Source organism: Oxyura jamaicensis, chromosome 4, assembly GCF_011077185.1.
Source record: "Oxyura jamaicensis isolate SHBP4307 breed ruddy duck chromosome 4, BPBGC_Ojam_1.0, whole genome shotgun sequence".
Lineage (NCBI taxonomy): Eukaryota > Metazoa > Chordata > Aves > Anseriformes > Anatidae > Oxyura > Oxyura jamaicensis.
In genome coordinates, this window is record NC_048896.1 from 14,972,453 (window position 1) to 15,041,334 (window position 68,882).

The following is a 68,882-nucleotide window of genomic DNA, read 5'->3' on the forward strand; positions in this document are numbered from 1 at the left end:
CAGCAGGAGACCCGACCGGCATGGGCAGCATTATCCTGCAGCTGCGTCGTCCACTCGTGACAGCATCCTGAGCCACCCAGACCCAGCATCACCCCAGGCCTGGTAGGAACAGCTCCCTCAAAGTGTTTTCCACACCAGAAAGCTCAGAAGTCAGGCTGTCAATAACTACAAGGAAAAAACACCGAGTCTTCTTCAGGAGGGTCGGTCTGAGATGCAAGTCCTGAAGTACCAGCTCTGTTTCTGTATGTACGTGAAAAAGAGAGATCTTGGCTTGGAGTCCTGGCTTCCTTGGTCAGGACCACGGGATTTGGGCCACCATCCTTATCCATTTGTTGTGCCCCACGGATTTCTTCCACAACTCAGCCAGCACAACAGATGAGAGAGATGCACGGATATCCCAGCAGAGGGGAACATCCACATAATGCAATGGGATTGCCTTGGCTGCTGTCTCCCAGGCAGGAGAAATCAGAGCGGTCTCCTTGTGGCTTCCCAGAGCTTGGCCTTCTTTCTCCATGGAGAACCAGCACGGTGGGAAGGGCTTGTCCCAGGGAGAGCCCTGAGGACAGGTGACATGTCCTGGGGGAAGCTGGAGGGATGCACATGTCTCCATGTGGTTCAAGAGCTCCTTGACCTCCTGGCTGGGAGGCCTGGCCGAACCCCTACGGTGATCCCACCTCCAGCACACGGCACCCACTGCACATCTCCCATTCCCAGTGCTCAACATTGGATTTTGGTTTTCACTTGGTCAGACCGCTTACCTGCGAGGGAAGAGTGGCTGACTGCTGTGGGGGGACTTCAAAGCCGCAGCACCCACAGCTCGAACAACAAAGCTTCACCAACAACCAGAAAATTCACACCTTTCCATACTTGGCTGTAACTCAGCCCTTTGCTCGCAGACGTTCGAGGTTCGAGGTGGTTTTCAGACCTTCCTCCTGCAGTTCAGCCCGCAGGTGTGACGTGTGATCTCCATGGCTTTGGGTTGTAGGCTCGGGGTGATGGGTCCAGCCTTGCCACCTTTGCCCAGCTCCGTCACCACCCTCGCAGTGCTTGGGTCGGGTGTTTCCAACCGCAGCTTTTGCACGACTAAAATCACATCGTAGGTCCGGGCTGCAGCATGACCCTCGCTATAAGACCTGGTAAGTTCAATGATGAGAGGCTTGGCATCATTCTTTGTGCAGAATTACCCCTGCTTTCCCAAATCACTCCACTGAGCTTTTTTGTTGTAAGCAATTACACCGCTCTGTGCCGTGTAATAAACCCGTGCTGCTAAAGGAGTGCTGCTGTGCTCTTCAGGTCAAAATGAGCTTCTTTTGGTTAACAGACACATGGTTAGAGCTAGGCTTTCAATAATGAACTGGAAACAGGTGTTTCCCATTAGCAGAGCATCCAAAAACGATAAGCAATTTCTCTGGCTCCTGAGGTCTTTGAGGTTCTAACAGAAAAAGGTGAAAAGAGACAGCGGGCAAAATTAACAGATGCAAAGGGCCCATTGGAGAGAGATTGCTCACACTGCTGCTGTGAAGTACCAACTCAGACATCTGCATTACTGTGGATCATTTAAGAATCTGCAGAGCATCTGTAAAACGTGAGGTGAAAGGAAGAGTTTCAGGGCCAGCTGGTTTCTGCACATCACTCGAAGCATTTCCCATACTATAAGCAGCAGTCCACCCTCCGTGAGCGTCTGAGTTTCATCACAAGGAATTGCTCCCGACCCATCCGGCTTTTCTCAAAATTGTGATGCCTTCCAAATATTCCAGACTTCCACCTCATCTCTTCTGTAGCTTTGTACTGCCCCACGAAGCAATACGAAAGCCCCATGAAATCCCTCCATGTCTGCACGATCCCGACAGTTCTGGTCTGAACTAAAGTGTTTAATTACGTTAATCATTAACTCCAGGTAATATTTTTTTTTCCAGTTTGCTTAGCTAAAGGAGCCTGTTAAAATAGCTTCTATGTTTTCAAGTAGCTGAAAAGGAAAGAAATGAGGAGCCTCTTAGTGAAGAAGAATTTCAGGATGGCAAGCACAGAACTAAAAGATGTTTTTTTTTTTTTTTTTTTAGGGGGAGGCTTTGCTTTCACTGAAAGACTGCTCTATGGAGCACCAAAAGCTGAACGATTCCAAGGGGACAAGACACCAAAGAAAGATGTGGGCGCCACTGCAGGGCAAAAGGAGGTGTCCAGAAGGGACCAGAGGGCAAGCAGAGGCAATGGAAGGCGTGCATGCAGTGAGGGAATGAGTTCAGGTGCACAAGTTTAGGGAGAGAGGGACCCTGTGGCAAACCGTAGGTCCTCAGACACGCATGGGTGGGAAATTTACCTCCAAAAACCCTCAGGTAACTTCTTCCCTTCCTGTGTACCATCAGGCCAACTCTATTTCCCCCCACACGGTGAGTAGGTCAGCTTCCTCTCTCCCCCCGCTGCCTTCAAATCAGCTCAGTTTTTCTCCATGTACCCTCTGTTCCCCTCTCCACCCCCTGAATATGATATGAATATAGCCCCCATGTAATATGAATATAGCCCCCTAATATTCACCCCCTGAATATAAATGAATATAGCACAGCAGAAGAACCACAGAACTGTAGGGGTTGGGAGGGACCTCCAGAGATCATCGGGTCCAACCCCCCTGCCAAAGCAGGTTCCTCAGAGCAGGCTGCCCAGGTAGGCATCCAGACGGGCCTTGAATATCTCCAGAGGAGACTCCACAACCTCCCTGGGCAGCCTGTCCCAGTGCTCTGTCACCCTCACTGTGAAGAAGTTCTTTCACATGTCGGTGCAGAACTTCCTGTGACCCATCTTGTGGCCATTACCCCTTGTCCTGTCCCCACAAACCACTGAGAAGAGGTTGGCTACATCCTTCTGTCTCCCACACCTCAGGTATTTATAGACATTGATGAGATCCCCTCTCAGTCTTCTCTTCTCCAGGCAGAACAGACCCAGGTCTCGCAGCCTTTCTTCATAGGGAAGATGCTCCAGGCCCCGTATCATCTTTGTGACCCTCCGCTGGACTCTTTCCAGGAGATCTCTGTCTTTTTTGTAGCGGGGAGCCCAGAACTGGACACAGTACTGCAGGTGAGGCCTGACCAGGGCAGAGTAGAGGGGGAGGATCACCTCCCTTGACCTGCTGGCCACTCTCCTCTTAATGCACACCAGGATCCCCTTGGCCCTCTTGGCCACCAGGGCACACTGCTGGCTCATGGTCAACCTGTCATCCACCAGGACCCCCAGGTCCTTCTCCTCAGAGCTCCTCTCCAGCAGGTCGTCCCCCAGCCTGTACTGATAGGTCCGGTTGTTCCTTCCCAGGTGCAGGACTCTACACTTGTTCTTATTAAACCACATCTGGTTTCTTCCTGCCCATCTCTCCAGCCGGTCCAGGTCTCGCTGAATGGCAGCACAGCCTTCTGGCGTGTCAGCCGCTCCTCCCAGCTTTGTGTCATCGGCGTACTTGCAGACACTATTCCCTCATCAAGGTCGTTGATGGAGATGTTGAACAAGACTGGACCCAGCACCGACCCCTGGGGAACACTGCTAGTCACAGGCCTCCAGCCAGACTCTGCTCCGCCGATCACCACCCCCTGAGCTCGGCCAGTCAGCCAGTTCTCAACCCACCTTACTCTCCACTCCTCTATCCCATTCTTTTGCAGCTTTGCTAGCAGGATGTCACAGGAGACAGTATCAAAAACCCTGCTAAAATCAAGGTAGATGACATCCACTGCTCTCCCCCCATCTACCCTGCTGGTGGTGCCATCATAGAAGGCAATGAGGTTGGTCGAGCACGACTTCCCCTTGGTGAATCCACCCCTCATCAAACAGGGGGGAGCCCTCCATTTCCCAGACCCTTTCTCCTCCCTCCAGGGTCCAGAAGTCCTTGGGGGGAATCCTTGAAGCAAAGACAGCATTCAGTATCTCTGCCTTCTCAGCACCTCCCATTACCAGGACACCCTCCTTGCTCAGCAAGGGACCCACATTATCCCTACTCTTCCTTTTACTGTTTACATACTTAAAAAAAAACGTATTATCCTTTGTCTCTTTTGCAAGAAATAGAACCTGCTTCAGGCCTAGAGTCACAGGTGGATGTGATGTGTCACCGAGTTTTTTTTTTTTTACTGTTCCTTGCCTCTTCTGCCATCATGTGGCCAGCAAAAAGAATGAACACAAAGAAGCCACTGGAGACGCATTGATTTACCCCTCTCAGATTTATTCCACCTTTGATGGGTAATACAGACTTAGCACGATTGCTTGAAATATAGGTCTGGTTAACCTGACCACTTTATAACTCATTTAGTAAAATACATCACCACTTACTCCATTTCTTACCTTTTAAAAATGTCTTAAAAACACATACAGTGGTACCCTAGTGCACGGGGGAGAAGGAAGCAGTTCATTTATTGGCTGAAAGGACTGAAAGAGCTGGATTATAAAAAACTGATCCGGTATCATTACAGCAAACAACCTGTTCTGCAACGCAGCACAAATATCCACATCAGACTGCAATTGCCAAGAAGTCCTGTTGCTTCAAATAAAGCTTTGCCGCTCACAAAATGCTTAGGAAGAACCTCGTCCACTTGGGAAGCAGGGAAAAGGGAGAACATAACACTAAAGAAAGCTCTCTTCCCTCCCCATTTTACTATTGAAGTGGCTAAATTAAGTTGAATGCCTATGAGAAAATGTGTGTCTGCTACATTCACGGTGGATAATTTTCCCCCAAACACATGACACAATCGCCTTGAGGACTGCGCTGGCTTGGAGGTGGCTCAGAAGAGGAGTTTGGTTGCTGAAGACCACAGCTCTTGGCAGCCCCACACCGCTCAGCGGGAGGCAAAGATACCGTAACCACGTTCCTCACCAGAAAGGCACAGGTATCACTACAATTGTCGATACAGTTTGGTCAGTTCTCCCTTGTGCTAGCCATAGTCCTGCATGCTCCAGCTCGGCAGCAGCGGATTTTTGGCTTTCAGCTGATAAAAACAGAGATCCCCTGCACAGAGGAAGGTAAAGCTGATCTCGGTGACTAAGGGATGGGTTCCACATGAACCCAAAAGGTTTTCCCTCTTATTCTCAGGGAGCACAGGGAAACAAAAGCAGCTCAGGAACCCTCAACATGTTTTGAAATACTGATCAGGCTCTTCCATCCCCTCCTGTGCCAATTAACAGAGGCTGATTTTGTCACAACCTCTCCCCAAATGCTCCAGGCCACGTCTTCACCCAGAAGTACAAGGTGGGACAACCCTGGAGCATCTGAGATGGGTTGTGCGAGAAGCGTACGTAACCGCAGGGGGCTGCTACTTCAACAAGGTCAATGAAGACTTTCAGAACTTCATACTCAAGTTACGCTGGCATAACTGGCATCTAAGGAGAAGCTATAACCTAAGTGTTTGGTAAAGAAAGTAACAGAAATAACGTATACTGAAGGCTGCTTGAGGAACCCACTGGCTCAGCCTGGAGGAAAACCCAAGCTCCTGCCCATGCCTGAGGCTGCCATCCACAAGCCTTGCGAGAACAGGACCTGCCAGAAGCCAGCTCCCTCCAAGCCTGCTGCCACATGGCTCAGGTTTCACTTCCTTACGTGTCCTCTGATCAACAGCTTCCTGAGCCTTGGCTCTGAAACCCCTTTCAGCTCCTGATGGCTGCCTGCAGCAATGGCTCGCTGCAGACAGGGCATGCTGCAGTGGACAGCGTAAGGTAGCTCAGTCCCTAAGAACAGAAGCTTTTAAGAGTGCCTCCTAGCACTAGGATCTATACATTCAGTATTTGGATTAAATGAGGGCAGCAGGTTTAGCACATGTGCATCTGCACTGCACTTGTACCTTAGGCATAACAACATTTTGCTTGCCCAGGAAAGCCAGGAGTGAACAGGACCAGCCCTGTTTTAAGGTCCAGTCAGAGCAGAGTGGATATCCCCACAGATAAGAACAGAAAAATAAAACCTAAAGTCCCCTCTTGGTTTTACAATTTCAGTTTTTCTAGTAATTTGGGATTGATTTTTGTTCCTTACACTACGGTTGTTCAGTGTGCCAAGCTCTCCAATTTGTCCTCCCTACCACCACGAGTTGAAAGGCACCTCTGTGTTTATTACCTTCATACGTAGAAAAATCTGGTGAAAAAGAGTCAGCCTCATCCAGCAGCCGGTGTAAAGATGCCCTAAGACAAATTGCTCCTTCAGAAGAGGTGAAAGAATAGGCACAGTGGGAAATGTGTCAGTAAACACTGCAGCTGTTGAGCCTTGACTCTCAATATAGGCATGGTGCAACAGGCAGAACACCAGACATCACATTACTGAGGTCAAGAAAACATGAGAAATCCACCCCTCATCCGACACAGCCATCTCTCCTCAACATGCACATTTCACTACTTCCCCCGTCCTTCTACCCTAAGCCTTTTCAGAAATACCCTAACTACGTGAGCTTCTCTTTCCAGGCCACCCCTCAAGCAGCACGGATTGTTTCAGTGCCCGTGATAAGGGTATGTACTATGCCTAAGAGGAAAGAATTCGCTGATACATGCCAACAGCCCTCAGTTTGAGTAGTGGCACTTCCATCAAAAAAAAGACTATTTTTTTTTCCCCTAGAGAAAAAAAAAATCTCTAGAAGGTGTAAGGTCTGGCCTGGGGTGAGACGAGACCCCAGGTATATCCATTCTGCTCTGCTACACCAAAAAAACAGAAGTGGCAGCTGACAGAAAAGGCTGAACAACAGAAAGAAACAGATTTCAGACCCTGAAGGCACTTGATTAGAGGAGCACTTCACATCAATAGGTGCTGGGAGCACTTCTCACAGCGTGACTAACCCCGATTCACTGCAGCTGAGACAAACTGGCTGGCTGGAAAGACCAGGCTGGGTCCCCAGACAGCACGAGCTGACCCTGCTCGGATAAAGGCAGAACGCGGTCCCATAAAGCTCCCATAACCTTTGGCTTCCACCTGCTCCCTCTCCCAGGCAGGCAGAGAGAACTGCTGTGAGAAGGCGGAGGTGTCTGAGGTACGTGCAATGTCTTCATCGTGGTGACACGGCAGCGCGGAGCTCTGCCTCCCCGCGGCGGGTGGCCAGCGCTAGGCTTGCAGTCCCAGTAAGCGCGCGGTGTTCAGCACGTCGTCTCTCGTCAGGTAGCAGCCGCAGAGCTGGCGGTACCCTGTGAACGCTTCCCGCCCGTGCAGGACGCGCCAGTTGTCTATGAAGAGTGCCTGCAAGGGAAGAGGAGAGGTCGTCAGGACCAGGGGGACCACCGCAGCCGAGCTGGGACCCGCTGACACGACAGGTCCTGGAGCTGGAGACCCCCGGAGCCTGGAAGAGCGGGCAGGGACACGCCACCGACTGCACAGCCTTCCCAGTCAGCGCTGCAACCTTCCCATTCAACATGCAACCGTATGCAGATGTCTGATATGATCTAGCACAGCTGTAGTACCTGAAGCCAGCAGCTCAGCTCTGCTGCTAACCACAGGTTAAAATAGGTCAGCCAGCAAAGTATTTCTGGGTCATTTCTTTGCTTTTGTGCTGCAGAGGTTGGGCAATAGCGCACCAGCCACAGAAACTGGCCACCTTCAGCCTCCAACATGTCACTTATCCCCAGGCATCCTTGAGAACAGAGAGCTGTAGGGGCTCTTTGATGTGAATGTCTTCGCTCTTTCATGTCTGGGGCCCTAGGTTCAGACTGAATCTAGACCTTGTAGGAATAAAAACCCTTTCAAGCAGGCACAGCTGGTGGAAGAAGCCTCTCAGTCTGTGATAGAAGCTCTAGCTCTTCAAGCTCTTCCAAAACTGCACCCAGCACTGGCCTTTCAAACCCAGGGCAGAGCTTTTCCCTTTTAGTCCCAAGATGTGCTAAGGCATTTCTGGGACAGTGAGGAGAGCTCAGGTCTCCTGTGATCTGCTGGCATTGTAAGAAATCAGATAAAACCTCAGAACTGAAGTAAATTCAGCTTTCCATGTGCCCTTTCCTTTTCCTTTAAAAGAAGATTTTCTGCTTCTGGAACAAGTCAGAGGCCAAACAGTAAGGGCTCCCAGCCCCCTTCCTTCAAGGGTCCTCATTCAGTGACTGACAGCATCTTCCTCCTCTCCCCTGGTCCTCTGAGGCAGAGTTTGAATCAATTACTTCTGCCTTGCCTGGAAGCTAATATTCTTTCACAAGAATATGCAACACGCAACAGATGCCGTTACTGGAATACAAGGCACCTTAAAACAGCTCTAAAGAGGAAAACTTCAGCACAGGGTTTGCCCGAAGCATCTGCCCTTTGCGGCAACATCCAGAAAAGCACCCTGCCTCCTTGCCCGCACCAAACACGTGCGAGCCTCCGAGTCCTACCTTGCCTGGCTTCAGTTTGACCCACAGCTCGTTTTCTGGTCTCCTGAGCTCGGCGGTGAGCGTGCGGTGAGCGGTGTACCAGCGATGTACCACGTCGTAAGGCACAGTGTTGATGACCGCACGATCGTAGTTATTGTATCTGGAGGCAGAGAAGACAGAAAAAGGACTGCTTATGTGGCCCCCAGAGCGAAGTGCAGCCAGGCGTTCCCAGAGGGAACTGATCTAAGGCACAGATCAGCCAGCATTTAAGGGAGGCTACGGGATGAGCTGGCAGGTTGTGCTGCAAGTGCAGGACTTCTGGGAGATTACACGACATTTGGATCAGTTTGCTGCCAACACAGTTTTTGCTGTTTTTTTTCCACGGAAAGCTGCCACACGCTATCTCAGCGGTGGGGAAGGAAAAGTGGGAACGAAAGAGAAGCCCATCAGCAGCGAGGCACACTGAAAACTTCTTTCCTCACAAGAAATGAGGCCCACACACGTCTGGTCAGCCAGAAGCTCCACGCTACGAAGGAAAGGCCAGGCTCTCAGAGGCAGGCTGCTCACGTGGTGAGGGGGCACCAGTGCCAGCAACTCGCAGTAGCCGGTGCCACAGACACAGCAAAGGATGAGACTTTTTCTTTTTTAGCACAAAAATGCAGAATAGTGCAGGATGACCTCCTGTGCTAAGCCAAGGCGGAATTTCAAAGAGCAGCCCGAGCTACCTTTTACAAGGGGACCACCCTGTGTTCTCCTCGTCCCTTGCGAGCCAAGCTAGCTTTTAGAGGCTTTTAGAGGAGAGCTGAATCCCACTGCCTCCCAGCTGAAGTAACGTGAGCTTGGACACTTCACGCGGGGCAGGATCAGGGTCACTCCAGGGAGGCTCTAACAACTGGCAGTAGGATGGGCGTTTGCTCATACCCAGATCTAACGGTGCTGCTCCTACGTAACACAGGGGCAAAAATGTCTGAAGCCAAGCCCTTGAACTAGCCCTCAGTGGGGCAGAGGGTATGGAGCTAAAGGCACCAGGAGCTAAAAACAAAGCTCAGCAGTGATGCCCATCTTTGTATCAGTGGTTCTGATGCTTCCTCGAAGGCAGCATTACAAAACCCAGGAGGAAACTCACCGTGTTTTTGTGGTTTCACCCCCTTCATCAAACACACGTGGGTTTTCTGCCTAAATTTTCTTCTGAAAACCACTAAATTTTGACAGAACCCTATCCCTGTATGCACAAGGCCTCCCTCGCACTGACGTTACCTGATCAGATAAAGTTCGTTGTTCCAGGGATAGACGTTGAGGACTGGCCCAACTCCGATCATGTGGTTGTGACAGTCTCCCACGTTCTCGACGTACTCGTGCTTCAGCGGCACCTTGCTTAGCAGCTCGAACTGATCGGGGGCTTGCCGGAGAACCTGCTCCGCTGCATAGAAGCCGTCCACCAGCAGTGTGCGCCCGCCCGTCCCCTCGTGCTTGAGGCAGTGAAACACTTGGATGCTGCACGGGTGAGAGAATCCAGAGCACAAAAGACCTCAGGTGCCTGTCCTGTGGAGAGAACATGCTTCCCCAGACCCAGACTGATGTAGACCGATGAATCTGCCAGTTACGACAGGCAGGTCCTGCATTTCACTAAGACCTGCTAAGGAATGGAGACTGCCCAGCAAGCAGCAGCTCTGCCTGATGTTTTTTCAGCTCTCATACATCCTGAGAAGTCAAAATGTACGTTCTACTGCCTACAGCATCTCCCAGATCAAACTAGGCGAGCTGGGAGACTTCAGGTGGTGCAGGCACGTGTCTGCCGAGGCCCATCTGGGCAGCAGGAGGGAGAGGTTCAAAAGCACAAAACTAACTTCCCGAGAACAGCTCCGAACAAGAGTGCAGCTGAAGACATGCTGGTGGTACTGCTGAGGTCTCCAGCAACTACAAGGGGAGCTCAGGGTGACTCTCACACGAAGGCACATAGATCAGGGTCTCTCACAGGTAATCAGAAGCCCCCTGAGTCAACATGTTAAAGACCCCTTGGGAAGCCTGGAGCAGGGGAGTCCCAAACAAGAAGCCTACCCAGAGGGGCACTGCCTCCCTAGCAGGAAGCTGTCCAACTCAGCTAAACAGCTTTTGCTCTTTTACTTTTCTGAAGATTCTTTCTTTCTTTCCCTTCATCCAAGCCTGTTAGACCTTGCATTCTCAGAAACAAATGCCCAGGAGCTGCCTTGAGCCACGCACTGCCAGTTTTCATGGTGTACCAAGTTCACCTGTCAGAAGACAAACGCAACCTTTGGGGCAGCCTTCATCCCCTGATCTCCTTTGAGGCCTCTCAACCCAGTCCCACAGCAAGTGATGTGGCACAAGCTCCCCGTTCCAGCCTCGCTGGCACCTTTTCACCTCGGCTCAATGAACCAAAGCACCTCCTTTCCTCTAGAAGCAGGTCAAAGGCAGTTTAAAGCATTTCAGAATAAGTCTGAAGCAGTCTGAGCAGAAGGGATTTCTGGCAGAGATGGGGGCTCGGGAAAGCAAGAAATTCGTGTTCTTCCTGCACAGCTGAGGTTTTGCAGGATTGCAGGCATTAACGGTTAGCCCTACTAGCCTGGTCCACACTGCCATCGTTCACTGCAGCTGAGAATACACCTACCTGAAAGAAAGGGAACCTTTCTAAGTAGAAAATAAAGGTATGGAAATAGCTAACGAGCTCTATAGTTCTCACACTGAGCAGCTTAGTCAAAGTGTATCTGTAGGCTGAAGCTCTGATTACTGGTTACTTCAGCGTTTGACTTTGGGGGAAGATTTGGTGAGCTCCTAAAACAAGTCAGGCAAGCAGGTAACTGCACAGGCCACGAAAGCACGTGGGTTCTGCAAACGGTCAGCTGTTCTCTGAAAACACAGAAGCCAACTAGATCAGTCTTGAAAGACGTGGCAGGATTTAAGTTTTACGTGTCTACTTCTGGCACGCTAAAAACTGCTTACCTGGCACCTCACTGCTTCAGAACAAAAGCTACCAGCCAAAAGCTCTGTGCTAGGTTGGGCATGGGCAACCAGGGTGCCTCCTTGGGTAGCACGACCCTTCCTGGTCCGAAGGGCTGCTCTGAAATCCATGTGCAGGCAGTGGATCCCACCCCTTGGCCCTCTGCTTTTCCAGCTCTGCCTCACAGACCCTTCCCATTAAGATGCTTAGCAACTTAAAAGCCTCACTGGGGAAGAACTAATCCTGCCCTAGGGCAGGAGGTGTAGCCGAGGTGGCTTCTCCTAGCCTTTGTAGCGCTACTTCCATATGAAGTCACAGTACTTCCATCAGCTCTCCCCCAGGGCCACTTCATTGATTCTTTTCTTCATTGAGATGAAAGCAGACACACAAAAAAATGAAGGTAGGAATTAAGCCTCCTGCACTTTAGTGGGAATCACGATCAGGGCTGCTGCCTTTCTTTCTCCAACCAGGTAGAAAACTTGCAGCCCAGAGGCTATATTGGAAAAGCAGTTTGCAAACTAGCATTTGGGAAACAACTGTAGCTACAAACTGGAGAAGCCTGGTTTCTGACTACCTACAGGGCTGCACTATTGCCAAGATGCAAATCCCAACCAGTTTGAAGCAGAGCGACTGCACAGGGCATCCGTGCTGTCCTCACAGATGTCTGATACCAGTCACACAGCTTGGGAGGGCAGAGACAGTTGCTGCAGGCTGTGCAGAGGCGAGCTGCTCCCTCCTTCCCCAGAGGCTACCACTAAAGTTCTGCCAGTAAAACAGACAGTGCTGATGTGGGTGAGGAGGGCTTGCCCCAGGTCAGCAGGGTTAAGGCAAAGTAAAATTCTGAAGCAGCTTGGTGCAACAGGGTACAAAGACTACTTAAACCACAGCAAGTTCCAAGGAGCAGCCTGCCAGGTAACAGCCAACTCCTTCACTGACTGCATTCTAGACGACTTTGGAGTTCCAAGCACAGGAAAGACTACAGACTACCCCACTCCAGAGGAATCAGGCAGGATCCAGAATTACTGTGCGACCAGTACCACCAAATCCCATCAGCAGAGCTGGAAACATTGAAGTCTGAACTGCATCACCGTGACTCGCGCCTGCCTTCTGCGCTGTGTGTGTGGAGCAGCAGCAGCAGCACGTACCCGCAGGGCTCCTGGAAGTAGGTTGTGTCGGTGTGCCGATCCAGAGCCAGCTTGGTGTAGGCGGTGTCTCCCCGGGAGAAGTCGGAGGTGAAGTACCACATTCTGCCATAAATGGTCTCCCTGCAAGAGAGGTGGGCAGTTATCAGAGTGCTGCAGGGATCAGCGTCGAGGTGAAACAGATCCTCTCTGTCGCGCCTGAGGTTACTGCCCTTTATCTTAGACATAGCATGCACACAGTGAATTCAAACAGCACAGCATGCCAAGTGAACAGGATTCACACTGTCAAAGAGATGGTGCTTCTAATGCCTCCTTCTAGTATTCCATTTCTTTCCTCCTTGAGAAGACTGACGGCAAGAAGTCTCCTTCTCCTCCACAAATACACAACTTCACTCTGAAGATCAGCGCATCCAATCAAGGAAACACTGAGCAACGTTAGGAGTTACCAGAACACAGGTTTGTACTTTGTTGTACGGGTCCGTACCTTTGCTTGTACCCAACTTGAGTACAATCCCCTCCTCTGGTTCTTAAGATATTCAGTTTTCACCCACCTCCCCCTACAACGTACATGGCAGGAAGCAGGGAGAAGGCAAGGACCTGGCAGCAACAAACAGTACTTGGGGACTACAGCAGGAGGGTAGGAATTTGGAGAAAAATGTTGGCTGGCTATTCCTCGAGACCTTTATTTCTATTTGGAGTGGCTATTCATCAATAGAAATCCCTCCTCTTCTAATGGACCATGGCAAGGGTAGCTGTTTGTGCAGCCTGGATAAAGCTCAAAGCTCAAACCCAGGCTTGCCATGCTGTTGTTGTGTTTTAAACACAGAAAAAATGTTTCCCAGTATTTTTCTTTAGTGAGAGCTACAAATTGTTTTTGATCTCCCTGGCTCCCAGGGCCAGGGCTGACCTCCTAACCTTTCAAGTCATAACAGGAAATGTCTCTCCTTGCAAAGCTCAACTCTTCCCAGACAGGCTACTTCCCTCAGTCGCTCCTCTCCGTGCACAGTCCCACTATCACAAAAGTCATGGTATGCTCCTGAGGCAGCTCTGCAACCCAGTGCCTCCAGGCCTCCCCACAAAAAGAGGCCAGATCCCACAGTGCCATCCTGCATCCACCTCCGTCCACGTGGACTGGGCAGGGAGTGCAGATGACCCAGACCCTTCATCTGCAAACCAGGCCATACCGCACAATACGTAGGATACGAGGGCAGCACCTTTCCAAAGAAAAAGGAAGCCACAGCCTCTCATTCTTGGCTCGTCTACAAAGCCGTCTGTGGCCTTCCTGGGGCAGCCCCCATTACCTGATTAAGCTGATCCTTTCTGCTAAGATCTGCGTGTCCTCTTTGGTGGGAGCGACGTTCTCAACAAAAGCAATCCCATACAACAGGAAGTTCTGCAGGAACTCCTTCAGCCCCTCGTCTGTCTCCAGGAAGCTCCGGCAGTCGACGGATGGGACCTGGGCTTGGTGGTAGATTTCTGCGTTCCAGAGGATCCGCGGGTGCATGACCCGCTGCTTCTGCCCCTCGTAGCTGTTCTTCACCAGCCACTCCAGCCCGTACCGCGTAACGTGCCCGTCGGGCCCTGCGACAAACGAGAAGGGTGCAGAGAACAGGGAGATCACAGCCACCGCGGCCATCAATCGAGGACAATCCCCTTCTAATTTTGCCTGATGACAGCCTCTCTCGAACCTTGATGAAAGCTTAAATGTCTCCTGGTTTAGGCCACAAGTCCTACAGGTATTGTCAACAACTCCAAGCTCAGGCCTAAGCGTTTCTGCTTCAGTAGTTTTGTTTTCTAGTGACAGGACGCTGAAGAAGCAGTGATGACAATCCCATAAACAAGGGTACCATAAACGTAAGTAAATTGCAGCAGAACAAAGAAAGCAGAGGAGAAAGGACACAAGATGTGAATTCTAATCAGCTCAAATAGGACAGAGTAAGGAAGTCAACCATTTCTTGACTGATCTCTTCACTATCTGCACAGCTCCCACGTTCAAACTGCCCAGACACTGGAGATGCACTCAAGAGGGGAGGGAGGAGGTAAGGGGGAGAAAAAAAACAGACATAAATAAGGCTGAGTTGTGTTTACACCAACAGTCCTGCTCAGAGGAGCCGTGTTTACGATCTGCTTAGAGCTACATCTCCTCCCAAAACAGCTCCTGATTTAGAGATAAGGTTTTCTAGGAGAGGGCAGCCTTAAGAGCAGGATCTGTCAACCAGCCTCCTTCCAAACAGGGCCGGTGGTCCGTGAAAGACGCGCGTTTGGATACTCACACGTGAGGAAGAGCGTGGTCTCATCCACACGGACAGCCTTGGGCTTGATTCCCAGGTCCACGCTAGCTGTGTCCAAGCTGCGCTGGTTCGTCTTGGCGTTGTAGCAGGAAGCCGAGCGGCAGTGGTCCCGCAGCCAGACGAAATCGAAGCGCATCAGCGTGTTTGCATACCTGAGCTCTGCAGAGAGACGGGCACAGAAGGCGCACCGGTGTGAACAACGGGAAAGAAAACACAACAGGAGAACCCACAAGCTACGATCCCGCTTCTGGGGGATGCGGAGGCTGTTAGACTTAGCAGCTCCTGGGGTAAGTGAAGCTAGCTTTTCACTTGAAGACCATGCAAAATAAGGAAAAAGTGAAGAATATCACTGTCGGTGATCTTGCCATGGTCTCTCCTCTTACCAAGTCCACAGGCAGCCTCATCCTGCAACAGGAAGGAGGAGTGTGGCTAACAAACACACTGCTCATTTATTTATGTCTATCTTCTCTCTTCAGTAAATAAATTTGGAGCTGCCCAGCAGCTGCTGCACACAACAAGGTTCCTTCCCTCTCTCCCTCCCACGTAGGTGCAGACCCCATCACACCAATACCGGTAAGAATCAACCAACTAATCACATCGACATGCAAACGAAACACACGTTAGAAAACACCAGGATGTCAGCGCAGAGCTTTGACACCCATTTATCATTACTACAAAGCCTCACCTCCTTGTTCCCTCCTGGGACAGCCCGAAGGCCTTCAGAGGGAGGCCAGACCAGCCTCAGCAGACACCTCCAGGCTGATGCTGGCGATCTGCAGGCACCAAACCAAGCAGACCATGGAGAAATATGCCTCAGTTGCTAAGCTGTCTCCAAAAACCAGAGGACAAAGCAGCATTAGACTGCATTTACAACTGGCTTGCTTTCATTAAGGCACACCTTCCTTGCCTCTTCCTTAAGGGGTCTCACAGCGAGGGTGACTGGCATCAAGAAGCCTCTCGTGCCATCCAGCCACACAAACAGGCTGCTTACGAAACTGCTCTGACCTACTGCGTTTCACACACCGCCGTTTTAAGGAAAACTTGCAAGTGGGGGCAAGGCAGAGAGCCAGGGACACACTGGACCAGCCACCCCACCTGCAAGTCACAGCCCCAAACATTACGCAGCGAACAACTGATGGACGGGGCAAGGTTCAGATGCAGCCGGAGTTCAGCAATCGCCTGATTTCTCAGTTATCACTGCTTCGTTCCTCATAAAAGACTTAACGCCAGCAGACAAACCTGCTCCACCCTGCCTTCGGGAATTCCCAAAGGGAACGTAAAACGAAGACCATGCACCCCTCTAAAAAAAGCACGAAGAGAATCCCTACCGGGAAACAAGGTCAGGAAAACCTCTCCCCTCTCCCCAGGAAGCTCAGAAGCAGGCTCAAAACCACACACCTACCCAGGTGATCGCCGTGCAGCTGCCAGGCACAGCTCAGGGACTCCGGGGCCGTGTGATGGCAGCGAGCCGCAGCAGCGGGGACGGTCCTTGTGCCGCGGGGCAGCCCCAGCGAGCGACGCCCGGCGCCTCGGCTCCGCCAGCACGGCAGGCCCAACAGGCACGCCAGCCTCCGGCACCACATCCTGAGGACGAGAAGAAGGAGAAGAAGGTGAGCCAGCCTTGTTCCTGGCGGCACCGCGCGGCGATCTCTGCAGAATCTCGGTCAGCCGCAGCGGGTGCTTGTGTAGGCATCACCAACACCCAGCAGGGCCGCGAAGCCGGCAAGTGAAAACTGGCTGCCCTTGAAAACTGGGTGTGATGGAAGCAGCAAGGAATTAACCGTTAGGGGAGCGACGACTTCTTTTAAAATAAGCTGATCCAATCCAAGCACACCAGCTGGAAACGAAGAGAGAGGGGCATCTGGCTTATTTTGTGACTACCACAATCTCCAGCAGAAAAGTAGCCCTAAGAAGCAAGTGAGATTTCAGAATTTCTCCCTTCCAGAAGAGCTGTGTGTTCAATGCTCCTTACAAAACACTGGCAAAACCTCATCTGCTGCAGGCCTTGTCCCCTCTTTGGCCTTCCCAATATGAATTTCTCCTTCCTGGACAGAGCTGACCAGGGAAGCAGAGAAAAGCGACCTTGGTTACAGAAGCAAGAACTAGAGGAATCCAGTAATTAGGTCAGGTCTAGAAAAAGCATGCAAAACAACGAGGAGGGGGAAGAGGAGAAAGATCTCTCTTTCTGCCAAAGGGCACAGCCAGTTAACTTTTGAGCAGAGATGAGAAGGTGACCTCCCACAGGCTGGTTTGTAACACTTCAATGCCATCAAAGGCAAAAACCCAGCAAGTTTTAAGATACGAAGCCACGCTAAATGCTCTGTCACGTGTTCATTAAGTTCCAGAGGACAGGTCTAAACCCAGCAGGATTTCAGCAACGCTTTGATCTGAAGCACGTAGAAATGCTGTACTGCTGGACAAGACGCAGGCACAGGAAGAATTTCTCATCCCAGTTTTCTGACTGCCCTTCCTTTGCTATCTGAAGAGCACGGACTGGTGCCTCAGCCGTCCGACCCGCTTCTCCCCTTCACGGGGGACTTACTGCAGAGATCTCAGAAGTTGGTTAAGAACGGCAAAATCGGCACAGAAGCGGCATACTCACGGAAAACAGTCTGCTGAGCAGGGAAGAAACAGACTGAGAACTCTAGGAAAAATAAAGTGGGAATGTTTTTGTCAAGATAATGCAGTTTGAGGGTAACGTGCACACCGCTGAGTTCTGCAAGGTGCTCGACCACCAGCTTCAGAGCTGCAGAAAGAAGGTTCTGATTTCTGTGGCTGCTGAAGTGCAATATTCCCACCTAAGCGGACTGCTGGGAACTTGGCCGCGCTGCAAGTCAGCTGGATTTGGGCCGGGTTTGATACACAACCCTAATAACTAAGTGCAGGAAATCTGCAAGGGGAGCTACAGAGAACCAGGAGTTATCTGGTGGTTGCTGGGTTTACAAAGATCAAAGAAACGATTTAACTCACCAAGCCACGCGTTACCACTCACAAAGCTCAAGACCATGCTTTGTGAAAGAAAAACACGAGGGAAGACTCGCTCCTTTTCGGCTTTTGGATCTCAGGAATATCCACTAACTCAGAGGGGATAAAAAGAAGCAGGCGTGTGCAAATAAGCTTCCTATCTCCTCACACAGGGCCGCGCAGGACACAAAGCTGATAGGAAAAGCTCATCTGTAAATCCATTTAGAAAGTGGCCTCTGCCTGGGGCAGCTCCAGCCGTAGTTATCTTTCTGCACATGTTCTTTTTATCTCTGTCTTCTTCCAGTATCAAAACTTACCAGAGGATAAACACAGGTAATGGTAAGTGACCCAGATAGCTAATCTAATCAATGAGACCTCTTGCTTCTCCGCCGTTCTTGCTGGAAGCAGACACCACAAACAGCTCAGAGAAGCCATAAATTAAATCTTTCCAAAAGACACTAAAACCAAGAGGAGCTGAGCACACACACACACCGACAAATATTGGTAATTAGAGAGAATTTACGTTTTGTCTTTGAGCTTGTTTAACCAAAGCTAACAGCTCTCCCCTGGCTGACATCAGTTATGAGAACAGCTAACTCTTTCTCCCACTCCTCCTGTCCACCTCGTGTCTACACTTCTGATCTTTATGTTGTCCACAACTCACCCGGACACCAGCAAAATGCCCCAGCTGCAAGGTTTCAAGACCAAATTTCCCTTTAAATCCCTAAAGGACAACCAGGAGGAAGAAGACAGCACGCCACCCTTCACGTGAAGGCAAACTGACTTTCAAAAGGGTGAGATCTTCAATTTCCAACTCTGCCCCTCTGTCAAAGCAAGACAAGGTCCTGTGCAGACCCTGTACGGAGCATCTGGCTTGCCTCATCTTATCCGAGAGCCCTGGTGGATGAGCAGAGGTGACAGGCTGAGCAGGAGGCACAGAGCTGCAGGAAAGGCAGAGAACTTAAATATCTTGTGATCTGAAGAACGCTGTAAGGCTCCTGAGAGGGTAAAAGCAAGAGACATGCTGTGAGAGGAGGAGGAAGGAAGAGCCTCACGAGGGGCTCGTTTGTCCAGGAGACCTTCCTCCCAGTCCCTCAGTAGTCTGCCAGTGCAAGAAGCACTCGGAGTAACCAATCGTGCTGCTTAAAGCTCTTGGGAAAAAAAGCCACAATTCCCATTTTGAGAAATATAAACATAGCAAGTTGAACAAAATTAGTAACCAAGTATTTTCCATCTATCTCTATATATATGGAAGGAGGAACAACTCTAATCTGTGGACTTCATCCAGCCTTTAGCAAAAACCTTCCCAGAGCATCGTGAGAGCGGCCTGCTGGTGTTCAGGAGGCTGCTCTGCTGCTGTAAGTGCTGGAGCTGTGAACAGACCTGTTTCATCACTCTGTGACAGCATGCCCAGCCTGTTTTTCAAGCTTATTTGGCATCTGAAAAAAAAATAAAAATAAATAAATCTGTTTTCCATTAAGAGGAGGCACCCAAGCACCACGCGGTGCCCATGCAGGAGCGATGGCAGCCTTCAAAAAGGGGACGCCGGCAAAGAGGGGGGGCTGCTGCCCCAGAACCAGCTGAGGGACACGAACTAACCCCAGTGATGAACCTCTGCAGCGGGTCAAGTCCCCTGGAACGGGAGTCTCACACACACAGACGCTTCTTTGTCAGCAGAGCTTAAGGTTTAACAGCCCAAACTGGCCTAGCTTACCTATTAATGACAAAAGGAACAAAAGGCAGATCGGCTGTCCCCTGCTGAGAAAGGCTCCTGCCTCCCCCGGCAGGCCTGCGCTGCTGTGGCAGACAGCTATATTAGATCTCAGCTGTCAGGTATCCGATTCCCCTCCCAGCCCTTCCCAGCAACAGAAGATTTTCGATTCAATTAAGCAGCCTAACGAAGACATCACAGCCGCTGCCAGCTTCGCAGCCACTTCGTTTTCCTCGAAGTACAAATCAATTCCCCGCTCCCCCCCCCCCCAGGTTCAGCACCAACCTCCGGACCCCAGACCCCTTCCTTACGGCACCTTCCTTCACCCACCTCGGAGGCAAAGCCTACCGCAGGGCTCTAAAGCTCTTCTGCAGCACGGGAGCCGGCCCCAGTGGTGTGACCCCAGTAGGGACGGGCGCTTACTGGGGTGAACCGCTATTAAATCGTCCCCTTCGACTTCTCTGGGAGCTGAGAGGGGCCGGGCAGCGCTCCCAGGCAGGGAGGGGATGCCATTGGGAAGGGAACTGGAGAAGCCTTCGTTACCTGCCAGCCTTCGTTACCTGGGGGAGCTACAGGGGGGCGCAGAGCCGGGGCCCGGTGTCCGAGGGGCCGTGGGGGCCGTGCCGGGGGGTGCCCCCGCTCCTGCCCGGGCTGCCCCCCGTGGGCATCGCTCCTCCGCGGCGGGGCTCGGTGGCTGCTGGGGCTGGGCCCGCTGCTTTGCTGGAAAAAAAAAAACAGAGAAAGGATGAAATGAAACCAAAGCACCCTGCCGGAATTACACCCCCCAAAATAACAGGAATATTGAATTGAGACCAAAGCACCGTGCTGAAATTGCACCCCCCCAAAAAAAAACCAATCCTATTGAAATTAAACCAGAACACCCTGCCGAAATTACACCGAAACCCTGCTGGAATTAAACGCAGAAGCCCTACGGGAATTAAACAAACAAACAAACAAAAAACCATACTGAAATTAAACCTAAACCCGGCTAAAATTAAACCAAAACACGCTGCTGAAATTAAACCTTAACCCTGCTAAAGTTACACCAAAAAAACTACTGAAATTGAGCCAAAACTGACTGCAGGCATTAGATCAAAAAAAAAAAAACACCTGCCGAAATCAAAGCCCAAAGCCTGCTGGAATTAAACCAGAAAAATAAAATCCTACTGAAATTAAACCCAAAAAGTCCCTACTGAAACCCTGAACCCTGCCGAAACCACACCAAAACACCCTGCTGAAGTCAAACCTAAAACCCTCCTGAAGCGAGGCAACTTGCCGAAATCAGATCACAACACCGCGCTGAAACCAAACCCAAACCCTGCCGAAACCAAACCCAAAACCTGCCGAAATCAACCCAAAACCACCCTGCCGAAATCAACCCCGAACCGTGCGGAATTAAACCCGAACCTCGCCGGAATCACATCAAAACACCCCGCCGGAATCAGCCCCCAAGCCTGCCGGAATCACACCGAAGCACGGTGCCGGAACGAACCCCAAATCCCGCAGAAATTCCCCCAAAACGCCCCCGCCCCCCCCCGGCCCGCACCCGCCGCCAGGAGCCGCCGCAGCCCCGGCCCCGCCCCCCCCCTCCCGGGGCGGAGCCAGACCACCGAGAGAGGGGAGGCCGCGGCTAGAGCGTCGCCAGCCATAGAGACCTGGGAGGTCTGAGAGCGCCGTCATAGAGACGGGCGGGAGGCTATAGAGAGGCCATAGAGCTGGCGGAAGAAGGGCAGAGCGGCGCCGGCCGCGGAGGGGGGAGGAGCTTCGCTTGGCTCAGCCTAGAGCGCCCATAGAGACCATAGAGAGGCGCGCTGCCGCATAGAAAGTCGCTGCGAGGGGGGGCGTGGCGCATGCGCACAGGGGCGGCTCACGGCCGCCATCTTGTGGGGGGACGGGGGCAGTAGAGCGGGCCCGGGCCCGGTGTTTTGGGGCGAAACCTCGAGGTTTTGGGCAAAGGAGCCCGGGGCCGCGCGTGGGGCCGCCGCGGGTCGTGGGGTGCGGGCTCCGGGAGCTGTGTCTGGAGGGGGGAGCTGGGGGGCGGCGCTGGGGGAGCCATCGTAGACATAAGGGGTGTGGGGGGGGCTGGGACCCCTCAGGGACCCCTCAGGGACCCCTCAGGGACGTACGGGTGAAGCCGGGGCTGGGAGAATGGGGGCTCGCTGAGTCGCATTAAAAATAGGTGGTGCCGAGTGTCTGTGCAAACTAACCGAAATGAGTCTCGGGGCCCCTCACCGAGGATGCCCCCTGACAAAAATGGGGGAAAAAATGGGGAACGTGTCTCAAAAAGCAGCTGAGGGTACAAAGGCAGGGGGTCAGCTGGTGGCGATGAAGAGGAGGTACCAGCCTTCATCCCCACGACCCCCGAGGACCACCAGCAGGGGACCCTGCACAAGCTGGGAGGAGCTTATGGAAATAACTCCTTGGAACTAATTTTAACGCAAAGCGGGGACAGGTTGTGCGTATGTATGGGCGTACCGGGGAACTTCGCGGCCACGTCACTCGTTGCTGCACAGAAGCAAGGCAAGTTGCCGCGTTGGGGTGCGCACGCCTTTGGAAATAAACCACATACCCACTTTATAACTCGTGTGCTTTGAGTTGTAGGGTTCTTCCACGAGTCACAGATGCGGGTATGGTGGTTCTGCAACCCGTCGTAGACACAGAGATATTGTGGTGCTGTAACCCATCGCAGCCATACAGATATTACGGACGTGGTGGTCCTCCCCCTGCTCGTCCCGTCAGCATTTATCCCCCAGATCCTCTTCCTGCAGGTGCTCGGGGGGCCTTGCCCGGAGTGTCCAGGACGTCTCTCAGCTGGGGACAAGCTGCGGTGGCAGCAGTGCTGATGGCAGCACCTCCCCAACGCCGACAAGCCCTGCTGTAGTGGATTGCCTTCTAAGAGCGCTGACCTCGGGCATGGCCGCCGTGCTCTGCCATGATTTCCCCACGTGGTTCTCCAAAATTCACGCCTCCCGAGTCCTCGACGTTCCCGTGCTGCCGCTGAGCGGTCGCACGTCGCCACAGCTCAGTTTTGCGAGCGTGTTTATTCAGGAAAGGGGTGGGGGAGGCGCCTGGAACAGGCAGAGGAGCTGGCGGGGATCTGCTGCTTCCCAAAAGCTTGGTGCAGCTCCCAGAGGAGATAAACAAGTTAGTCACTCGGTGAGCTCACGGCAGAGGCATCTCGGCCTCCATGAGAATTTGTCGCCGGCCCTTCCTGGGCTGCTGTGTGCCCAGAGGAGGGGGGAGAGAGGTTTGGGGATCTGGCCGGTGGCAGATCCCCGCGGTGTCTGCTGGCTGCGCTCAGCATCGGGACGTCACGGGGGAGTTCGTCTCCTCAAGGAGCGAGCACGGTCTGGGGCTCACCGGGCTTCGTGGTCCCACCCGAGGACGTGCCCGGGCTGCGGAGGGTCTCGGGTGCTGGGAATCAAAGCGCCTGGGAGCTTTCTGGGGATTTCCCAGCGAGAGTCGGGAGCTGGGAATTTTCCCTTCCTCCCCCCCCCCCCCCCCCACACACTTTCCTCCAGCAATGCCTCTCGCTCGCATGCTCCTCCTGGGGTCACGAGCGGGTTTTAAAAAAAGCAGCAGCCCACACAATGCTCTTCCCTTCCCCGGGCCGGGTGCCGGTGACGAGATAGCGCATCCGGCCCCGAGGGGACAGAATCAGCCGGGCGCATGGGAAGGGCCCTGCCACTCCCGGCCGCCGGCTCCGAGGCCAGCAGCGCTGTCGCTGCTCCGCATCCTGCAGACGTATCCCCTCGGGTGGCTCGTGCTCGGGGGGGTTTCTGGAGGTCGGGCCGCTGGAGCTGATGCCGAGCGGCGTTTTCCTCGGCGGGCGGGTTTATCGCTGCACGCGGCCTCGCGCCGGCGAAAATCGTGGGGGGGAAAATTTCCGCAGGTCAGGACGGGGAATTCGCGGTTTTGCAGGAAACGCCACAGCTTCCACGTGAGCTGCAGGAACAAAGGATGGCTGAGCAGATAGGGGGGATGTTCCTGGAAGCGGCTTTTAGGGCAAAAATACCGAAAAACGCCAGTGGGGGTGTAGGAAGTGGTGAATTCTGATGCGCAGCCGCCCGGCCTGAACGTCACCGTCCAGCCCAGGTCAACCCAGCGCCACTAAAAGCACAGCTCAACGCGGAGCAGCCTGGCCCAACCCAACAAAAACCATTTTTTTTAAAAAAAAAATATTTTTTGGTTATTCGAAGGAAGGAAGGAAGCCCAAGCTCGGATGTTTGTTTGTTCTCCCGTGGCCGCTGTTCCCTTGGTCGCGCTCCAGCGGCCGATCAACTGGCAGGGAAGCGGAGCGCGGAGCACGGCGGGGCCTGGGAAAGGCCGGGACCCCGCTTCCCCTGCCCCGACGTCACGGTTTCTCTCCGATTAGCTCGGCCCGGGGCTGCCAGCTGCCTCCCCTCCCTCGGCTCCTCCGCGCTGCTTGTCACCACGGCCCTGCCGTGGGGGCCCGGGCTGGGAGGACGCTGCTGGGTACCCGGAGCCTGATGTGCGGGCAGGGCGGGGGCGAGAGGCTCCCCCCGGCCAAGCCAAGCTCCCAAACCTGCCCACGGTCCCCAGCAGCCCCCCCCCCCCAAGCCCCGCGCCCTTGGATGCTGCGAACTGGAGCTCTTCCCCTCCTTGTGAGCCATCCTCCTCCTCCGGCCGTGCCCTGGGGGTCTTCTACATAGCAGGGGAGCAGGACGGATCCTTCCCTGACGGCTGCGGACCAGAAACGAGTGGTCAAACCCACCAGAAGGGGCAAACCGAGTCGGGAGCCACAAACCAAGTTCTCTTCCTGATTTCTGGGGGGGTTCCAGCGCTGAGTCCGCCCTGGTGGGGCAGCTCAGAGCAGCAGCAGCCCTAGGGAGCTGCCACGATGTCCTCGGCACCTCCGGGAAGCCCTGCAAGAACCCGAGGAGAGCCCAGCCCTGCACCAGGCGCTTCGACCTTCCCCCTTAACCTTCCCCAGCTCAAATTTGGGGCTTTAAAGCATCCACGAGCCCAAAGCCTCTGCAGCCTCTGGCAGAACGGTTTGAAGACGTGGGGCAGCGTTTGGGTGCCCCTCTGCCTCGGTGGAGGAAGGCAGGGAGGTGAGAGAAGGTCAGCAAAGTTTTTGCCTGGCCCAAAAGCGCTTAGGCAGGAGGGTTCGAGCCTCCAGGTAACCACTGTTATTTAATTTTTTTTTTCTAAATTAAAAAAAAAAAAAAGGAAGGAAGTTAATAAATAATGTAAAGTGGAGAATGCATTAATGAAAGAGAGAGCGAGGGAGAGAGAGGAAAAGAGAGGAAGGGACAGGGCAGAGTGAGAGCGCGGGAGGAGGGAGAGATATTCCTGCCTGTATCGATTGGGTATGATGACATTAGGCCTATCAAATATTCATACTACATTCCACAAGAGGTCATTGTGTGTGTTTTTCCAATTTAGCTCTGCCTTGGCGCAGGGAGCAGGCTCCGGGTGGGAAAAGGGCTGCGCCGACGTCTCCGGCCCCGCGGCCCCGGGGCCGTGCCCGCAGAGGTGGCAGCAAAGCCCCTGGGGTGTCACCGACGTCCCGGGGTGGTGGCGTGGGATTCGGGGGGGTGTTTGGGTTGGGGTGAGGGGGTGCTGAGCCCGTTGATGGTGCAGAACACAGCCCACGAGGGCTGGGGGCGCTTGTGCCCATCTCCCGGTGCCCCAACTCCTCCTCGCCCGGCAGCGCCGTGCCTGTCCCTTGCTGTGGGATTTCCCCTGAGGTGTCCCTTCCCTGGCCGGGATCCTCGTGGAGGTGCTGCCTGCGCCGTCGCAGACCCGCGGCATCGCCGGTCCTATCCCAGGTGGCTTTCAAGGACGCGGCTCTCCGGTGGATGACGGGCATCTCCCCGCCCGTGCCTCAGTTTCCCTGAGAGCGATGCCTGGCTCGGCACATCCTGGAGCTGCAAAGCTCCCGGGAAGCCTCCCCCGTCCCCCAGGGTGCCTGGCACCAGGACACGGCACGAGCGGGACGTGCTGCCCAGGGTGGCAGGAGGCAGCCCAGGGCCACCCCGGTCCCCAGACCCTGTCCTTCCCCAGGCAGCGATGCTGGAGGTGGCAGGGTGGGGCCGTGATGCTCCTGCATCGGGAACCTGCAGCCGGACCAAAGGATGAATTTTAACGTGACCCCAGCCTGGTCTCTGCTCACCTCCGTGTGTGTCCCGACCGTCCCCACGTCCCCCAGCCCCAGCTTCTCCACCGAGGTCCTCGCTGCCCCCCCCACCCTCCCAGCCTTGGCAGCCCCGGCCCAGCACCGCGTTTCTCTCCTTACATTAATAAATTTTTACAGCACGGTGGCAGGAAATGCATTTTCGGTTCATCTGCTGCGGCTATTAGATTACCAGGAAATGGCTGGCTGGCCGGCGGCCAGGGGCTCCGAAGGGCCGGCGCGCACCCGGCGCGAGGCAGCGGGCAGAGCGCATCGTCCCCGTCCCGATGACACCGTCCCCGCGGCACGCCGGCTTGTGTCCGTCCCCCCCCAAGGCAGCTCTGCCCCTGTGGCAGCCTGCACGGGGACGTGGTGCAAAGGGTGGACAGGGATGGAGTTGCTCCCCGATTTGGGAGGGCGGGGAAGGCTCTGAGCGTCCTTCACCAAACCTTTTCTCCGTCCTAGGAGCAGCGGAAGCCAGCGTGGCTGGCCGTGCTATGGGCAGGGAAAGGAGGGATATTTGGGGCTGCACGGAGCGGGGGAAGAGCTTGGTTACTCCAAGCGGAGGTGCTTTGGACCACCAGGATGGGCTGAGCCAAGAGGAGCATCAGAAGGAGTTAAAGTCCTGTTTTCTTTACAAAAGCAGGGTCGTCTTGGCTATAAATGGCTCGAGGTGGCGGTGCTAATGAAGGGAGGGAATTGCTGGCAGCCCCCGGAGAGACAAGGGCCAGCAGCAGCGGGACAGGGGGGACAGACACGATTTTTAGCCGATGCACCTCTTAGAGGTGCCCTGGGCTCCCCGACCATGAGCAAAGCGAGGTCCTGCGGAGGCATTGCTCTTCCCTCAGCGACCCTGCAGCTCCTGCGCCCTCCTGGGGTGGCCCCTGCCTGGGGATGCTCCGGCGAGCACCTGGGATGGGCTCCCCACGGGTGGGAGACGGGAGAGGGCAGCCGGGAGGTGGGAACCCAGGGATGGGGCAAAGGGATGGATGCTGGAAGGGAGCGGAGCGAGCAAGGGAGCGAAGCGTGGGGAGAAAGCGAGGAGGTCTGAGCCTTGCTGAGGTTTATTAAAGTTTAACAGAACAGAAACCCTGGTTTGCGTGGAGGGGACCAGCTATTTTTAGCCGTGGGTAGGATGTCAGCTCTGAAAATAGCCCGCTACCAGATCCTAATGAAATCCCTCTCCCTTTGGCTCTCACCCGGAGCGAGTTTGGAGGGGGAGGATCGCTGTCACACCCGCCGCTGAGGAGCTCCTGACATTCACAATGACTCGCCTTTTTTGCCTTTTTTTTTTTTTTTTCTTGCCTTTTTTCCCCCCTATTCTTCACCGACTCTGCCTTACGCCGAGCAGAGGAGTCACCAGCCAAAAAAGTGAATGCGGGGGTGGTGCTGCTTAGCTACGGCCAAATCCCAGGCAGCATGTGACCAGATTGGCAATTTAATACCCAGCCTTTCTCCCCTGTACACGCGCGCTCGAGTTAAAGTGACATTGAAACCGGAGCTCAAAGAGATGAAGGCAAAGGACCTGGGGGCAGCCGCCCCCTGCCCCGTCCCCCGGGGGATGAGCTCTGCTCGTTGGGTTGGGTTTGGAGTGGGAAGGTGGTACCCGGGCGCAGGAGGATGCTCGGGTCGGGTACCTGGGCTGGGAGGGGAACGAGAGGTGGAAGGTGTCTTGGGGGCATGGGTCTGCGGAGAGCTGGGGACAGCCGGGCACCTGCAGGAGGGCTTCCTGCAAGCCTCGGTGGAGCTTCGTCTGGCACCTCTGGAAAGCCAGGAGGCCCAAAGCGAGGGCTGGCGATGGCTGCGGGAGAAGATCAGGGTGGTGGAGAAGCCACGGAGGGAGCACAGGGTGGAGGAGCCAGCGAGAGAGGTGGCCCTGAGGGCTTGGGGACACGTGCCCATGAGCCCCGTGGAGCAGTGCGTGTGCCCAGGTTGCACATCCACTTCTCCAGTGCTCTTTGCTCTGCACCCTGGCTTCTCAGCTGCGAGGGCAACGTGGATTTTGGTGGGGGAACCCCATTCTTGTGGGGTTTGGGGTCCCAAACATGATGTTTTTTCCAGAAGAAGAGCACGTGGAGCTTGTCGATGCTGGTACTCAGCACCAGCACCAGCTTCGGCCACCACTTGCCGCTCGCTAGCTGCAGCGGGACGTGGGGAGAGGCTTCTGTGCTCACCATTTGGTGGGGATCAGGTGCTGGATGCTCCCCCCGAGATGCCACCTCCTGCCTCGCCGCCGCCGCGTGGGGACCGCGCCATCTGCACCCGTGAGTCAGCAGGACCCACTCAGCACGTCTCCAGCAGGATCCGGGCAGCTCCCGCTCCCTCGGCGTGTTCCAGTCTCAGCTCATTAAAGGGACGCATCCTGAGCTCTTCCTTGGTGTTCGGCGCTGCCTGGCTCCATCTTCAGAGGAAAAGCTCTCACTGCACTCGGCGGCTGCGCCTCCGCCGTGCCGCAGGCTGAGCCAGGGGCGCAGGATCCGGCCCCCCAGGGGCTCAGCCCTGCCCGCTGCCGAGCCGCGCCAGCGCAAGCGGGGTTAGCACAGCGAGGTTTGACTCCAAAGCAACCGAGAGACGTCTCCGGGCCAGAAGCCCTCCACGGCGTTTTCCTTCCAGGGATTAGGAAAGGTTCGGGAGGAAAGCGCGAGGAAGGGCTGGCTTTTCTCCCCACTGCTTGCAGAGCAGAGGAACCGCGTGGTATGGAAGGGAAATTATGTTTTCCCCCTCCCTGTGCTGCCATCTGTTTGTTTCAAGCCCGGTGGGGTGGATGTACCTGGTTCCTCCTCACCGAGGCACGTTTTTGGAGCCACATGCCCCTGCACCCCTGGGGAGCTGCAGCCTTTCGGCACCTTTCCCTGCACTGGCTGTTGCTTCTGAAGAGCGGGTGGCACTGTCTGGCTTCAAGTGGCTTTCACATAATACAGACTGTCAGGCTAGATGAACATCCCCGTCCCTTCTGGCCCTAAAATCTGTGAATCTAAAAATCGGAGGGCACCAGCACTTCTTTGTTTCTGGCTGATTTAATCAGGGGAATCGCGTGTTCTCTTTTTCCCCCCACCTTGTTTTCCTCCTCCCCCCCGCATCATCTTTAGCTGAAGATGAATTTTCCCTCCCCCGGAGCCCAGGCTCGGCTGCCAGCATCAGAAGAGATCAGACACCTTCAGCCCTGCCCTGGGACGTTCCCCTCTCCCGACTGGTTCACGGCGGTGAGTTGTCCCACCGCCCGCACAGGGTGACCGGGGGTGCTGAGGCTTGGAGGCACCAGGCTCTCCTGGTTGCCTTAAAATCCCAGCCGAGTACTTCAGGCTCCAGGTTTAGCCCTTTTGCCTTTGTTAAAATGTGTGCGTGTCTCTGCACATCTCCAAAAAAAAAAAAAAAAAAAAAGCCCTTTTTTAAAAATTACTTTTTTCTCCTGGTGAGGAAGGGAAAATGGGTAAACCCCCACTTTTACTGTCAGCTGTCCCGGGAGGAGATGCTCCAAAATAAGAGCAGAGAACAGGACTCAGGGGAGCTGCTCCTCTCCCCACCCCTCAGGACAGGACCCCAAGGGCATCTGAGGGGTTAAAAGGCGCCGCATTCAAGCTGGGAGGAGTGACGCCAACCCAGCGGGGGGGAGCCGGGATGGGGCTTGGCTGGCTGTCGCAGGTAGCTTGGGGACACGGGGCACAGCTCTGCGGGAGGGATGCTAAATCCTCCCTCGCCTCCACTCCTGCGGGAGAGATTATCCCAGAGCCAAGGGGGTCTGGCATCATCCTCTGACACGGCTCGTGTTGTGGCAGTGCATGGCCAGGGGTCCGCATCCCCATCCCTACGGCGAAAATCCCTCCTAAAACCTGCTGGAGGCTGGGTCCGGCGCCCTTCCTCCGGGAGCATCCCTAAACTTTTCTCCTCTGCACATTCACTCCGGGTTCCCAGCCCTCCTCTTCGGAGGGGCTGCGGTCAATAACTCCCCGGGAGGCTGCCGTTCTCCCTCCGCTTCCCACCCTCCCACTTGTCTCGGCATCTCGGCGTTCATGCCTCTCGGCCCTCCCTCGGCAGCCGGCGAGGAATAAAGCGGCGCGGGCTGAGCGGAGCACGACGCGGGCTGCCAGCGATGCTGCGAGCCGGCGGAGGGAAAGCCTGAATCACCGCGCGCCTCGAGGTGGGAGTGAGAGATTGGGGCTGGGAGAAAGGGAGGCCAGGACGCACACGTGCTGCTCGGAGGCAGGCGCTGGCAGCCAGCCGGCGCTCGCTGGGATTTGGGCACCTCGCTCCTTTCGGTGCTTTTAAAGCCCGGCTCGGGAGCGATGTGGAGAAGAGGAGGGGCTGGTCGGAGCGTGGAGACGCGGCGCTGAAGGCTCTGCCCGGAGCCCAGGCTGAGGGATGCTCTCAGGGCTGCCTTCACCCCTCCCGGAGGCATCCCGTGTAGAGGGAGAAATGCTCAGCATCAAAATGAGCCTGGAAGGGCTCAGCTGGGTGCCACTGGAGGGCAGGGGCCCTGCTCGCTGCTGGCCTTCTGCTGGCGTGAACTGGGAGGGAGCCACCGAGGCCAGTGGGATCCTCCTGGTTAGTGCCCGTGTGCTGTGCCCTCTTCTGCGCCCCCAGCCCGTCCCGCTGCCACGCACCCTGCCCTGGGGAGCGGGTTCTGTGCTGGCTTCAGCCCAGCTCCTCAGGGATGGGTCCTCAGCATCCCCCGAGCTGCTGATGGGGTTTGCCAGGCCAACAAACATCACTAGAAAAGGATTCAGGAGGGCTCGAGGGGAACAAAGTGAGGCTGGGAGCTCCAGCAGGGTCCGTAGCCCCCGTCCAACACGCAGAGGTCTTGTGCCTTCAGAGCTGCTGATCCCCCTCCAGTTATCTCCGGATGGGGCCGAGGGGTGTCACAAGGGTCCTCAGCTCACCCAAGCCTCAGAGCAGGCAGCGGGAGGAGGGAGGGCGCAGTGTTTGGGACACAAGGTCCCCATCCTGTAAGGAACTTGAGGCTGAGGTTTGTTTCTGGGAGAACGGGGAGCTGGGGGCTGGTGTGGAGGAGCCCGGCACGCAGAAGCCCCTTCCCAGCCTCTGAGCTTCTATCACAGGAGCCAATTCGGGCATCGGCGCGGACTTTTTAGTAGAGTAAGGGGTGGACAGCATCCAGGCTCCACCGATGCTCCCGAGATGCCCAGGGAGAGGTGACAGGGACGGGGACGAGAGGGCAGAAGGTGACGGTGCCCATCGCCTGGCCAGTTCCGTGTCGAGGTGACGGCGCGGGTCGATCCCAGCCCTCGTCCCCGTGGCCAAACCCGACCCAGCTCGGCCACGGCGACCGATCTGAGGGCTGACAGCGGGCTGCCACCCGCGGCCCCCCGGGGACAGGGGCCGGGGAGAGCGGGGCCGTGCCGGTGGGCGCGGAGGGGGGAAGCGGAGCCCGAGAGGAGACGGAAATGTTTAAATAGCGCCTGCTGCATCCCGCAGCTCTCGGCTCTGTTGCAGTCATTATCTGGGGAGCGGATGCACAGGGCTCTGTGGGGACCGCTAATGGGCCGATTCAATTTCAGCTGGATGACGCCACTTAGGTAAGCATTAAGAGCTCCAGCTCCGGGAAGGCGAGCGGCAGAGAGAGAGAGGGAGAGCGAGAGATGCTAACGGGCAGCAATAAATCCCTCCCTCCCTCCCATCCTCCACGCTGCCCCCATTCACAAGGAGCTCCGGGGAGCTGCCTGCATTCACAAACCCGGCCCGGGCAGCCCTCCCGGCTTCTCCCTCGCTGCCCCCGGCTGCGGGGCCGGGGGGGCGGGCGGTGCCCCCCGCCCATGCCCGCCGCCCGCCCCTAGGCAGCCCCGCGGCGGGGGCTGGCGGCGGCTGGGCACGGCGGATGGAGCGGCGGCGGGGTGAGTGGGGACGGGGCGGGGGGCACGCGTGGGCGCTGGGGCGCGGGGGTGGCCGCGGGGGTGGAAGGGGGAGCAGGAGGAAATAGGGGAAAAGGTAGGAAAGGGGGGTGCCGGGTGCCGGCGCGGGGTGCGTGGGTTCGGGCTGTCCCGCGTGGGGTGCGTGCGGGGAGGGCTGCGGGAGCCCGGAGGCGGCGGGGATGGGCACGGGGGTGCGGGTGGGAGCCCGGCCACGCGTGGGCACCGGGGGGCGCCGGAGGGGAGAGCGTGGGTGAAGCCCCCCTCTTCTCCCACCTGGGAGCTCCGCGAGGCTCGGCCCCGGCTCGCAGCCGCCTCCAGCGCCTGTAAATCATTTGCTTTTACGATCCCCTCCTCTGGCCCATTATCGCACGAACTTTATGTGTTTGGGGCTGCTGGCGGCCATAAAGCTCGCCCGGTTTCCGGGGCTGGCATGCCCGCTTGGCAGGCAGGGTGTGAGGAGGAGGAGGAGGAGGCTGGGGACACGCTGCCCCGGTCCCCCCACCCCGCCCCCCAGCCGGGCAGGTAGGCAGGGAGGGGGGACAGTGCTTTGGGGACAAGGCAGGGACCTGCTGCAGCCTCCCGAGCCCGTCTGGTTTCTGTCTGGAGCAGGGAGGGATGGGAGCGAGTGGGGTCCCCAGCCCGTTCATCCAGCCCCTCTTCCCCTGTCCCACTGTACCAGGGGACCCGCAGGTCCTCCACCCTCATTTCACGTCCCCTCAGGTCCCAGAAGGGGACACCTCTGCTTAACCCCTGCGTCTGGGGATGGTAGGGCCAGGAGCATCCGGACCCTGCTGTGGGTCCTCCTAGGACTTGTCACGCCCTGGGAGCTGCATCCAAGGCCGGGACCCAGGTCCCAAGTGTCCCGGCTGCAATGCGCTGTGTGTTCCTACTGCCAGCTCCTCTCTGCCTGCTGTCCCCCCAACCTTGCAGCGTCCCCCGCACTGCTCCTCCTGCCTAAGTGTGGCTCTCGTGTCTCCTGAGCTCTGCTTCTTGCCTGGAGGACTGGGCGTAGCTGTGCTGGGTCTGCCCTTTGCCTGCTCTCAGTCTCTCCATCCCCGTGGGACCCTCCGCTGCCCCTGGCCTCTCCCTTTGGCTCACACCTTGCTTGAAGCCCCCCATGGGAACCTGCCCAGAGCCCCCCGTCTGCCTGGCTGGAGTCCTAACGCCCAAATCCCACCAAATCCCAGCACCCTGGATGGAGGGGACGGACACCCAGACGCGAGGAGCCCCTCCTGCACTGGGTGTAAATCATTGGGATCCCCCCCCCCCCCGAGATGGCGTCTGGGTCCTGAGGGACACAGGACCCCACCGAGGTGGCTCTGCTCCCTCCTGCATGGTCCCACCCGCAGACTGAGACGTGCCACATCTCCGCAGGGGTCCGGGGGGCTCCAGCTCCCCAGCCCTTGCCTCAGCAAGAGCCTCCGGGCGATGTGCTTGGCGGCAGCAGGTAACAGAAGGCAGGAGGCTGTTTCCCATCCTGGAAGCATGTTCACAACAATTGTCTGGGCCAGCCGTGCCCTCTCGGCTCACCTTGCTATTGCCTCTAAAGAAATCGGTACCAACCCGGCTGTGGGCAGCCAGGGAGAGCGACCCCCTCGCTGCCCGCATTGCCCTGGATGGGGCGAGCATCTCGCTCGAGACGGCTCAGAGAAGGGCTCCTTGCTAAGGAAAAAACAACAAATCTAAGCAGATTGGTTGCCTTTTCTTTCCGGGAAGGGGGATGGGAGAGGGCAGATCTTGCTTCAACAGTCGAAGTAAGTTGCCTTTGCTTTTCCCTGCTCTTCAAGGTCAGCCTAGCTAATGAAAATCAATCTTCCCTCTGCCTCTCTCTGCTGCATGAGCAGATTCTACCTGTGGCCCCTCACCTACTTGAAAGCCACCGCCTGGCCTGCTGGCCACGGGGAGCTTCCTATCGAAACGCAGCCTTCCTGTGGGCACCGTGACAATATCGGTGTCACCCGCGGATCACACGTTTGATCTGCCAGAGAATGGCTTTGTCCCGGGGAAGCTGGCTGCACACGAAAAGCACGTATCCGACGTTGAAATCTGGACTTGATTTTGCTGGGGGAAAAGCTGGATGGGTACTGGCATGCAATGAAGGGCATCCCTGCTGCTGCTCCATTTCTGCATGGCAGCTTCGGAGCAGGAGCAAGACAAGCTGCTAAATCAGCTTTGCCAGCTTCACACTGTGTTTGTGGTGGGGTTCAGGAGAAACTTGCCCTTCCTTGGTGTTCACGATGGGGATGCAAGTGGGAAACCTGGACACTGCAGTGGGAGATGCCAGGACTTGGGGAGTCCCAGTCCCTGGCCAAGCACATGTCGTATTAGTGGTGATTTGTTGCTGTTGCTGCTTGAAATTAAATGTGTTTGGTTCCCCTCCTTCCCTGTGCCCCTGGCTCATGACAGTCTCCTGATGTGGAGGAGATGCTGTTCCCAGCTCCGGCACTGGACGAGCCCCAGCTTCACATTTTCCCTCCTCTGGGGAGGAAGGACGGGGAACCTCCCCGGGAAGGACATGGAAAGCACGGGGAGATGCTGCACCCTCCTTTGCCAAGGGACAGCTCTCACAGTCCCACTTTTTGGAAACGTCCGGGCCAAAGTCTTCCCAGGCTGAGGAGTACTTGGAGGCTTGCTGTGGGAATAACTTCGTTAGGAGCTCTGATGTCAGTCTTTGCTCCCAGGGCTGTAGGCTCGGGCTCATTATGAAACGTAACATGAACGTTTTCTCCGTCTTCCTGCCCCGTTTTAGGATTTTTAGATGTGCCCTGATGCCGCAGGGTCCCTTTGCTCCTGGAAATGCAGCTCTCTTCCAGTGTGGCTGAGCTCAGCTGCGACGAGACGATGGACCCACCCGCCGAGGACTTCCAGCAGGTCCTGTCCATTGACCAAATCCGCTCCATCCGTGCCAGCAACAACTACGTGGAGAGGCCGGCTGCCTGCTTCCAGCAAGCCCGCTCCAACCCGTCCCTGTCGCAGCCACCGCACAAGCAGGAGTGGCCTCAGGACCGCCTGGTGTCTTCCACCTTCCCGGACCTGCACCGCAGCCACAGCCAGCAGCACCAGATGCCACCCCTGCAGCAACCCATGAGCCATTCCAGCACGGCCAGCTCCGTGTCCCAAAGCACCACCGCCTCCGACCAGCGCCTCCTGAGCAGCCTGACGCCGTCCCACTCGGGCCACTCGCTCATCCGGACGCAGCCCCGGGCCGGCGAGCTGAAGCCGGAGGAGTCTCCGCTGAAGGGGGCGGTGGAGAAGCCCAGCCTGCACGCCGGGCACCTCTTCATCTGCGAGGAGTGCGGGCGGTGCAAGTGCGCCCGCTGCACGGCCGCCCGCAGCCTGCCCTCCTGCTGGCTCTGCAACCAGCGCTGCCTCTGCTCCCCCGAGAGCCTCCTCGACTACGGGACTTGCCTCTGCTGCGTCAAGGGTCTCTTCTACCACTGCTCCACCGACGACGAGGACACCTGCGCCGACGACCCCTGCTCCTGCGGGCCGGGGTCCTGCTGCGCCCGCTGGGCTGCCATGAGCTTCCTCTCCCTCCTCATGCCCTGCCTCTGCTGCTACTTTCCCACCTTGGGGTGCCTCAAACTTTGCCAGCGGGGTTACGACGGCCTGAAACGCCCCGGCTGCCGCTGCCAGACCCACACCAACACGGTGTGCAGAAAGATCTCCTCCTCCAGCGGCACGCCTTTCCCCAAGACGCTGGATAAGCCGGTATGACCCTCCCGGGGAGGAGAAGCAGGCTTGATTCCTCTTCCTCCTCCTCTCCCCTTCGTCCCTCTCCTCCTTCGGCTCCCTCCGCTCTGCTGCGCTCCCCCTGCCCACCGCCTCCTCTTGGGAACGAGACTCAGGGTCCCCCGGCCACCAGGAGCACGCAGGCTGTGGCTCTTCCCACGGGAGGAAGAGGTGGCTCCGCGCATCCCAAGCCGGAGTCCTCCAGGAGCCTGGACTCGTTTTCTCCTCCTCTCCTTCCAGCACTTTTCATGGGTGGTCTCCACTTTCTCCCACTGCCCACAGCCCGCTTCCCCAGGTGCTGCAGGGCTCCCCCAGGCAGCAGCAGCTTTCCCCGCCTGCTTGCAAGCCGCTGGGAGATGCCAGCCAGCTCTGAGATGAGATGGCATCTCGTTTTGCGCTGCCTCCAAGAGGAAGGGAAGGTGTGGGAAGCTTTCGAAACCTTTTGGCTCCCGCCCAGCTGCAGCGAGGGGAAGGTCCCCCTGGGGGTTGATGGAGAGCGAGACGCTGGTTTGAAATAGCCATTCATTCCTCCACGCCTGGAGGTGCAGTGCTGGAGGGGCTGCCTCCAAAGTGCAAACCTGGTGGGATGGGAGCGAGGATGGTGCTCCCCCCAAGCTCTGTCCCATCACCGAGCAGATGCTGCAGCTCCCCTTCTACCCTCACAGGCTTGTCCTTGGGGGTAGGGTGAAGTAGCCATGGGGATAGGAGCTTTGTCCCACCATCCTGTTCCCTAGATCCGCCTTCTGCCTGTCTGGTACCTTCCACCAGCACTGAATTCACTTTAAAAGAGTCCCTAAACCCAACTATCAACAGCCAGCGCTGCTCTCCCTGCCACTTAGCACTGACGTGGGGGGACTCCCCAGCAGGGGGGACCCTGCTTTGGGCTGGGGAAAATGGAGAGCAGAAGGGGATGTCCAAAGACGGGAACCTGACCTTGCCTCCCTGCCTTTGAGTCCTCGCCTTGCTTTCCTTGCCATCGGCGTGCCACGCCACCACCAGTGTCACTGCTGAGGGCATTCTGCGACAGCGTTGGCAAACTGGAAATGGGGCTGAAGCGAGCCCTCGGGCTGGGCCATCTGCAGACCAGAAGGAAACCTGAGACAGGGTCAGTGCTCCACGATTTATGTGCTATGATAAAGTCAATCCCATTGCTGCAGCTGGGGGGGGGGGGAGATCCTCCTGGACCTGGACCCCCATCTCCGCTTGCATCGGCCATGGGTCGGGGGAGTTTGGAGCTGGGATGCTGTCCCAGCGCTCGGCTCTGCCCGCCCGTCCCTCCCTCGGGACGCGTGTGTGCGGAGGGAAGCGAGTGGTTCCCCTGGAGAAATATATGCAACGTCTCCCTTGGCTTCCTCCGAGACCCTGCCGTCCAGGGCTTGCCCATTGCATTCACTCAGCCACCTCTTTCCGTAGAGTTCTGTGGATCTATTTTTGTATATATAAATATAACGTTAGGATGGCTAGGACTATTACTAATAATATCCATGATACTGCTGTGAATGGTGCCAGATGCAAGGTTTGGCTTCCTGGTACACTTGCACATGCTGGAAGATGATTTCCAAGTCTGTTTATTGCTAATCCTAGACCTTTAGTTCCTGGGTAGTCGGGAGAGGGGGACAGGGAGGTTTGCAGGCTGCAGAGAGGGGGTAGGATTCAGCGCTGGCTTGCAGCGAGCCAGGAGGTAGGCTTTCACGATGGGATTCATCTTCCCATACATTTGCTATCTAAAATCCGCGTCTGATCCAAGCTCCCTCTGCTGCAGAGAAAAGCAGCTCCAGGGAGTGATTCATCCCCTTGAAAACATTAATTAAATCGTGCTCTGGCGGTGCCCGGCTCCCTTGACTCTAAGGGACCCAGATGTCGAACTTGTGGCAGGGGAGGTGGATCCCATCCCTGGCGTGAAGTTTGTGCCTGGGGCGCGTTACGGGCACGTCTGAGATCCTGACCCTGGTCTCACCTGGAGCCTGAGGGGTGCTGACAGAAGATGTTTCCTCTGGCCAGAGACGGAGAGCCCACCTCCGTGAGTGGTAGGGAATTCAGGCTGGTGCTGGGGCTTGCAGCGAGGATCTCCTGGTGTTCAGAAGGGAGAAGGCGATGCCCGTGCAGTTTGCAGGTCCTCCATGGCCAGCCATTTGGGTTTTAAGGCAATAACCTTCTCAGAGAATAGCCTGCAGGTGTCTGTACCACCACAAGACAAGTCCATCTCTGTGGCACTGGTTGTAAAATATTGCAAATGTATTTTTCCATATGCCACCAGTTGCTTGGCTCCCTATTTCCAAGCAGTGTTTCGGGGACAGACTTCCACCACGAGGCCCCCTTCCTTTTCAACACTCCGTTCACTTCTCTGTCGGTGCTGATTAAACTTACTCCTCCTAGAAAGTGTAAATCTTTTTAGGGTAAAAATCCCCCCCCACCCTTTTATTTTTTCCATTGAGGATTTGAACTGTCTCACTTCAATGAGAATGTGAAATAGTTCATTGAAACTTTTAGAAGAAAACTAATGAACAGAATTTTCCAACTTGCTCTACTTTGATTTTTTTTTTTTTTTCCTCCTCCTTTTTAAATGGAGCCGTCTTGTAAATTTAGTTACCACCTCTGTATCTTTGCAATTCATTGCTTCCTCTCCTGATGGTGGAATGACTCAACATGTGAAGCTTCATCATTTTCACGGCCTCCCAAGTCATGCGAGCATGGGGTGACCTCCCCCAGGTGCTGGAGCTGCCGGATGAGGAGATGGCTGTCCAGACACCAGCTCCTCAGCGCCGGTTTGGCTTGGCACCAGCGTGGCGAGGTGGAGCCCTGCGCTACAACTGCAGCAAATTTGCCTTCTGCGATTGACAAGAGGCCAGGATGCCTTCTGCTTAATGGGCTTTTTCTGGGTCGGTGCGGAAGTCCCATTTCCCATAGGGAACCATGCCACAGCCTGGGCGCAGGGCTGAGGAGTCCGGCCAGGTCTCTTGGATGTCTGGTCTGCAAGAAAAGCCAAGTCTGTGAGATATATCCTAGGGAATATGGGGCACGCAGACGGGTATCGACAGGAAGGGAGCCCCAGGTGGGCACGGAGGGCTGTCAGGCCATGCAGGGCTCGGTTTGGCTGCGTTGAGGGTAAAATGCAGAGCCACGTCCAGGTCTTATAGTGGGCTGGAGGTGTTCAGGGCTGTCTGGCCCTACCCTGCTCATGGAGGCTTCACGCGGGGTTACTGCTTCCTGCTCATCTGGAGGGGGCTCGGAGAGCTCCCAGTACTTGCTCTCAGCAGAAAAGGCAGGTTGGGATTTGCCAAAAGCTCTCAGAGGAGGCCAGCTCTGGTTCTCTGAGCTCTTCAGGTATCAGGAAGGCTGTGGGCAGCCTCTGATTTTTTATTTTTTATTTTTATTTATTTTTTTTCCCCGAGCTTTTCCTAATGTCTTCAGACCAGATCCATCCTGCTCCTTCCCCATCTCTGGCTGCCAGATAGTTCGGTTTCCCTTTCGAGAGGACTCCAATTCTGGTTGGAATTGTGAGCCCCTTTCCTGCCCCACCCTGTAATGAGTCAGATAACATCTGCTCCAGATGTTTGTTTGCAGCTGCTTGTCCTGACAGTTTGGGTTTCTCTCTGTCCCGACGTGTCTTTTCTGGTTTTCTTTTTGGAGAGTCGCATGTCTAGTCCTCTGTTTTCCCTGCACCCCTGTGACCCGACAAGGATGGATCTGCTTCGCAAGAGAGCGTTTCTCCACGTTGTGTGTCTGTGCTGGTCGTGGGCTCCTTTTCCAAGAAACACGTTAGGGCAAATTTAAGGAAAGAGAGACTCAGGTGCCAAAGGAGCAGGAGGCAGGGCAGGAGCTGCTGAGCGGGACCTGAGCTCCCCCTGCTCTGCTCTTCCCATCCGGATCTCCAAAGACTCCTGATGGTGCTTGCTCTGTGCCATTCCCCCCGCCCCGCTCCCCTCCTTTAATACTGGTAAATGTATGGACACTGTTGAGGAGAAGTCACTGGGGACCGGGGTGAAGACTCTGTCCCATGCCAGCTCCTCCAGCCCTCCTGGTGGAAGGGCAGAGGTGCTCCTTGGGCTGCTGCTTGGGTTGCCACCTACCCCTGAGAAACCTTGGTGCCTCGCATCAAAGCAGCAGCTGGCAGCCAAGGATCACTCAAAAAAAAAATAAAATTGATTTGTAGAGTTGGGTCTGGGGGGGGGGGGGGGGGGGAGCTCTTTGGGATTGTATTCTCCTATCCCCATAAAATCCTGTTGAGTTGGCTCTTCCCCATCCTCAAGTATGATCCCAAAGACCGGTGGGGAAGTGTCACCAGCCAAAAGATGCCAAAGCACAAAATTACAGGTTGTGGACAGCTGCTTTAGTGCAATAGAGAGGGGTGAGTGGAGGGAGGAGCTGCTGCAGGGTTTGTGCCAGTGGGCTGACCGGGCGGGGAGCGTGCCATGCCCCAGCCTTGTTTCCAGCATCTGCTCTGTTAGGTTGCTCGCTCTCTCTGGCCCGTGGGTGTTTTGAGGCTGCATTGGATATTGGAAGGTCCATATTTTTGTGATCAGCATGTGAGGAAAGTAAGAGAAGGATGTACCCCCTTCTCCCCACCCCAAAGCCCATCTGTGGTCCCTAGTAGGCTCCAGGCGAGGCTAGCCTCCTCCAGGGAGCCCACGGAGCCCACTCCTGCAGGATGCTCGCAGCAGCTGCGCGTTGCTGGTTGGGATCTGAACCAGCAGATCTCTCCTCTGGGCTCGGTATGCTTTGGGGTACTTCTCAGTGAGCATCGGGATCTCTTGCAAGCTCTGTCTCCTTCTAGTAACCGCTCCATGCCCCCAGAGCGGGAACCTGCCCAGGCAAGGCTTGGTCTGCCTGGGGTGCTTGTTGCAGAAGGATCCCCTGAGGGCATAGTCCAGGGTGCTGAAAGGTGCCCTGCAAGGGCCCGCAGGCAGGAGGGGTGTTGGATGGATGGGGAGAGAACAAATGCCCCTTAGGGGCATGGTGCATGTCCCAGTGCTGAGCCAGGGGAAGCACTGGGCTGCGGGGGCAGAGGGCTCACACTGGGTCTCCATCCTGCTGCACCTCCCTGCAGCACCCAAAGGGCCTCAGCAGGACCAAATCCTCCCTGGTGTTGTGGCCTCCCTGGAGCTGGCAGGGCTGGTCCCCTCCTTCCCTGCCTGGAGCCCCTTTTCCCCTTCCCCTCCCCTTCTCCCCTGCCCATTGTCTCCCAAGGGCTCCCCCAGACCTTCACGATGCTCGGAGGACAGGCAGCCCCCGCCTCCCCAGGGGTCCTCAGCACAAAGTTCTCCTGAGAAGACGGGTCCCCTTGGCTTCAAAGGAGGGTCTCATACCAAGAACCGAAGCCTCTCCTTCTCCGTTTAATTGGTACAAAGGCATTCTGTACAGTGTATAAAGAGGTCCCTCCCCGGCTGCCTTTATTTGGGTTCCTTTCTATAAGGTATAATACATGTTTATAACCTGATGGCTGTTTTTTGACAATACTCTTGTACCTTTTAAGGGGAAAAAAAAATAAAATTAAAAAAAAAAAACACAAAGTATTTATTTCAAAAGTTTATTTTAAAGATAAGAAAAAATAACCTATTTATTTTAATGCACCCCCTTCTGTTTGGTTTTCTTCTCTTGCAAAGCTAATAACTGTTACTGAACCACTGCTGAGATGAAAGAAGTAATTCTATGGGTGGCTTCACAAGCCCACTTAGAGCAAATATTCAATAAAAATATATATTAATTTTGAATGTGTCTTCTTGTCTTCATGGCGGCCAGGGCATGACTCAGGCTTTGGAAGGGCTCTTAACAGGTGCTGGCTCTGCATGGGCACTGCTGGCATGGGATGGGTGGTGGTGGGGATCAGCCTACGCTCTCCAACTTCTCCCCTGGGAGCCCTTCTGCTGCTTAAAAAAACCCTCGTGAATCTCAGTGAGTGCTTCCTTGCTGAGAATGGCCCAGATCCTTGAGGCAGGGTGGGTTCCTGGGCAGCAAAATGAGGGCGTGAGGTAAGAAATCGCTGAGATCTGGGGGGATTTTGGTCACCACGACACATCTTTAAAGCCCCTTCTGCTGCCAGGAGAGCTGGGGTGGTGCCGCAGGGCAGTGAACATCATCAGGAGGAACCGTGGCTTGTCCATAGCTGTCTCTTCCCACCAGCTGCAGAAGGCACCTTGGTGATGAGTTTGGCCCCAGAGGGACTAATCTGTGCCATAGCACCAGCAGCTGCTGGAGCAGACGTGTGCCTGGATCTCCCTGCACATTACAGGCCAGCGTTAAATGCATCTGCATGTGCAGAGCCCAGTAACAACCTCTTGACTCAAGGGTATCTTCTGTTCACCTGGAGCTCCCCTGCCACACAGGTGTTGGATCTTTATTCAGGCACTTCCAGAGCATGAAGTCCTTTCTTATAGACTCGGTGGCCAATGAAGCCCTCAGGTAGTAGCACTTCCCGTAGCCCTGTCTGAAGTCCCTGGCTTCAGTGCCCAGCCCTTGACCCTGTCTCCTCTTTCACAGGAGAGTTTTACTGAGGTAGACCTGTGTTCAAGACGCCTCTCAACCTTTGTACTTCACTAAAAGCTTGCATTCTCCAAGCCTCACACCATGAAGCCTTTTCTCAGTCTGTTTCATTGGTTTTGGAGTCCTCTTTGTACCACCTCTGGTGCCAGAGTGTGCTTTCCAAACCATGTGCCAAGGCCTCAGCCACAGCATTTGGGATTTGCTTCAGGGCTTTGGAGGACAGATCTGAGTCCAATCCCTGCTGTGACTCACTCTTCCCCTGCTTCCAAAACAAAAGATGACTTTGGGCCATTTGTCACCCATTGCCTCATTTCATTGACAGAGTCCCTCATTCTTAGACACAGCCAACCAGTTTTGTTCCTAGATGCAGAGATTTTTTAAAATATGCTGGAGCCTTTTTGGTTTGTGTAGTTCCACCTTCCCAAGACTAATCTGTCCCTCTCAGTTGGCATCTTGGCAACTGGCATCTACAGATCTTTTTGATCTGTAAATCATAGAGGAAAGATGAAGGAAAGCTCAGGACGTGAGCCCTAATGCCAGATTAAAAGAGAAGCACAGGTCCACAGACTACGTGAAAAAGCTGGTAACCGCTTACGTAGACACTTTGGGGGCAAACTCACTCTTGTCGGCTTAACAGAGAATAATAAACCGCCTTCTCTTGGCTAACATGGCCAGATGGTGTCCAGACCCGAGCGGCCCGTGCCATGCGGTCCTAGGCCCATGAAGCCCTCCCCTGGAGGCAGACAGGAGTGGGTTTCCACCCTTTTGGTGTTGAAATCTTCCCTCATCTTCTGAGGGAGCAAAGCTCAAATCTCTCCTGGATATCCAGGCGTGACCCAACGCTCTGCTTGAACTGGAAACCCACCAGAAGCCAGCAGCCCTCCCCAGCCTGGAGAGCAAGGGTAGGTGTCTGCAGGCGAGAGGTTGGCTGTCTAGACAGCGGAAAGAAACAAGCCCTCTTAAGGACTCATTCATCTCTTCCTAAGATGGCTAAATAGGTCAGATGACTCATGCCCTGAAAGTGCCTATTTCTCTTCGCTGACTACAAAAGGGGAAGGAGCTCTCAGCAGCCCTCCGCGCAGGACGTCTGGAGGTAGCGGATCTGAACCTGGCTGCCGCTCCTGAGGGTCGGCAGGGGAATTCAGCTGCACCTGCAGATCCTGAACGCTGCCGGTGACTTCATCAGACAGGGTGAGGAGGAGATGCAGGGATACTTAAGTGCCAGCTCTTTTTAACCCTCATGCTGAAGGTGATGTGCGTGTAGGAACCTGGGCATACAGAGCTGGATAGGGCGAGGGAGAAGGTCAAATCTCGTTCCCAGCTGTCACCATAGGCTGTAGGGAGAGCACAGCAGAAGCTCAGGCTGGAGGAATTTGCAGAATGGTTTCTCAACAGTCACAAACACCTCCTAGGTCTTCCATAGTCATCCTCCAGGTAGGGCTGAGGACAGCTTATTGCTCTGTAGACCTCTGGCCACTGCTCTGGCCTGAGGAAGTAAACGCTGCTTGGGTCCAAGCATAGATGAGAGCACAATCTGACAATGCCCCCAGGTCTGCTTTGCCTACAGCTGCCCAGCAAGCTCTGGGATATGGGGCTCTGGAGAGATCATGGGGTTGGGATTCACCTGGAGCAGTGAGGGGGCAGCCGGGAACATCTGAAATAGCCCAAACAAGAGATAACACCTGCAAAATACCCTCCCGTGCTGTGACTGCAGCCCTGGAGATGCAGAGGGGCTTGCTCCCTACAAGCAAGAGGGTCTCCATGTCCCCAGAGATGGCAATGTGCCACGGTCCTTTTGCAAAATGGCCAGTTTGCTTATGAGCACCCCAAAATGCCTGCAGTTTGTGGCACTGTCCTAATATTACAGACCCATAGTTTGGCCCTGCAAAACATCACGAGGTTGGCTTAAAAAAATCAAGATGCAGCTCACAGCAGATTCTTGTTTTTCGCTGCTGCTTTTGGAGGCTGACTGAGTCATGCTCACAAGCCTCTTTTGCCAGACACCAGGGCTAGCAGCTTCACTGAAATAATTAAATGAGCACGGAGGTTCTCATAGGAGCCTTGGAGATGGCGGTTCAGCTGGTGTCCCAGATGTGACAGCCTGGGGAGAAGAAGTGGGACTGGACACCCCAGACACAGGTCAAAGAGCTCGGGAAACTGAAGTGTGTGGGAAGGACCCCAAACTGGGGGGTTGCTGCATGAGTAGCGGTGGAGATCCCAAACCCTGGCTCATCAGCCAATGCTACTGTGAAGTTCCCCACTGGGGTTGGAAGAAGCAATGCTTTCTCCTGGCCTCCTCTCTTTCCATGTTTCTGATGCTCGGGAGATTAAGGATATTTCTTCCAGGCATGTTCAAAGCAAAACTGTCTTCCCGAAATGAACCTCAAACTGTAAATTCTCCTGGGCAGATTCTTAAAGGATTTATTTCCTGTACCCACTTCCCCTGTGTCTTGCTGTTATTCGTAAGGACATTTGCATGAAACAGTAGGATCTCTGTCTTTTGATGTGCAATTATCATCTGCAGAAATGACTAATCAATTAAGGACAGTCACTACCAGGCTTTCTATTTATTTCTTTCTCATTGAAACCAGAGTGAATGTGCCCTTTTTCACAAGGAAAATGCTGTTTTTTTCCAGCCATCGCTGCTGAAAACTCCCCGACGGATCTGAAAATTACATCATGCCCTTCTTGGTCCCTGCTGCTGTCACCATCAGCACTGAGCTGGCCGTGCTGCTGACAGTGAGCAGGCAGACGAGCAGCCCATGCCACCAGCCCTGCCAGCTCAGCGGTGCCAGAGGGAGTGGGGACATGCCAGGGATGGCTCAGATCGCACTCGGAGAGCAGCTCTGGCAGGTAAAAAGGTGTCCAGTGCCGTAAGCAAGGACAAGGGTATTTCGTGGTGGTCCACCATGAGAACATGCCATGTGTTCAGCTAGAGGAGCAACTAGACCTAAACTCCAGGCCTGGACTTCCCCTGTCTTCTGGGAATTTGGATTTGGAGGGCTTTAATCACAAAGCTCTGTGTCAGAAAGCAGGAAGAATCTGTGGCTAGAGGTTGGCTAGGCTCTTCCAGACACATCTGGAATGGCATTGACATCTCCTGCCAGGAGTGTCCCCGTTTCTCTGCATGGCGCCGTCTGTCCCAGCAGTTGTCCCCACCCTGTTTCATGGAGCTAGGGGTGGGCACAGATGGATGGACATCTGTGCTGGGCTGTAGGGGGACGAGAAGCTGGACAGTGCTGCCCCAGATAAAGGGGTGACCATGGTTGTTGGCCAGGAAAGTGGGCTCTGCCCTGAGGGCATGGAGGCAGCTCTGTATGTGTGTGCACACAACACGTGGAAACTGAAATGAGGGTCTGGGAGGTCCTGGGTTCCCACCTGCATCCTTACAGCTCTGCCTGAGAGTGTTCCCCATGGAAATGGAGAGGAAGACCCTCCCCGACAGCACAAGGCCCCTTGTTGCTTGCACACAAACTTCACTTCTTGCACACAAACCCCTGGGCTGGCCCAGTGCTCAGCAGCTGAGGAGGCAAATGAGTTTCAGAGCAATGAGGCAAGGGACAGGGCAGGTCCAGGGGCCTTGTGCTGGCCAGATGTGCTTGGGGAGGAGAGGTTTGCAGGAAACCTTTGCAGCTTGAGCATGCTGGCACTGGTGCTTCCCTTGCTTATCGCTGTGATGAGCACCCTGAGGAGCAGAGGGGTGGCTCGCACCCCAAGGACTTGGCTTCTTACCTGGTCGCAGCTTTTCTCCAGATACTCTGTGTGTCCCTGAGAAGGGGCAGGAAGCTGGGGGTGGCCTGGAGGATGAGAACAAGATGAAGCTGAAAGAGAAGCAGAGCTGTTTTGTAACAGTGTCCCCCAGGGAGAGATCACACCACACTGGAGAAGCGCCTCCGGAGAGGTGCGGCAGGCGCGGAGGTGACCAAATGAATTGACACCAGGCAATTCTCACCGGAGCTAATGAGACAAAGTAATTGAAAATAAATGAAGGAACATGACACCTGGCTGGCGGATCAGTTATCTATAGCGTACCTTTCCTGAAATAACCGCCTCCTGAACATCATATGCTGAGGCAAAACCAAGGAGATGCACACGTAAAATAGGCCACTCCAGCAGGGACCTGAAGGCCCCTTTATTTTTAATCGAAGCAGTCAGAAGGGTTAATTAGATGGTGCACAGCAGTGCCCTCTGTCTGGGGTATCAGCTCCCCTTGCCACCCACGGGTACTGAGCACTCAATCAGAAGTATAAAACGTCCCGTCGTCCCTGTCCTTGGACAAACTCTTGGGTCACAGTGCCATGCAAAATGGGGAACTCCTGGCTCTCCAGTCTCAGGGAATATCCCCGATGCCCTGGGGAGAGCCAGGACGTTTTCACCCCATGGGTCTTTGAGTATTTAGGGTAAAGGGGAAGTCTGCAACTCAGCTCAGCTCAAAAATGCCCCCTGACAGGCTTAGAGAAACCTCTGGCCCCAGACTGAGAGGGTCGGGCAGAAGTGCTGTCATGATCCTCCTTCTGTGGAGGGATGGAAGCAAAGGTGAGAAGGGAAGGTCTGCATGTGGCTGGGTTGGGCAATCAGGCTAACACCAGGAATTAAACTCATCGACCAGCAGCCCGAACCATGCCACGCAAATCACCCCACTGGCCCTCTCCAGGTGTTGCTGCTCAAGGGTTTGGCTCAGTCCCATCCTGCTCCTCTGGACACCTGTGAAAAGAGATGCTCAGGATGTGGGTGCTGAACCAGTGGCCCAGGCACTTCATGGCTTGCACAGTGATGGCTGGTGGCATGGCCATGCTCTGTCCTGCACCTCTTGGAGGTCTTCTCCTTGTGTTGGGAGTAGCTTTCTCCTGCCTATGGATGTGACACTGCACATGGCCTCTGCCCGAGGCAAGCAGCTGCAAACGGGGCACGAGCACTGGAGCACATCAGCGTGGTCCTGCCACGTGGTCCCCAGCACCAAACACCTTGGGGAAGGGACCCACAGCAGCAGACAGAGAAAATGCTGGGCTGAAGAAGAATTTCTGTCTCCCCATGCTGTATTACTTGGTAGCTGACTGTTCCTGGGTGAGTGGCTTTCTCCTAGCCTTAGCTGCTGGGTTTCCCTCTCTGACAAGGTGAGGCTGGGTTAAATCTCCCTTTGGAAGCTATTCCAGCCCTGCTGTCCCATGGGGACACTGCAAACTTTTCCCTCTTCATCTCTTCTTCTAAAAATGAAAGCAAGCAGGGCAGAAAGCAGGCACATAATACTTTTTCTTTGTGCAGGGTCAAAAGAGATGACCAAGAGGCAGGTCTGTGCCTGAAAAAGGGGTGCATTTAAAATGCGTTGGCCCTTGACTTGTGTCCCCTGCGTAGGTGAGGTTCACACAACCCCACACACTGCCCCACACCTGAAATGTGGGGTGCAGGGACAGCTGGACATCCCCAGCATCTTCCTACAGACCCATCCTTTGGGCAGAGGCTCAGGAGAGGCTGAGCTTTTGGGGGGAGAGATTGGGTGCCTGCTTTGCAGCATCTCCAGGGCTCTTCTGTGCAGACCAAGCAATTTTTCATGGGTCCCTTCATTACAAAGACCATTGAGACTTTGCACCCCCAAAGCGCCCTGGCTATCTGAAAAGGACAGACACAAACGATCCCTTTCTTCCACCAAGACGTGCTGCTGATCTTTCCACTCTAACTTCTCAGGCATCTCGATTTTCAGCGGTTCTCTCGCTCACTTTCATTAAATGAAGCAGAGGAGTCGACAAGCAGCCAGGAGCGCTGGTGTCCCAGCTGGGCTAAATTTCATGAAAAGAAAGCAAGAAAGAAAGTGAGACAGAAAGGCTCTCCCTCCCCCCAACAACCACAGCTGAAATCTCGTAATGAAAACATGGCCAACGCTCTGCTCTGCCCTCTGCCCTTTACGGTGCAGGTTGCAAGGTCACAGGGACGCGGTCCCCTGGTATTGATCAGGGCTCTTTTGGGCTGGCATATGGCACCAGGTTTCAAAGGCCGAGCAGCTAAAAAAGAATTAAGTGGGGGCAAAGAGTGGAACGTACCAGATTGAACTCCTGACATGCAGGGGTCAAAGATCACTGGAGATAAAGCGGGTGCTGGAATGGCCTGTGCAATGTCAAAAATAAATAAGTAAGCATTAAAAATCAAATACCCCCCCCCCCCCAAGTGCCCAAGCTAAAAGCCCACCATGTTTCAGAGGGACAGAAATAGGCTGAATGAGACTGAGAAGAAATAAGGGGGAAAATGCCCCCCTTTTTTTTTTGTACCTGGCATGAGCACAGTCGTGGTTTACCTGGGGTGTGTGCATGTGGGACTTCATGAGCCCTGGTATTTTTGGGGGTTGCCATTTTACTAAATGTGCCTCAGCTCCTCAAGCACATGAAGACCAACTTGAGAAAGAAAGGGAAAGAGAGCAAGAAAATGAGCAGAGCCTCCAGCACCTGTGGATGTGTAGAGGCATCTCCTCTTTACCAGTAAGATGACTGGGGTGAGAAGAAAGCAGCAGCTTCACCAGTCCAGAGCAGGAGGAGATGGGAGAGGTGGAAGAAGCCTCAGAGGACTGGAAATTCAAGCTTGTGTCAAAGCCTTTTTTCCTCTGCTGTGAGCTGCTGTGGCCAAAGGAAGAGGCCAAGGGGCAGAGTACATGGCAAGGGACATGTAAGGAGGTGCTGAGGGGAAACACTCAGGTTCTGCCCCCTTCCATCAATGGGTCCTTCTTGCATTAGGGAACACCAGGCCTGAAAGCTGCTGAAAAAGTGACCTGTGCAGTGAGCAAATCAACAGCTTCTGCTATAAAGCTCACGGGATGTGTGTCTGGATTGCATCTTAGTGAAGGCTATAGCCTTGGTAGCACTCCGAGGGTCTCGTGGATGCTTTAAGTCCAAGCAAGCTACAGCACAATTAAGATCTTAACCTGATTCAAGCTCCTTCTTCATCTCCCAGTGTAATGCCAGCCTCTATCATCCCCAGAGACATACTGAAGGTGAAAGGTGGGTGGCCTGGAGGAAAAAGGCATGGAAAGGAATAAGCCTCTCTGTTAATGGCCCTACCCAGGACATCTGGCCGTTGTTCCAATTCTTCCCAGTGTGGCGATGCAGCATAGGAAGCCCATGGCAGTTGTGTATCTTTGTCCTCCTTCCTGTCTAGGCCACATTAATGAATCGTGGTGCTTTTATCCCCACCACTCAATCCTTTAATAAAGTCCCCCAAAATCACCAGTGCTCAGTGCTGACAGCCTGTGGCTCTTTGAACAAGTTAGCGAGCTTGTTTTCCCATCTGATTTTAGTTTCCTCCTCCTCTTTTGTTCTTCTGGGGCCTTTCATATCCAGCCAAGGTGCTCTATCTTCTGCTGCAGCTCTGCCTGCGGGGACACGCTCCGTCCTGCTCCTTACGGCATCTCCTCTGTCTGGCTCCTGATAAAATGAATTGCTCAGCGTGCTGTGCAGCAGGGCCGGGTGTGTTTCCAAACACAGGCGATGCATCCAGGGCCACGCGGTTCCACCAAAAACACTTCCACTGCGAGCACCGAAGCACCTGGCCTTGAATCTCCGGCAGCAAATTTTTCCACGCTTCCTCTCTGGGCATTTCCAGTTGCGCAGCGAGGAACAAGGATCTCCCGTCATGCTGATCTCCTTCCAAATTGCTCATCAGGGCCAAAATCCATCAAACTCCAAGTGGGCTGAAAGGCCACTCAGCAGCCAAAGAGAGCTCGGAGTGACAGGAAAGTGTCTCCCAGAGGCACATCTAGGAGGTTACGTTACACCTACCCTCTCCATTGACCTCGGCGTACCAAGCTGGATAGGCAGAATGGGATTTTGTGCCCTCATAAATTGCCTCTACATCTGTGTAGGTGGAATACTCTAAACGGCATATTATCCCTTCCGCTCTGCACTTCCCTCTAGATTCGTACTTCTCATGAATGTTAGAAAATGTTCTCTAGAGCTGCTGTACGATGAGCAATCAATGCTTAAAAATGCTGCCTTTTTTTTTTTTTTTTTTTTTTTTTCTTCCTCATTTTTCTTGGTGAGTTTAGTACCAGATGGTAGACTCCCAGCCCTGAGAATGAATCGACAGCATAACATGACTAGCAGCAGCGAAATCTTCCTTCCCTCTCTTCCACCGCTGAGACTCCAATGGTGCAGAGTGAATAATTTAGCAGCCATCTCTCATTCAGCAAACATTGCCGGTGAGCTGTGTGAAGATGATTTTTATTAACTGGACGGCTGGATGCAATTTTCCAGCAAACCCTGTGTGCAAACAAATTGTAGCTGACTGCTGGGTAAGTGCCAGTGCTTCTGACTGTCTCCTGGTACGGAGAGATTAGATGCCCACATCCTGTTACACCATCTCCTCTGCTCGTGAATTATTTCCCAAGCCCACAAGTAACTTTGCTGGTGAACAATCATGGTTTCGTATCGGAGGGAGTGTTTTCAGCAAGACACATGTTCGTGATGTTTTTTTGTTCCCTGGGAACACTTGAACAAAATCGTGCTGCCCAGCCTGGTCTGTAAAAGCCATTGCGGATACTGCTGATGGGGCTCATGGGATCTGACCAAGAAAAACATTTATGAGCCCTTTTGTTTTTTTCTCCATTTGTCCATTTCCACCTCATTCCAGCATCAGGGTGACTGCATTAGGGGGTGAGAGTGGCATCTGGTCTTACTGGGCCCCCCTGTCTTCATCTGCCACCGGCAGGAGATGCCGTGGCCATCCTGGGGCCATGCTGCAGCTGCAATAGCAGCCGAAGCCGGGCAGGTGCCACCACCCAGGGGCAGGCTGAGCTGGTTGCAAGTGGATGTTTGGTTTTAACTTGGCTTCTGGCATGCCGGCTGTTGCTTGCAACCTGCTGTAGGTCCCCACAGATGACTGCCAGTAGGGGTGAAAGATCCTCCTAGCCTCTGTCACCGCTACAGGCAGATGTGACAGCGGTTTTGGGGTCCTCCAGAGCCATGCAGCTTTGCGGTGGCAGACCTAGGTGTTTGCTGGGATGTGAATCCTGCGGTGGGCAGGTAAGGAAAAGTCTGAATTTGCTGGACAGGTGCCTGGAACAGGAGGCTGTTATTGGAAACATGAGGCTTTTATGGTAAGTAATTGTAATGTTATTGGGTGTTTTCCTTAAATAGTCTGCCATGCTCCCATATCCTGGCAGCCGATGCTGAGGGGAGAGGTGCGTGCAAGCTGTTTTAAAGGGATGCAAGAGCCCTGGTGTCTCAAGCTCTGAAATGCCCACTGCTACCCTGCTATGACCTCCCAGGGATGTGGGGCACACATCTTCCGCAGGGAGAAAGGAAAGCAACACACCGGGAAGGCAAGCAAGAATCCCAGTTCTCCTTTTCTGTGAAGAAGAGTAATCCCAAAAGACCCAAAAGCTGTCTTTCCATGGACACGATGATCACCATGGAACGACAAAGCTCTAGTCTGAGGTCCCTGTTGGTTTCTCCCTAAGTAACAAGTGACCCTTTTGGCTCTTGCCAATGCAGCATGAGAGCCCATGGCCCCAAGCCCCAGCATTTGAAGCCATTTTGCATTAGAAGAGCACCCAGGAGAGAACGAGCAGAGTTCTGAGATCGGCAGCAATGTTGTGCAGGTATAATATAATATTCACCTGAACCTAAGGAAGAACAAGAGCATCACCAGAGCTAGAACCAGCCAGAACAGCTACGGCAACTAGGCCACCCTTGCTTGAAATAGCCCATGGGGAAGGATTAGCATCATTCCCCCTGAGGTTCCCAAAGGTTGGGAGATCTCACTGGGAAACTCTGATATATATATCTATATTTTGTAATAACCAGCCCGTTGATCTACTCCTTGCCACCCTCCCTTTCTGACTGTGCTACAGGACCATACGCAGCACCCCCGTCACTCGTGGCTGCTCCAGGAGTTACTCACAAGCAACGAGCCATTCCCATGGGCACATCGTCACCATGCAGCTGCCCACAGAAGTGGGGCTGCCAGCACCTGAGGCAGCCATAAAGAGGCAGGAAAACACCTCTGAGCTCCCCTGAAATCTGATGGAAGGGGAGAGCTTGGCATGGGCTGGAGCTGAGACCGAGAGGTGTAAGCGGAAGGGAGCACGCTGCACTCAGTCTTGGGGTACGGACAAGTGGGGCCAAGGGGCCACATCCCAACCCTCCTGCTCCCCTCAGGCTGGGCTTTGCTGCAAATCAGGGCTCAGCTTCAGCATCTTGCTGTCCGAATTTTTCCCATTGCCGTCTCCCACCTTCCTCCCCATCCTCCTCCTCCCGTTGTCCTGGAAACCAGAGGCCACGACGCCTCGCCCCGGGTGACAGCCCCGTGACAAAGGCGGCTTTCACGGTGCCGGTGGGATGGGGCCATCCCCGTGCCCCTTCCTCCCCTCACAATGCGGGGCGGCGAGTGCTGGGGGTGGCCCGCCACCCCGGGGGACAGCCGGTGGCAGCCAGCCTCCGCGGGTCCTGCCGTCCTCCTCCTCCTTCGCAGGTCAAGGGACAGGGTTCACCGGCTCCCCTGGGCAATGGGGCGGAGGTGGATGAAGAAGAGGGCAAGGGCTCTTTCTTGTCGCTCTTGCAGGGTGGAGGCCGGGTCAGCCGTCCTCGAAACCCCTCGCACACCCTGGTGGGTCCCCAAGTGTCATTCAGCCTGAAGGAAGTTGTCCATCAACGCCGGGGGAGGCTGTGGGAATACCTGCAGGGCAGGAGGTAAGGGCCCGTCTCAGCAAAGCAGCTGGCCCTGCTGCTTCTCTCCCACCCGGCACTACCAAACCCAAGGAACTCACAGTTGCAAGCCTGGAAGCAATTTCCCCACATCAAGATTTCAGTAAATTTTGGGTTGCTGGAAAAGTTTATTTTAAGGGGAAAATCTGCTCTGCAGACAAAGGTTGGTCTACTCGGCTGCGGCTGTGTGTGTGGCATGTCAGCGAGCCTGGTTGCAAGCCATGGTTGGAGATGAGCTCCTGAGTGCTGAGGACCATTCTTCTGCAGGGGTGTCACGGAGGTAGCTCAGAAAGACTTGGAAGAAATCCCAGCTTCCTCTTGCAGATCATCTTCCTGCCTAAAGCAGAAGTAAATCTACCACAAAGTCCCATGCCACATTGAATCTCCCTGCAGAAATACTGGATACGCAGCAAAGGCAGGCACCGGATTTTGGAGGCAGGCAGACCACTGAGGCAAGCGGGCTCCCCCAGAAATACGGGGCAGGAAAGAAGAAACGCACGCAGAACGGATCAGGCACATTTCTGCTTCGGGAAATAAATACCAGCAGGTCTGGCCCTAATTCATCTGCTTGGTGTGCATGGGGGCTGCCGAGGGGATGCAGACCCCTGCGCTGCCCACCCTTTTGCAAGCAGGGAGGTCGGGGCACAGAGGGAGGACGGGAGCATCTTCCCCTTGGGCGGTGTTTCTGGGAAGCTGGCAGCGGGTGACAGAGGAAGGAGCCGCGGTGGCTGCGGGCAGGGAGTGCTCCTCGCACCCACCCTCCAGCTCCTTCCTGCCTCGCTGAGCTCCGCTTTCCTGCGGCCGAGCCCAAGCTCTTCTTGTCCTCTGCTGCCCAGAGCCTAAAAATAACTCCCCTACGCAGGTCTTGGGATGGAGTTCGGCCCTGGGAAAATTAAATAAGAGGTGAGCAGAGCCGCATGGTTGGGATGATGCCCCGGAATGCTGTCCCCATCAGGATGGGGAACATGGAGCAGGTTGGAGAGGTCAGGTCCACCTGGGCTGCGTGCACAGCCCCTTGCAGATCACAGGTGGACACATCTCAGGGGGTTTTTCAGGTAGGAAGAGGGGATCCATCCCTGGAAGTGTCTTGGAGATATCTGTGCCCACCTGGACCTCATGGGGTACTGCCAGCATGGGCCACCTCTTCTCTGGCTGCTGACCCTCAGCCCTGACCTGGGGTTGCTTTGGGTTCCCCATTGAAGGGGAACGCAGGTCCAGGTTGCAGATCCACCTGCACACCATCAGAGTGATGATTTTGGGGGGGATCCACTCCCTGTGCTCCCTCACAGCACATTTTATCCCATGGGGCCACGGGCTAGGCACCCTCACCAGGGTCCCACATCTCCTTTCCCTCCATGCCTCCCTCCTTCCCTCTCCTTCCCCGGGAACCACACACCTTCCAGAAAACGGGGCATCAGGAGGTGCTAATGAGCCTTTCTGGGAGAGATTTCAACAAACGGCCCTTCCACAGCCAGGTGTCCCAAGCTATGGAGCGAGCAGACGTTCTCCCATTGCCTCCTCCCCACCAAAAAGACGCCCTTGGCCAGGGGCAGCAGTGTCCCTGAAGTCAGCAGCCTTCCCTCGGAGTGAAATTTGGGCCCTCATGGCCTAAATCCCGCTGGGGTGAGGGGAGCTCAATGGCAATCGAGGCTCTGGGAACCCCCGACTCTGCAACAGGCTTTGCCGTGGGGATTTTTGCCTGCTGAGCTATAGCTTGGCATGAAAAATAAAATGCGTGGAGGCTCCTCCTTGCAGAAGCATCTCCCTTATTTCCCTTGGCTTTATCTTGCCATGGAGGCACCTTTCTGCCAGCCTTCAGGGGAGGTCCGGCGGCTCGTACAGCATCGGATCTGCCCCACTCTGTGCAGGGTGGCCCAGCCAATGTGCCCATCTTCACGAGGGACAGTGGCCCGCGGGCTGTCCCAAGCCCCTGGCACGTCCCCTGTCCCTCTCCTCCGCCCCCTGATCTTTATATAGCCGAGGCATCCTGTTTGCAGGGCGCGCGGCAGCACTGTCACCCCCTCGCTCTCCCTTTCCCCTCCTGGCTGAGGGCAGGAGGCAGTCAGTGTCCTGGGAAAAGCAAAACTTGAAAGCAAAGCCGGGCTTTTCTTTGTCGGGAGGATTTTTTTTTTTTTGATGCGTTTCCTCCGAGTTATTTCCTTTTCATTCGAATGCGGGTTAAAAATACGCTTCCGCTGACATCACCCGCTGTCCCTTTTCGGAAGAGCTCTGCGCTGGTCTCCTGAACACCCCAGGGCTTTGCATTCCTCCACGGCCATGAGAAACACGCCTGGAATGAGCGGCCGGGGCAGCTGGTGGGGACGGGAAGGACCAGCCAGGGAAATGGGACTCTGGGGCTTTCTGTGCGTGGTTAATTGGGCTTGGAGGCACCGCTGCTCACACAGGGGACATTCGGCCTTGTTGGCTGCCCAGCAGGTGAGGGCGGATTGGGAAAATCCAGCTCTTCTCCCGTCCCGGTCTGAGGGAGGAAGGGATGAGAGGTCGCGTGATGCCCCACGGAGCAAATGTTGCTGGGGCTCTGCTGGGGAAGCCCACTGGGGTTCTGGACCCGATCGGTCCTGTGTGGGTGCCACAATCAGGTCCTGAGATCTGCATGCTTTGTCCCCTCCAGCCGCGCTCCATCCGCCATCAGCACCACTTTCAGCCCACAGAGGTCCAAGAGAGGTGGTCACAGGTTCTTCCAGAGCTGGTGGGGCTAGCGCCTGGATGCCTCACAGATCCAGCCCAGGGGCTTATTCCAAACTCACAGGGCTCCTGCTGCACATCCACGGTCTCTCTGCTGCTCAGGAGACCCCCAGAACCCCCTGCATCCCCTCCATCCATCTACCCCGTGGTGGCAGTGGGCATTGCCCAAAGGCTGGACCCATGTGCAGGAGGTCGATGGCTCAGAGATGCACGGAGGGATGGACACAAGGGTTGCTTGAAAAACCCAGACCCAGCTGCAGCTCCATGGGAGAGAAAATGGAGCTGCTCCCACTCTGGAGCCCACTGGGAATGGGGGGGAGGCTCGAGCGTTTCTTCCTCCCTTGCCACACACACGCTGAGAGGTCCCAGGGATCCCGGAGGAAGGGTTCTGGCCAGGGGTCCCAGATATTTGTACAGCTGTGGCTTCACGCTGTTTGCTTTTGTGCTGGGTGGCCCTGAACTTCCACAAAATGTTTGGCACGGGGGGCAAGGGGTCTGGGCAGCCCTGCCTTGTGCTGCTGGCTTGGATGGGGAGCGAGGGAAGTTGCTGGCCTGGCCTCTGATGGACAAAGTTGCTGAGAAAGGAGTTCTCTCACAGTTTTCCCAGCTGGATGAGCACTTTCGGGAAATGGGAGGCCAAATGACAATTTTGGAGCTGCTCGCTCCAAACAGGCCACTTTGTTGTGTCGATCAACTTCAGAGCGGGTTTCGGGAGGAGAAGCTGTCCTAAGAAGAACGTGTCTCTGGAAAAAGGGGACACGTCCACGGCTCTCAAATGCTTTTAATGAGGAGAGAACTGGAGGGGTGGAACAGCTCCAACCGAAGTGAACATCGTTTTCTGATGGAAGTGGTTGTTTGGGAGCATCCTGGCTGGCATGAGACAGAGCAGGTGCCTAGAAGAAGCCACACTCAGCGTCTTCGTGGTCACATACATGGTGACCCTGGCCCGCTGTCTCCTCCCTGCTACGGTGCTTGTCCCTCAAACACCCCTGCCATTCCCTGAGCCACAGACAGCTCTTCCACTGTCTCCACCAGAGCTAGGAGGTGCACCCCAAAATACCGGGCTGTGAGCCCCGCATCCCCGATGGGTTCTCAGGTACCCGCTGAAACCTGGGGGGCACTCGGGCTCGGAGATGTGCGTCCACGCCGTGCAGCCGAAGGGATGCTCATCCCCGGTGGCTTTGCTGAGCCCCGAGATCTGGGGGCAGGGACATTTCTGGGTGCTGCTCCGAGCCCCCCGCCCCGATCCAGGCTGCCCCAAGCCCCCGGAGCCGGGGGCCGAGGACGCGGCGGCGGTTTGCAGCCGGGGGAGGACAGGCAGGGCAATTGCTCCCTCTTGTGACCCAGCGCACAAATGCAGCAGAACTGTCGGAACCCACGGCATCAGGGACGAGGCTGCTCCCAGGACAACCTCTCTCTCCATCGCGAAGCCCACCAAGCGTATTTTGGTCGGGTCAGCTGTAGCCGGGCCGGTTGCCGACCCGTCTCCCCGTACCACCGCAAAATCCGCGTAGGATGGAGCTGTGCGAGCCTGGGGGCCACCCTCCTGCTCCCCCCTTTCAGCTGGAGCTTCCCTCACTGCAGCTCATGCCCGCTGCCCTTTAGCAACACCGCCTGGGGAGCCTGGGTCCACCTTCTCCACGATGCCCCAGCACAGAGCACTTGGATCCATCCCCCTTTTGGAGTTCGTTTCTCCAGGGTAAGAAACGGAGCTTGCCCAGCATCTCCTGCTGCATCCCCCCGACCATCCTGACGGCCCTCCAAATGCTGGTAGCCTCCAGAGGAGGGAGGGATGGATGAGCAAGGGCAGCTGGTCCTTTGGGGAGCAGTTTGGGTTTGTGTTGAGACTAAACAAACGTGTCCAGAGCCCCCGAGGGAGGACAACAGGCAAGGTGTGTGTGCTGGTGGGAGACGGGGGTGTCCTGACGCACGCCAGCAAGCAGAGACATGAGAGATAGCACAGGGAAATTAGAGTGGTGGAGGCTGGATACAGACCTTGCAGAAGGGCAAGGTCAGGAGGAAATGCATTGCCACTGGTAGTGAAAATAACGACGGTAATCAGCTGGGACAGAGGAGCAGGAGTTACCAGCCTCCTTGGTCCAACTCCAGACACCTGAACTCAACATGTTGCTATTCGGAACGAGATGAATGGCTTCTGAAAAGGGACGAGGTGGGCTCTTCCCCACCCCATAGCCTGTATCCCCTCGAGGTCTTCCTCCCAAAGGGCTGGTCAAGCTCAGGAAGCAGAATCCCCGGCACTGTGAAGCTTTTTGCAGCCTCCCCACTTTTCTGCACCTCCATGGCTTTAGTGGAGAAGGAGCTGCTCTGCTCCTCCACTGCCCAGTGCAGTGGGTGGGACAGTGGCCTGCAGGCAGCAGAGGTGCTGGTAGGGACATGGGATGGGGTCTGGGGGGCCTGGCATACGCCTGCCTTGGTGTACAATGGTGTTTCAGGATGCATGGAGGTGTGGAGCATAGGCTCAAAGCTGATTTTTGTGTCCCTGGAGAGCTGGCTCCCAGAAAACTTCTGTAAGGTGGAGCCGAGCCCGGAGGAGTTGTTGGATGCTTGGGGGATGCCCCAGCAGGTGCAGCTGCATCTCCCTTTAGGACTTCACTACCTCCTTCCTCCTGCTGTGGCATGGAAGAGGCAATTATTGGACACTGGCTGCATCTGTCCGTCTCCAGCTCGGCCTTGGGAATGGTCTTGACCGACAATGAGCCTCCTCGGCTTTGTTTTAGGGCTGCCCATTAATGGGAAAGCGGAATATAAAAGGCTGAGAGATGCCCAGGAGCTCTGTGGGAGGACCAGCAGCAATCTGTTGTGTTATAGATCATGCAGTTCCCCCTTCGAACATAAAAACAAAAATTAAAACCATTTACGAGAAAAGTCACTTGTAGGTAATTTATGGCCCTTGGCTCCAGAGCAGAGGAGTTCAGGGCTGTGGCATGGAGGGATGTTGCTCTCACCACCTTCCTGTACTATTTTAATTTGGGACAGGTGTTACCATCCAATTTAGTGCCCAAATTCCTGTATCTCATGCTATTCGGAGGTAAATTTCCCTTCATCTCCTCGCCCCCCAAATGGTTGATTGCAAGGTTAATTTAAAAGTGCTGAGTGCCATGGCCTTGACACACAAACATTCGCGTTAACTCTGATGGGGCTGCTCCATTCTGCAGGACACCTGGAGTCATGATAACTCTTTCTTTCCCCCCCAGCCCATTTTGGGGGCTGAGGAGCACACCTGGGGGTACCCACCTGCATGGCCACAGGTGGCAGATGCTTCATGTCCTGTCCAGAAATGAAGGAATTGAACTTCATGACCTTAAAGCAGGAGAAAATAAGAAGATGATGTACTCAGAGCTCGAAGGACCCCAGCACCTGTACACTGGGTGCAGCTAGGGGGGATGCTCTGGCCCTGCCACCCCACCGAGGCTGTCCCGAGCGCCCACACAGCTTTGTGTCCACCAGACCAGCGGCGTATGGTGCGGGCTAAAAAGCTAAAAACCAGATCTCTTCACTGCACGGGGCGACAGGGTGCAGTCACAAGAGCAAGAGCCCCCTCTGGAAACTGCCCGCTCACTCAGCAGGAGCAAACCTGGCAGTTCGAAAGCAGCCATCGGGCTTTCAGACTTTTCTGTGTGTTTTTATTTATTCGTTTATTTATTTTCAGGAAAAAGGCGCTGCTGCCTGCGGGGCTGAGTGCGCCCCAGCAGGGACGGGCGTCCCCCGGGAGAGAGCCGCGGAGAGCAGCAAAGCAGAAAGCGCAGAGACGTGGCGGTGCAGGGGGACGTGGCATGCCTCATGCATCACCGTCCGGGATGTCACCGCTCTCATGGAGATAAATGGCGAGGTGGCCCCAGGAGAACCCGGGAGTCACTTCCACTTAGCAGCCTGCGGCTCTGGCCAGGGACGTGTCAGCAGGTTGCAGCTCAGCTCCTCGGGGCAGGGTGAGTCCTTCCTGCCCCGTAAGCTGGCTGTGCAGGCACAGTACGTGCATGGGGCAGCGCCGTGGGTCGCAGGATTCACCCCCATGATGCATGGTGACATAGCAGGCCAACAGACCGTCTTTGGAGGGGTTTGCTAAGGGCATGGCAGACAGGAGGGTGGCTCTGGTCATCTCCAGGAGACCCTCTTGAGCTCCCGTGCCTCAAGACGAGGAAAGCACCTTAAATTTTAATGCATCAGACTAAAAATCCAGAGGGAGCAGGGGAAGATGACAGCCAGGCTGTTAGGACCAGGTTTGTGGTGCTCAGGATGGGTGATACACGGAATTGTTTCTCTGTTTTGCTATCAAATGAAATGCATGTGCAGGGAGGGAGAGGAAATGTCAGGGCATAAGGGGAACACAACGAAGAAGAATGGGGCTTTTAATTGAAAACGAAATGCCCAGGGAAATGTCTTGACAAAGAGATGTGTCAGGCCATGGACGATTTCCCAGGGAAGCTCTGGAGATCCCATGGGGGGCACTTGAAAACAGGTTAGAGAAAATGCTGTGGTCGCAGCACGGCCAGGAGCAGGGGTGCCGGAGATCGCATGGCCCCTTCCAGCCTCAGTTACTTCTGGTTGCCTCCAGGTGGGCTTTCTCTTTGTGTGGTTTTATCTCTGTTTTAGGTGGCGAAAGACCAGTCTCTTTCATCTCCGGACCAAGCTCTGAGATTCTCCACTTCACAGAGTAACTCGTGAACTTAAGAGCTGCCTGACCCCCAAGGAGGCGAGTTCTTGATCACGAAGGCGATGAAGGCTGGCCTGGTGGAGGGTCCCCAGGGCACGGGAGATGTCACTTCCCCAACCACCTGGGGAACGGATCCGTCCAGATCCTGCCAATGCCCGGGCCAGGGCTGCGTTTAAGGCTTGCATTTCTACGTGTCTCCTTTGATTCAACTAATTGGCCAGCGAGCTTCAGGGAGACCCAAGTGCCGTGTTAAAAGGATGAGATGAAATAAGAGCGCAGAATAAATCATGAGCCAATTTCCAGCATTTTCTTGGCTGAAATGGAATGGCTAATCATTTTGATGGCAGAATTAACATAATTACTCTACCCATCGGCCCAGGCCAGGCTGAACAGTGAGAAAAACAGGCTGCTGTTTCAAAAGGAGATGCTTATGGAAGTGATTGAGTGAGGCATGGGATTTGGGTCTGGGAAGGGACTATCTGGATCACGGGGAGCCACGAGTGCTGTGCTGATCCTGAGCATCCCGTCTGCCTGGTGCAGTTGCTGCTTTGTAGAAGGAGCCACAAGAGCCAGGTTTCACGTGCAGCACTTCCAACTTTAATGCACAAGATTCATGAAGGGATGACTGAAACTAGAAGGAATTTGAAATAGTGTAATGAAAGGAAGCTTGCAGTGTTGTGATACGCGAGTTAGCGCAACAAGACCTCAGAAGTCCTCTTTTCTTATGAATCTTAAAAATTCTTATGAGATCAAACCTAAGAAACTTACAGAACCCAGTCTTACAGGCTGGCTGGCACCCACACCTCCTGCTTTCACTAATATTTGACTCGATTGTGCTGCAAGGGGATGCTGTGTTTTTTTTCTTCTCTTTTCTGATGTCACGCTCCTATTTGCTTATATTTTTATGCAAAACTATCATGGACTCCATATATAGCATGTAATAATAATCATGATTTTTGGCAAACTGGCAAGTTGTTTTTAGGGCATTGACTTATCTGATTTGGAAAGGTTCCCATGGCATGAGACTTTGGCTTTTCAATAGGATCCTTCTTGGGGTCAGTGGCTAAAATTTGACAGCAATAAATCTCACATCCTTCTCACCCAGGTTTCTTGATGTGGATGCTTTGTAAGAAAATCTTAATCCATATCTTGCATCTGTCCAAATTTCTCACTTCAGCATGTCTCCTGGGTTAGAGCTTTATAGAGCTGTACACTCCTTTAGCTCACATGGTACAAGACCATGTGTAAAGGTGCAGGGGTTCCTGGTTTCATCTTCCTTCCCAAGCAGAGACACCAGGACATTGTTTACGATGGATTCAAGCCCTTCTGCTGCTTGTTTCCTTGCTGCACTGTGGTTATCTAGGGCAGTGAAGCTGCAGTCGGCTTTGCCTCGACTCTAGTCTTGCCCAACTATAGTCTTAGGGTGGAAGATGTCCCCATTCCTTGGGTGCGTTTGGGAATTTTATGACAGCTCCTGAGATGCTAGGAATTGGTCCACGAGGTCCTGTGCAGCTCTGTGTTTCTCTGATCCTACTGTAATGTTTGAAATAAATTCTTATTCCATTTTGTGAGAAAATAAATCTGATCAGCAAAGCAGAAACCCTCTTAATGACAATCTGAGCTAATGTAGTAACAGAGCCTCCAGCCACCAGAGTTTCCTATGAGGTTATCGATTGTAGAACAACACTTGTATATTGTGTTAACATCGCTCATAAGGAGGACAATCCTTGTTTACTTGTTTTGTTAACATTGGAAGACTCCAGGGCCTTCCCACACACGTTCATTTGCATGTTTCTTCCAATGGAAAGCAATAAAATATTAATATCGTTAAAGGAAGGGGGGGCTAGGAAGAGGCCTTGGACTGCTCCTCTGATTGAGCGAGTGGGTGAGCCGCCTGCTCTGCGGAAGGGCGAGGGAGGATGGAGGAGCACACACACACACGTGTTGGCCACCAAGCCCTGGGGAGCAGGGCTGCAGTGAAGAGGTGCACGGCATCCCCCAGCATCTCCCCGCTGCACCCCACAGCTCGGGGTACCGCCGGGTGAGGACCCCCAAAGTTTCCCCCTCCCCGAGCCGCACGGTGTTGGAGGTGGAGGGAGACACGTGGCAGCATCTCTCTGGAGCCTTTTGTTCCCTGCTCTTATCCATCTCGCTGTGTTTCGCACCCAGCCTGGCCCCGTTTCACACCCTGCAAGGCGTCAGCTCGTGCGTGCACCCATCACAAGGCGCTCACCAGCAGGATCCCCGAGCCGTCCCCGCATGGCACGGACCCTGCCCAGGGTGGCCCATCTGCCTCCGCTTCCTCGGCGGGGAGCAGAAGCACCCTGGACTCCACGAGCTGAAGTCATGGGCTAATCAGGATGTATAGCCAGCCACCGAGGCCATGTATATTTAATGAGCCCTGTTAAAGGATTTTTAGAAGTGCTCTCCCCACGGATGAGACGATGACTTCTTTGTTTATAATTTTTTTCCCCTTTCCTGTTGCCACTAATCACTAACTCTCTGCTCCTTAATGGCACCTTTGGGGAGCTCTGGGGAAGACTTATTTATTTATTTGCTCCAGACTGGAGAAAAGCCCCCTCCCTGCCCTCTGCGGGGCCGGCAGTCACAGCTGGAAGGCAGCTACGGTGACTGCAGGTCGCGGCGGGACGGGTCGGGTCTGGATCCATCCCCTCCCCATCCGCCAGCCAAGGGAGGCTGAAGCACGGGGCAGAGAGGAAGAGGAGCATGGTAGAGAGCAGCTGAGAGCCCCCAAGCCATGAGTGGATGTTTAACGTTTATATTTGGTGCCCACAAGGAAGGAGTATCGATGCTGAGTGCCGGAGCTGGCCCACCAGCTGGGCGGGAGCCCTCCTCTGCTCTGGAAGATCTGAATCTTCCCAAAGTATCCCAAAGCTGCCTGTCCCATGGACTGTATTCCTTAACCCCGAATCCGAAACTTTTGGGAAAAGCAAAAATTCAGAGGTTTCGGGTGAGATTTTGCTTCAGCCCAAAGCAGGCTGGGAAGCACACGGGCAACGCTGGTTATCCCTGATTAATTTAGGTGGGTGCCTCGTGTTGTCTAAACCCACCTGCAGGCAGGCAGGAGGGCCAAGGGTGGCTCCCTAGCTTTTGGGAGCCAATAGTTTTGAACCATCTCTAAGTATTTTTCTTGCTCTTGGTCTCCTGAGGTTGTCTGGACTCACTCCTTTCTAGCAGACCTGAGGGCAAGGGACCCGAGAACCAGAAGCAGGATCGGATCCTGCACAGGGTGGAGGAGCCAGATTGTATCTAAAATCTTGATGCAAAGACCCAGATGACAATCCTGATGTCCTGGGTGACCCCAGATGGATACCTGCTTGTGTTATCGAGCTCGTTGGCCCTCTTCTGGAATGTCTCACCAGTTAGCTGTGAAAATTGGTTCCAGGAGAAAAGTTGTTTTATTTTTTTCCCCCCATTTTTTTTTTTTTTTGAGTGGAAGACAGAAATCTCAGTCTCCTTTCAGAGGGAAGTGCTGGATCTTTAATTTTGCTGAGAAGAAAAGGATCTGAGAGCTGAAACTTGCTGATGCAGGTTCCCACACTTCTGCCCCCGATTCCATGCCCCAACGTCACTCTCAATCTTCCTTCTCGCAGGGCCACGGACACCAATTTGCTCAGGCAGGCCGGGGTCCGGACCCCCCTCTGGCCTCTTGCTGACACTGCCCAGCTCACGGCAGACTCCCCCAGCCCCCGTTTCATGTAATGTAATGCAATTAGAGAAAAGCAGAGCAGGTCCCAGCCCCGGGCTCTTCCCAGCCAAGGCTCCTCCACGTCGGGGCTGCTCAGGCTGCTGAGTGGCACAAAACTCCCCTTCCTCCTCGCATCAATTTGCACTTGGTCCAGGCGCTGGCTCTTCCTCCAAGCCAACCCGTAGTGCTTTTTAATTGCACGGAGGAGCCAGCTGAGCTGACGCAGGGCTCTCTGGGGCCTGAATCTTCTCCTCCACAGCCCTCTCAGCCACCGGTGGGTCGAGCAGCAGGAAGCCAAGATGGGAACTGAGCTGGGAATGCTCCAGTACCTCTGTGCTTGGAAACTGGTTTTCCAGCCCCCGTCTCCATCCGTCTAACTGGAACTAGGTTGCCAGGCTGAGCAGGAAGAAGCTGGGCTGAAATCACGTTTTTCAGACGTTGTTTCTGGTTGAACTAGTGTGTTTTGCCTGTGTCACCACAAGAACCTCGCAGGCTCTTGGGGACATGTTCCCTGGCACAGCGTAGGACGTAGCGCTGGGAAAGCAGCCTCCTGACGCTGCTGCAAGAGGTGTCACAAGGCAACGAGCTGCTGTCCCCAAAGTCCTGCACCTCCCTGGCATGCTGCACCTTGACAGGAGGCTGTGATCAGCACAAAACGACCTGTTAACATCATCTGAGCAGGGTCTCTTTAGTATTCCTGAAATCACACCAAGATTCAGGCCCCAAACTTGCCCCTGGCCAGTGGCAGCTGCTCACAGAAGCCAGGAGATGTTGGTGCATGGACCTGTCACTCATCAACCCTGAAGACATCCAGGAGCCAGGGAGCTCTCAGGCTGAGCTTCCAGGATGCTTTCCTACCCTCACCTAACCCTTTCCTTGAGGAGCTGAGGCTCGGAAGTGATGGGAGAGCTTCTCAGTGTACTGGGCTCAAGACCAAGGACACGGTGGCAGGAGCCACAACACAACGTGCAGGTACCGTGCATTGATGTCCCGTTCTCTGTGTGACCTGCCTCCTCCAGAGTGACTTCTGTGCACCTGGTGACTGAGCCGTGTCCCAGCCCATCCCAGGGTGAGAATCCTGGTCTTGCACCCTGGTGGCACCCAAGCAGAGGCTTTGTGGAGCATGGCCCCATCCTCCTCCTCTGCTCCCAGGTTAGCACAATGCCATTGCATCCTGCACACTAAAGGCAGGAAGCACCCAAACCCTGGCTGGGATTTCTGTGTGTTTTACCCTAAAGACTGCCTTCCTGCCCCAAGGAGGCTGGACGAAGGGCTGCACCTGAGCCCTGACACCCAAGACCCTGCCCCTTTGTGCGCCCATGCACGCATGCCATGCACCTAAAGTTCTGCAGCAATGCTAATGGCATGGAGAAAAGCCATTAAAGGAGGAAGAGTTGAGGTTACAGTATTGTGCTGAAAAGTTTATTGCTGCCTGTAGAGACATCAGGTCTGTACTTCCAGGATTACTCAGTGCTTAATGCCGAGCGCCTGCACATTAGTTTTGCCGGGAAGCCCATTTGGGGTTCTTCCAAAACGGAAAAATTACAGGGCTTCCCTAACAAAAGTGCTCTCCAAAAAAAAAGTAAAAAAGTCTCCAAAGGCAGCCCAAGCACCCAAATCAAAGCAGCCAATGTGGGAGAAAGGCAGAGCTCTGGAGCCGGGGACCAGTCCCGCTGTCTGAGCTGGGCATGGAGCAGCCTCTGTGGCTGGCACCTGTGGGAAATGGCATTGGTATCTGCTCCTTTCCTCTGCTAGGGTCTCCCAGGACTCAGATATGTAGGGAAAAGACACAGATGTACACTAGAACTTGGGTGCACAGTGGGTAAATTTGCTTGGCAAATTCTCTCTATTTTACTGACAGCAGGAGACTCAGCTCCGATGGGTGGTGACTTGCTCATAGCCTTGCTCTCCATCTGCTCTCTGCAGTGAGAAGCCAGGTCCTTCAGATCCCAATCTTACCTCCAGGCTGCTGGGCCACCCTTTTCCCAGCAGTTATTGTACATCTGGGAGCACGACCAGTGCCTGAAATAGAGGCAGACTGGATGGTGTAGGAGCAATGATTTGGGGAAGCGGCAATATTTCAGCCCTAGGTCAGGCTTCTTGCTCCTCTTCTGGCACCTGCCTCCTATCTGAAATCAATGGGAGTAAGGTGCCAAGATGCAAGTTAGACTCTGTGTCTCTTTGCAACTAGTAGATACCATAACTTCACAGAGGCACTGACTGGAAACCGAGCAGAGTGTGGACCAGAAGTTTTGTGCTGTCCTCTGTAGGTCCTTAAACCGCCCTTGCCAACAGGAAAGCCTCGAGGCTCTGCCTCGCACAGGCCAGGGATGGTTTGTCTGCCTTTGCCTTCTCCAAGAGTGATGGGGTGGAGGAGTGGGGGGTTACCAGCGCTCCTAGGTGGGGTTCAGTTTGGGTGGCCATGCCAGGGGGTGCTGGGGAATGGCACCGCGGCTCAGCTTGCCTCGGGAGCGGAGACGGGGAGCTTTGCAACACGGCGATGGTTCGGCTGTCAGTGTCAGGTTTTCGCCAAGAAATCTTGCCGTGGAGCATCTTGTGAGTGAGCCCTGTCCCGGCAGATGGGTGGGATCTGCTGGGTTCAGGCATGTGCTGCCTTTGGCTGCGGGGCCGGGGGGCGGCCGCTCCCCAGCTGTGCGCTGCGCTGCAGCTGTTGTTGGCTTCCTTTAGGCAGTGCTGATGCTCGGGTTTAAGAAAGAAGCTGGAGGCTATTCTTGTTTTACAGACGGGTCATGAGATATCCAGAGAATTCTCACTTGGTTTCCATCCCATTTGAAAATAGTTTTTTTCCCCCCTCCAAACAAGCCCGATTGTCTTTGTGTCTGCCTCAATCCCTCATCAGCCAGTCATTGCCAAGAAGTGGATTTGCACACATGCCATCGCCCGCTGTTGCCAACCTACCTTGCTCGGGAGAGAATCAAGAGTACTGCTCATGGCTCTTGAGGAAATAGCAATCACTGTAACGAGACTTATTGCTTGAGAGTGCTTCGGCCACCCACATGCAACACAATGACCTCCCTGGGACACTTGGGACCCATAGCAGGCGTTGGGTTTCCTTTGCAGACAGTGCTTATCATGGTGCTTTCCCTCCTCCTCTCCCTTCCTAAGGTTACTCCAAGTGTGGCTCCTCCAAGGCTTGCTGGTTTTCAGCCATCGTTCTTCCAAAGGGCTTCCTGGGAGGACCTGCATGGTCACCCCTTGAAACTGCTTGTTCCAGACCTCTCCATCCACCCCCACTAATGGACACAAGCAGAAATGGTTTAGGTGAGCTGCAGGAGCTCCAAGTGGTCTACCTGAGGTCAGGCACCCTCCCTCGACTTGCTGTCCTGAGCACTTGGTGGCCTCCTGCATTTATGGCAGATTACCCAATCTCTGAAAAGTTCTGTGGTCTCCTAAAGGGAACCAGATGCCTGCACTCCTTTCTCCTAGCCATACGGGCATTCCTGAGACCAGATCCCCATCGAGCACCCGGGGACCAGTCTCATTAAACAAGGCACCCCAAAGGGCTGTCCTGAACTCACTCCAGGGGTCTTCTGAAGGCACCAGCCCCAGCCAAAGCCCCTTTGGGGTGGGAAGAGCTCACATTCAGAGCCAGGTTCATGGGGGTGGATGCTCACCTGAAGCTGAGTCTGAATCTCTCCATTAGCTGGTTCCAGCCCTGGTAGATGAAAGCAGAAGGGAGAAGTGGCAGTAGAAGATGGGTGGGTGAGATTGCAGGTTATGGGAAAGCACTGGAGTTTGGGGAGGGGAAAGAAGAGTATTTTAAACTCAGGGCGCTGTGAATATCCGTGCAAAGACAGAGCCTTTTGGAAAATGTCTATGTTCAAGTTTTGCTCTTCCACAGTCTGGGTGCTTTGCCCATTGGGGGATCTCAAAGCCCGTCTGCGTCTCCCTCTTTAAAGCCTTTAAATACATTTAATACTTTAAAATATTATTTTCCATTTACAAATCCTGCTGGGGGGAGCCGGGAGAACAGACACTTCAAGCTCCCCAGGCGGAGGCTTGGCACACAAATCCATCTGCACGGGGGCAATGCCAGCTTCTCTCCTCACCACAAATCCCTCTCCTGCTGCCCCTGGGGAGCAGCTCCATTCACTCTCCGAGCCACTTGGGCGGTAGGTTCATTAGTGCGCATTAGACAGGTCTGGTCCAGGGCTTACAAAGTGAGACAAGGAGCTGTGAACACCGGGGAATACGTCCTGATTTCTGCACCCTTTCCGTCTCTGCAGCTCCTTCCCCAAGGCCTCAGTTTCCCAATCTGTGCAAGCCATGTTAAATTTTTTGTTTGTTTGTTTGTTTTTGTTAAAACTTGGGTGCTACTGTTGGAATCCATAGCTTCTTGTCCTGTCCACCAAGGACTGCTGCCTCTCTCCTGGCAAGGATACCTTGTGTATTTGAGCGTATTAATCCATCTCCCCTCTGGCCTTCCCTTTTTTTTTGTCATTGCCCTTATTTTTTCCTAGACATCTTATCTTCATCTCTGGACTTTTTCCAGTTGATATGTCTTATTGGAGACAATTCTTCTTCTGCATCCTGGGGTGGTGGTGACAGCTATAGACAGAGCAAGGAGGGAGGTAAGGTCAGAACCCTAGTTTTTGGGGCTATATACTGCCTGTGACTGGTATGAGAAGTTATTGTGAGGGAGCTTATGGGTCAGGCAAATTCAGCTTTGAGAGAAATGGGAGAGATCAGGGACCTGAAAGAGAGGTTCCAGCAGGAGCAGGACAGGCACGTGGGGAAGGCTGGACAGGGGATGTCAGCAGTGGGACAGGGGCCTCCTCCTCCTTACCATCCGAGGGAAACCTTCTGATAAACAGTGCTGAGGGTCTGAGCGGTTCTCCCACTTCTTGGTCTGGTCTATTTGTGCCTGAGGAGACCAGCTCGAGCTAGGTCAGGTTCAAGAACCCACCCGAACTGAGCCCTGTGTTGTTTCCCCCCAGGCTCTGCTCCCCATCTTGCTCCCTGATCCTTCTTCTGCTGAATTCTCCACAGGGAAAGCAGAAAGGTTCAAACTGCTCCCGATCTCAAGCCCAGAGCGGGCTGATGAGGTGGACAATTAATTCCCTTCTACCCAAAGCCTTGCCTCTGTCTTTGCTCCCTCCACACTTGGTGGTCCTGGAATAAAGCAAGGACTGGGCTGCTGGCAGCTCATAGCCCTTCAGGAGCTGTTGTGCTGCATTAGAAAATGCACAGGGGAAGGCAATGTTGTCTTTCACAGCTCTTTGTCAGCTCTGCTTTCCTCATGAGCCTTCCAGCCAGCTCTCTGATTAGACTGATGCAAACGAGCTTTTGGCACTGTTAGCACGGAGACTGGGATTCAGGAGAACAGGATGAAGTATCTAGCCGTGTGATCAAAAGCAGGACTGCTTATTGGCCTCATGACTGCCAAAATGCTGCCCTGAGAGGATGGGGAAGGAATTGAGCTTCTCCCTTTTGCTGTTTCTCCCTTATTTTTACTCAAAAAGCTCCCTTGCCTTTGGGGAAGAAGATCCATTGGTCCCCGCTGAGTCCTGCTGTGCTGACCACAGCAGCAAGATCT

At 54.7% G+C, this 68,882-nt stretch overlaps 2 protein-coding genes and 1 long non-coding RNA gene across 8 annotated transcripts; 2 read left to right on the plus strand and 1 right to left on the minus strand.

The window, feature by feature from the left end:
* Positions 1-4,174: 4,174 nt before the first annotated feature.
* TMLHE (trimethyllysine hydroxylase, epsilon) lies at positions 4,175-19,572 on the minus strand. 3 transcript variants are annotated; one of them, XM_035324862.1, is made up of 9 exons: positions 19,011-19,034; positions 16,657-16,718; positions 16,066-16,247; positions 14,646-14,822; positions 13,674-13,953; positions 12,376-12,495; positions 9,532-9,768; positions 8,296-8,434; positions 4,175-7,177 (listed from the first exon to the last, which is right to left on the minus strand). In XM_035324862.1, the coding sequence occupies exons 1-9, from the start codon at positions 19,017-19,019 to the stop codon at positions 7,046-7,048; spliced, it is 1,338 nt and encodes a 445-aa protein (XP_035180753.1). In that variant the 5' UTR covers positions 19,020-19,034; the 3' UTR covers positions 4,175-7,045. The 3 variants fall into 3 exon arrangements, with proteins under 3 accessions (XP_035180753.1, XP_035180751.1, XP_035180754.1); XM_035324860.1 differs by lacking the exon at positions 19,011-19,034 and adding an exon at positions 18,412-18,525; XM_035324863.1 differs by lacking the exons at positions 16,657-16,718; positions 19,011-19,034 and adding an exon at positions 19,342-19,572.
* Positions 19,573-26,913: 7,341 nt separating this feature from the next.
* Positions 26,914-28,474, plus strand: LOC118166187. Its single transcript, XR_004750371.1, has 2 exons — positions 26,914-27,105; positions 27,539-28,474. It is a non-coding gene; the product is annotated as an uncharacterized LOC118166187 (long non-coding RNA).
* A 620-nt stretch (positions 28,475-29,094) lies between these two features.
* Positions 29,095-40,784, plus strand: SPRY3 (sprouty RTK signaling antagonist 3). Of its 4 annotated transcripts, none has more exons than XM_035324880.1 (2): positions 29,095-29,119; positions 34,091-40,784. In XM_035324880.1, exon 2 carries the CDS (start codon positions 34,138-34,140, stop codon positions 35,056-35,058), a length of 921 nt encoding a protein of 306 aa, XP_035180771.1. In that variant the 5' UTR covers positions 29,095-29,119; positions 34,091-34,137; the 3' UTR covers positions 35,059-40,784. The 4 variants fall into 4 exon arrangements, with proteins under 4 accessions (XP_035180771.1, XP_035180770.1, XP_035180769.1 ...); XM_035324879.1 differs by lacking the exon at positions 29,095-29,119 and adding an exon at positions 29,474-29,615; XM_035324878.1 differs by lacking the exon at positions 29,095-29,119 and adding an exon at positions 30,802-31,008.
* The last annotated feature ends 28,098 nt before the right edge of the window (positions 40,785-68,882 follow it).

Excerpts from the sequence above, each read along its gene's own strand:
- TMLHE (XM_035324860.1), bottom strand. The coding sequence starts at position 18,510 with ATGAGGCAAGCCAGATGCTCCGTACAGGGTCTGCACAGGACCTTGTCT. Across the intron at positions 16,719-18,411 it reads AAGATCTCACCCTTTTGAAA|CTCTGTCCAGGAAGGAGAAA; the intron begins GTCAGTTTGCCT and ends TTCCCTGGTCAG. Across the intron at positions 13,954-14,645 it reads GACCACGCTCTTCCTCACGT|GGCCCGACGGGCACGTTACG; the intron begins GTGAGTATCCAA and ends CGTTTGTCGCAG.
- SPRY3 (XM_035324880.1), top strand. The coding sequence starts at position 34,138 with ATGCAGCTCTCTTCCAGTGTGGCTGAGCTCAGCTGCGACGAGACGATG.